This window comes from Triticum aestivum, chromosome 7A, assembly GCF_018294505.1.
Source record: "Triticum aestivum cultivar Chinese Spring chromosome 7A, IWGSC CS RefSeq v2.1, whole genome shotgun sequence".
NCBI lineage: Eukaryota > Viridiplantae > Streptophyta > Magnoliopsida > Poales > Poaceae > Triticum > Triticum aestivum.
This window is the reverse complement of record NC_057812.1, coordinates 210,262,687-210,334,775: the sequence shown is the minus strand read 5'-3', so window position 1 is coordinate 210,334,775 and position 72,089 is coordinate 210,262,687. Positions and strand designations below refer to the sequence as shown.

Here is a 72,089-nt window from a genome sequence, read left to right as displayed (position 1 = left end):
CACACGAAAGAAAGGTAGAAATGACCACCGGAGGAGAACGAAGCGCCGGAATGCAAAACGGACAACGGGGAAAATGCTCGAATGCATGAGATGAACACGTATGCAAATGCAATGCACATGATGACATGATATGAGATGCATGACAACGACAACAACACACGGAGAAAAAAACCCGAACCCGAGAAAATAAAATAACTTAAGGCCGGAAACGGCAAGAGTTGGAGTACATATTGGGAAAGTCATATCCGGGGTGTTACAACACTCCACCACTACGAAAGGATCTCGTCCCGAGATCTAGGACTGAAAGAACGCCGGGTACTCAGAACGGAGGTGATCCTCGCGTTCCCAGGTAGCTTCACGGTCGGAATGGTGTGACCACTTGACTTTGAGGAATTTGATTGACTTGTTGCGAGTCTTGCGTTCAGTCTCTTCAAGAATAGCAACTGGGTGCTCACGATAGGAGAGATCTTCTTGGAGCTCAATGTCCTCGAAGTTGACGGTGCGGTCAGGAGTCTTGAAGCACTTTCGGAGCTGAGAGACATGGAACACATCATGAACATTTGCAAAGTTTGAAGGAAGCTCGAGTTGATAGGCGAGATCGCCTCTCTTGCTGACAATCTTGAAAGGTCCCACGTATCTGGGGCAAGCTTCCCTTTGATACCGAAGCGACGAGTACCTTTCATAGGAGAGACGCGGAGGTAAACATGATCTCCGATCTCGAAAGCCAAATCACGGTGCTTACTATCATAGTAGCTCTTCTGGCGGGATTGGGCTGCTTTGAGGTTATCTCGAATGACTTTGCACATTTCCTCTGCCTCTGTGATTAAGTCATTTCCCAGAAGCTGACGTTCACCGGTTTCAGACCAGTTGAGAGGGGTACGGCACTTCCTGCCATACAGAATTTCAAATGGGGCCTTGCCCGAACTTGCTTGAAAACTGTTGTTGTAGGAGAATTCAGCATAAGGAAGACAATCCTCCCACTTCATGCCGAAGGAGATCACACAAGCCCTGAGCATATCTTCAAGAATCTGGTTGACACGCTCGACTTGACCGCTAGTTTGAGGATGGAAAGCTGTGCTGAAGCGGATGTTGGTGCCCATGGCCTTCTGAAAAGAATCCCAAAACTTGGAGGTAAAGATGCTGCCACGGTCTGAAGAGATCACTTGTGGAATACCGTGCAGAGAGACAATTCGAGAGGTATAGAGTTCCGCCAATTGAGCTGCAGTGATTGACTCTTTGATAGGCAGAAAGTGAGCCACTTTAGTGAGTTTGTCGATGACAACGAATATAGCATCATTGCCACGCTTGGACTTTGGAAACCCAGTCACGAAGTCCATCTCAATGTGGTCAAACTTCCATTCTGGAATGGCAAGAGGTTGGAGGAGACCAGCTGGCCTTTGGTGTTCTGCCTTCACTCTTCTGCAGACATCACACTCATTCACGAATTGAGCAATCTCGCGCTTCATTCGAGTCCACCAATAAGCCTGCTTGAGGTCCTGATACATCTTCGTGCTCCCAGGGTGGATGGAGAGGAGAGAATTGTGAGCCTCGTTCATGATCACTTTACGAAGGTCACCTTTGGGTACAACAATACGATCCTCGAAGAAGAGAGTATCCTTGTCATCAAGGCGGTAGCACTTGTACTTGGGTTGACTCTTGGCAATCCCAATCTTCACCTTTTTCACCATAGCATCAAGAAGCTGGGCTTGGCGAATCTGGTCTTCCAAGGTAGGAGAGACTTGAAGGTTGGCGAGGAAACCTTGAGGAACAACTTGCAGATTAAGTTTGCGGAAAGCTTCACAAAGCTCGGGTTGATAAGGCTTGAGAATCAGACTGTTGCAATAAGCCTTCCTGCTCAATGCGTCAGCAATCACATTGGCCTTGCCTGGAGTATACTCGATACTCGGATTATACTCTTGAATCATTTCGACCCATCGAGTTTGCCTGAGGTTGAGATTAGGCTGAGTGAAGATGTACTTGAGACTCTTGTGATCAGTGAAAATGTCCACTTTTCTTCCCAATAAGAGATGTCTCCAAGTCAAAAGAGCATGCACAACTGCCGCCAACTCGAGATCATGAGTGGGGTAGTTCTTCTCATTGGGCTTCAACTGGCGAGAGGTATAAGCAACAACTTTCTTCTCTTGCATCAACACTGCGCCAAGACCTTGGAGAGAGGCATCACAAAAGACCTCGTACGGCTTGGATTCATCAGGCGGAGTCAGAACTGGAGCAGTGATCAATTTCTCTTTCAAAGTGTTGAAAGCAATGTCACACTCCGGAGACCAAACGTACTTGACGTGCTTCTGGAGAAGATTTGAGAGAGGCTTCGCGATCTTAGAAAAGTTTTCAACGAATCTTCGGCAGTAGCTTGCGAGACCGAGGAAGCTACGGAGTTGCTTCACGTTCTGAGGAGGTTCCCAATTCACAATTGCAGACACCTTCTCAGGATTCACCGCAATGCCCTTGGCAGAGATGATATGACCAAGATAAAGAACCTCATCGAGCCAAAATTCGCACTTGGAGAACTTGGCGTAGAACTTGTGTTCCCTCAGCTTATCGAGTACCAAACGCAAGTGCTTGGCATGATCTTCCTTGTTCTTCGAGAAAACCAGAATGTCGTCGAGATAGACCAAAACGAAGTCATTGGTGTAGGCGTTGAAGATGAAGTTCATCATGCGAGAGAAAGTCGGAGGAGCGTTGACGAGGCCAAAAGACATGACAGTGTATTCATATGAACCATAGCTTGTCCTGAAAGCCGTCTTGGGAATATCTTGCTCACGGATTCGAATCTGATGATAACCCATACGGAGATCAAGCTTGGAGAATACTTGGGCACCTTTGAGTTGTTCGAACAGCTCGTTGATGTTGGGAAGTGGGTATTTGTTCTTGATGGTCTTCTTGTTCAATGGACGGTAATCAACACAAAGTCGGTCCGTTCCATCCTTCTTCTTCACAAAAAGAACACCACAACCCCACGGAGAAGAACTAGGCCGGATGAGACCCATTCTCTCTTGAATATCGAGTTGCTTCTTCAGCTCCTTCAACTCTTCAGGTCCGAGCTTGTAAGGACGCTTGCACACAGGTTCCGTGCCAGGCTCAAGATCAATGACGAATTCAACTGGCCGGTGCGGAGGCATTCCTGGAAGCTCTTCTGGAAAGACGTCTTGATATTCGCAAACGACTGGAATTTGCGAGATAGCATCCAGTTCACCCTTCTCATTGAGAGAAAACAGACGGATGGTATCGTCATTCGCGGCAAAGACAATTACATCCTCAGACGAATGAGTCAATTGAATCTGCCTGGCTGCACAATCAAGCTGAGCCTTGTGCTTAGAAAGCCAATCCATCCCGAGAATAAGATCAATATCCGAGTTACCAAGAACCATTGGAGAAGCCAGAAACTTGAAGTCACCCATCATGATAGAAACATCCGGGACTATTGAAGTAGCCCTCATAGACTTAGCCGGAGAAACCACTCCCATAGGTTTACCCAACATTTGTGAAACGAAGTCATGCTTGGAAACAAATGATCTTGACATGAAACAATGCGATGCACCAGTGTCAAAAAGAACTTTTGCGGGAAAAGAGTTAACTGGAAAGTTACCCATGATGACATCTGACGAGTCCTCTGCCTGAGCTGCATTCAGCAAGTTGACCTTGGCGTGCTTGGGGTTATGCTTGACCACAGCTGTACTTGCCGATCTCACAGGAGGAGGAGGAGGGAGACGTCTCTGGTTGAAGCACTTGTTGGCATAGTGACCCTTCTGTTGGCACTTGTTGCACGTGACCTCTGAAAGCGGACGGTGGTACGGAGCACTCGATCTTGGAGCTTGAGACGAAGTCTTGTTCTGAAAGCCAGGGTTGGGTGGGTGGGAAGATCCACTGCCACCTTTGCTCTTCTGCTGATACGGCTGACGGAACGGAGGAGGAGGAAGCCAATACTTCTGCTTCTTGGCCACTTGAGTAGAGGAAGAAGGAGTAGCATCTCTGACTCGCTTCTTGGAAGCATCACACCTCAGTTGAGCGGCCTCTTGCTTCAATGCCATGTTGTAGAACTCATCGTACCTCAAGGGCTCAAAGAGAACAAGAGCTAGCTGAATTTCTTCTCTGAGACCACCCCTGAACTGGTATATCATGCTCTTCTCATCAGGGACGTCCTGCTTGGCAAAGCGGGCGAGCTTCTGAAACAACTTGTTGTAGTCATAGACAGACAAAGAGCCTTGCTTCAGGTTGCGGAATTCCTCACGCTTGCTTTCAACCACGCTCTGAGGGATATGATGAGCTCTGAAATCTTGACGGAATTCATCCCAGGTAATCACACGTCCACCTCTGGAATCCTTGTACTGCTGGAACCATTCTGCAGCTTGATCTTTGAGTTGGAAGGAAGCGAACTTGACAAAGTCCTCAGGCCTGACGTTACTGCACTCGAAATGCTTGCACAGATCCACGAGCCAATCGTCAGCATCGGTTGCCTCAACACAATTGCTGAAAGTCTTTGGCCCGTTAGCAAGGAACTGGTTGAGTGTAGCAAAGTGATTCTGATTGTTGCCTTGGTTCCCTTGGTTGCCTTGATTGCGCTCTTGAAGAATTTGCATGATCAACTGTGTGTTTGCATTGGTTGCGGCCATCACAGCTTGCCATGCCTCCGGAGGAGGTGGAGGTGGTGGCGGATCTTGATTCTGATTCTGATTGGTGCTCTTAGCGGGAGCCATCCTGAAGAGGTTGACCACCGTTAGCACATAGACAGATAAAATGAAGCTGAATCCAACGGAATGAAAATTGCAACATAAAGTCTTCACATCCGAACAAAATGAACGAATGCATTCCTCTTGAAATGGTCACATATCCATAAATTGAGAAGCCACTTAGAATTTAGGTAGAGAAATAAATCAACAAGGTACGGATCAAGAACGAATACTCGGTAAGAAATCCCAATCTCAAACCAAATATCCGTGGAAGAAGAACTAGAGCTACAAGAATTCCCACCTATGAAACTCCCGAACCTTTCCGGTTATGCAATCAGGTGTTGGGGATACAGGGGAAGCATAATATCTCACCCAAATCTAGCAAATCCTACATCCAGCTGTATCCATCCTTCAACACATAACCGAGAAAAACTTCGGAAACCATCTACCTCAACCTTCGAAAAGCATCCGTTATACAAGTTATGGCGATACTCCCGAACTCCCGCCCCAGTACTGGGTGGCGTCGAGGTTATCTCACCAACGAACTGCATAAAAGAGATTTTCGATGTCGGCGTACTAAACTCAGGTATTCTAGAACTGCAACGATAAAATTATGACGACAACACCTCAGAGCTCAACTCCCCGGGACACTTCCACAAAACCCCTGACAGGAGGCACCAAGACAATGTTCTCGTCATAAAACCATCGGAACGATTCCAAGATACCCGCGTGATCCTAAAAAATTTTAGTGAAATTTGAGAAGAGAAGAGTCAAAACTCTACGTCAGGATGCCTTACCAGAGCGATGAGGAGACTGGGAAGTAAAAAGAATTCCTAAACTCTCCGATATATAATTCCTAAATGACTCAAAACATTTTTCTAGACACAACTCGGCTGCTAAAACGATCAAGCAATGGGGCTCCTAAGGTCGGGGAAGGCTCTGATTACCAACTTGTAACACCCTCGATGCGACTATAGCTCCCACGTGTCGAGGCACGACTTAGAGACATAATCGCATTGAAGGCATATGTCGCAAGTTAGGCAATCTTTACAACATCCCATGTAATATAAATAATAAAGGGGAGATAACATAGTTGGCTTACACTCGCCACGTCAATCAAGGTACATAAATAACATTACATCATCCAAACACTCATGGCCCGACTACGGCGCCAAAATAAAAGATAACCCAACATGCGACACGGTCCCGATCACCCCCAACTGGGCACCACTACTGATCATCAGGGAAAGACACGTAGTATCATTGAGAGTCCTCGTCGAACTCCCACTTGAGCTCGAGCGTGTCACCTGGAGCGGAATCATCAGGCCCTGCATCTGGTTTAATAGTAATCTTTGAGCCACAGGGACTCAGCAATCTCGCACCCTCGCGATCAAGACTATTTAAGCTTAATAGGAAAGGCAAGGTAAATATGTGGAGCTGCAGCAAGCGACTAGCATATATGGTGGCTAACCTGTTCGCAAAAGAGAGCGAGAAGAGGAGGCAAAGCGCGAGCGAGAAACTAGAGGACAACCTGCGCAAGCATTACTCCAACACCGTGTTCACTTCCCGGACTCCGCCGAGAAGAGACCATCACGGTAACTCACACTGTTGATTCATTTTAATTAAGTTAAGGTTCAAGTTATCTACAACCGGACATTAACAAATTCCCATCTGCCCATAACCGCGGGCACGACTTTTGAAAGTTCAAATCCCTGCAGGGGAGTCCCAACTTAGCCCATGACAAGCTCTCACGGTCAACAAAGGAATAGACCTCCTCCCGAGACGTTCCGATCAGACTCGGTATCCCGGTTCTTCAAGACAACTCCGACAATGGTAAAACAAGTCCAGCAACACCACCCGCTGTGCCGACAAATCCCGATAGGAGCTGCACATATCTCGTTCTTAGGGCACACCGGATAAGCTAAGCATACGGGAGCCAACGTAACCCAAGTTGCCAAGGGACGGCCCGCACGGTGCTCTAGGTTGGACCAACGCTCAGAGGAGCACTGGCCCGGGGGTTTAAAATAAGATGACCCTTGAGTCCGCGAAACCCAAGGGAAAAGGCTAGGTGGCAAATGGTAAAACCAAGGTTGGGCATTGCTGGAGGAGTTTTATTCAAGGCGGACTGTCAAGGGGTTCCCATTATAACCCAACCGCGTAAGGAACGCAAAATCCGGGAACATAACACCGATATGACGGAAACTAGGGCGGCAAGAGTGGAACAAAACACTAGGCGAGAGGCCGAGCCTTCCACCCTTTACCAAGTATATAGATGCATTAAGATAACATGGCAATATAATGATATCCCAACAAGTAAATAATGTTCCAACAAGGAACGGTCTCCAATCTTCACCTGCAACTAGCAACGCTATAAGAGGGGCTGAGCAAAGCGGTAACATAGCCAATCAACGGTTTGCTAGGACATGGTGGGTTAGAGGTTTGACATGGCAATTTGGGAGGCTTGAAAGCAAGTGGTAGGCATCGTAGCATTGGCATAGCAAAAGAGCGAGCATCTAGCAAAGCAAAGATAGTAGTGATTTCGAGGGTATGATCATCTTGCCTGCAAAGTTGTCAGAGTTGACTGGATCCTCGAAAGCAAACTCAACGGGCTCCTCGTTAGCGAACTCGTCTCTCGGCTCTACCCAAACAAGACAAACAAGCAACAAGGACACAATCAACCACGTGCAAAGCTCAAACAATATGATGCAAAGATGGTATGCTATGCGGGATGCGATGCGGGATGCATATGCAAGATTTGACAAGGGATGCATGAACCTGGCCTCAACTTGGAAATCCATGTGTGCCACTGGAAAGATGAGATGAAATCGCTTGAAAACGATATAAAGAACGCCGGAATCGGAGTTACGGTTTGGAAATGGCAAGCAATTCAAATATGACCACGTTCTGCGATTAACAGCAAGTAGCCATCTAAATGCAACGAGATGAACATGCTACATCACCCAAACATGGCATCAAAATACATGGCAGGGATGCATTCATGATGCTTAACAAAAGTCTAGCACTGAGCTATGGCCAATTCATCCATTAACAGGTTCAAACAAGCATGGCAAAAATGCATATGGTAAACAGATCTCAGACTTAGTGAAATTAACACTTGTCTGGAATTTCAGATCAGATAGCACTCTTCGGAGCAACAAAACTATATGCTACAGGACCTGAACATGGCAAAGTAAAGCATAGCATGGAGCTACTCAAAGAGCTTAACAAAAGTCCCTTAGTGACCTTGAGCCAAAAGGGATCAGAAAATACAATTGCAAGCATGTGAACATGGCAAAAACATAATCAGTTCTCAGACTTAGTGAAAACTGGAGCATGCTGAAACAGATATCAAGTAGGCATGTTTACGAGCTCGATGCACTCACTACGGAGCAAGTCATGATAATCTAAGCATACACCCATCAAGAATACACAAAATGCAAGCTATATATGGAAAGAACAATAGCATAGCATGCATGGATCAACTACAACATCATCGGCAAAATCGCGAACAAGTAGACAATCTGCCCAGATTCACGAAATAGCAAACGTAGAGCTCGATTGACTCAAGCTATGTTGCTCCATAATTGCAAACAAAGACATGGATGGATAGAGAACTACAAGATTAACAAATCATCCTTACTGATCATCCTCAAAAGAGGCACGGATCACTAGGAAACAACATGAACATATGGCCATATGAGATAAACAGGTCAAGGACTTAGTGGAAATGCTAAGTCCCTGAAATCAGCGTTACCAAGTGCTTCACTTTGAAAGCTTGTGCTAGTCACCACACACATCACAAAAATACATGGGTTGCACCTCTGGAAAGATGGCAAAACCCTTAACAAAACATATGTAGAGCTCATGGGCATATCATGCACACAATAATCATGGCAAAAATAACAAATATCTAAATGGAGCAGCAGATCTGGCAATTATCTCAAGTAGCACTCTTCTAACAGCATTTCGGGCATCAAGATGAACTCAAATGAAAATGATGCAATGAGATGAAATGATGTACTCTCTGAGGCGAACATTTTGATATGCTATATGCCCAAAACGGAGTTACAGATGCAAAGTTACAACGCGATGAATAGGAGCATATGAAATAGGGTTTCGGGAGAAAAAGTCAACCGAGGCGATTTGGATCTGAGATCTACACGGACTTCGAGGATGACCGGAACAGTGCTCGCCGGAGGAGAGAGATGGCCGAAGGAGGGAGAGCTCGTCGGGGACTTGCCGGCCGGGAGGAGGACAGCGAGGTGACGGCGGAGGGTGGCGTCGGCGGGGGCGGCGGCCACCGGAGCTGCGACAAGGCAGCGCGGTCGAGGGGGTCCGGCGCGAGAAGAGGGCGGCAGCGAGCGGCGGTCGGCGGCGTCCGGCCGCCGGAGACGGCGAAGGAGGCGGCGGGCGCGCGGGTGCGCGGGTGCGGGCGGCGGCGCTGGCCGGATGGGCCAGGGGGGCCGGATGCGGGCTCCCGCGGGCCGCGGTGGAGGAGGCCGGCCGGGGACACGTGGCGCCTCCCGCTTGGCTGCGGGGCGGCGGCGCGAAACGTCCGGCGCGCGGATGGAGGGGGCTAGGGTTTGGACTGTGGAATTTTCGGAGGGGATCACATATTTATAGGTAGAGGGAGCTAGGAGAGTCCAAATGAGGTGCGGTTTTCGGCCACGCGATCATGATCGAACGCTCTAGATGATGGAGAGGGTTTTTGTGGGTTTTGGGCCAAATTGGAGGGGTGTTGGGCTGCAACACACACGAGGCCTTTTCGGTCCCTCGGTTAACCGTTGGAGCATCAAACGAAGTCCAAATGGTACGAAACTTGACAGGCGGTCTACCGATAGTAAACCAAGGTCGCTTGGCAAGTCTCGGCCCAATCCGCAAATGTTTAATCCCCACACATGAAAGAAAGGTAGAATTGACCACCGGAGGAGAACGATGCGCCGGAATGCAAAACGAACAACGGGGAAAATGCTCGAATGCATGAGATGAACACATATGCAAATGCAATGCACATGATGACATGATATGAGATGCATGAAAACGACAACAACACACGGAGACAAAAATCCGAATTCGAGAAAATAAAATAACTTAACGCCGGAAACGGCAAGAGTTGGAGTACATATTGGGAAAGTCATATCCGGGGTGTTACAGGTGAGTAGGGAATTAATAGGCTAATCAGCAAGTTAATCGGCCATTTAATCAATTAATCGGACGATTTATCGGGTTATCAGCTACTCGGGGACCCTATGAGTAGGGATTAATCGGCAAGTTAACTAGTTAATTGGATGAATTCTTGAACAGGGGTTTTTAGGAAACACTACCATTTTCTAGAGTAGGCAATTCACTTTGAAAGAGCAAGCAAGGTAATGTATCTTTTTGGGCAAGTGCCATACATATATTTTCAAGTATGTCCAAGTAGTTATCAGACTTATTCGAACCTTTCTCGTTTGCCATGCACACCGTTGGATAATGTTCGCAGGAAGGATTTGTTTTGTTGTTGTATTTAATAGTAGCTTATGTAGTACATTTTTTAGCTTTTTTCTGTCTGAGCAATTTACATGTTGAAAAGTAGCAAATTTACACAGCAACACAAGCAACTTATGTTCTGAAAACTAGCAACTTGCATACTGGTTCTTCATTTTTTGTTGATTACAGTATCCACTAATAGTAGGCAACAAGGGAAGTGGCATAATGGTTGCAGGAATTTTCAGACTATTAGTAGTACTATTTTTCTTCATTTTCTCAGGTCTTTTTTGGTAATAGGAGTGCCAGAATTGTTGTCACTCATAGTTTTTTTAATCTTCTTTGGCTATAAAACCACCAGCTCAAGACGGAGTTTTCTCGGTGTGCGGATGATAGCTTGTTTGGCAGTATGGACCACATCACCAAATTTGTTGCCGCAAGATTGCCCGAGTCATATGAAAAATCAGTAAGTTATCTAGCACTTGTTTTTCCCTCTCACTGTTGTTCCCCTTTTTATCGCCATTTGTACATTCAACCATTTTTTCAGAATCTTCAATAGAAGATATGTACTTATCATGTTCTCTACCATCCACTCTTATGTTTTACAGAAGCAAAAGAAGCTCACAGGGTTGGTGCACGATATGTGTTCTGTAATTTCACATGCAATTGGGAAGCTCGTGACTGGGGTTGGGAAGATAGATGATGGTGAATGGGGGACAAAGGAGGCAGGTCCTACTACTGCGGAGACAAGCAGGCGGCAGCCTAACAGACGAGGCAAGCGAGTACCAGCCAGAAGAGATAGCTTACCAAGTGAGGAGGAGTCATTTAATTCCGACAGCGACGACAGCGAGGCAGCCGACAGTGAAAGTGAGGGAGATGGCAGGGATAAAAGTAGTGATGAAAGCGACAGCGATGGCAGTTCAGACAGCGATGATGGTCATGATGGATCAAGTGGAGTTCAGGGGAAATCAAGTAGCCAGGGAGCACGACAAACGGTGGATCACCACGAGGGGGCAAGTGCTAAGATGGGAGGGAAAGACGGAACTGGGGGGAACGAGGACAATGATGATGATGAAGAAGAAGAGGATGACGAAAAAGAAGATGACGAAGGAAAGGAGGACGATGACGATGAAGAAGGCAATGGGGATAACAAAGACAATGAAGATGATGGGCAGGGGAAGCAGGATGAAGATGATGAGATGATAGCGGAGGTGGCAACGGTGGTTCAGGCAGCAATGGTGGCTCCGATCGGGAAGAGGATCCCGCAGCTGAAAATGCAAGCAGCGATGATGATGAACAATGCACGCTGCAATTTCTGATTGAAAAGAAGAGAGACAGAAAGGCAAAAGGATTGGATGAGGCGGATAGGATATCTATCAAAGACCTTGTGATGACAGAATTCAAAACTGTTGTTTCCCCAAAACCACGCTTCCCTGTTTTTGAAGTGAAAGAAATGTTGGATATTGATGACATGTCCATGGCAACCGAAGCGAGGAGGATGTTCAAAGAGTTGTTGAGGGGGGAAGACTTGGATATGGTCTTCACATTCAACCCCAAGGAAATATGCCCAAAGGCGACTCGGCGGAAAATAATGAGAGAACTTGGCACTCTAAATGAAGCTACAGAATAGAAGATTGCTTGTCGAAACCAACTACCACCACTCCCGCCATCAAAGAAGATGAAGAAAACTGTCAGTTTCATATTGGAGCCATCTGTGATGAATGAAACAGCAATTCATCCACAAGCATACCATGCCGAAAATCCCGGTTACGGCCAAGGGGGAAAGTCAAGGTAGTCAGCCATGAAAAAATCTGGTCCTTCTCAGCAGCAACAACAGGCAATTTCTGAAACAAAAGAGGCAATTCATGGGAATGCCAAAACACAGGTGGTAAAGAGTACACCATCAAGCTCAGTAGAACCCCCGTGCAGCAAAGTTGGAGATCAGGCAGTACCTACAGGAGTAGATCCAAAGCAGTCGGGTAGATTTCATTCCCAATGTCAAGCAAGTGGATCACATATTCTGGCAACTCAGTCCAAGGAGGAAGCAAGACCAGCTGTTTTTCAGGCAAGTTCTGTAGAGGAAACACTAGACCCCACAAAAGTAAGGCCAGTTCAATTCAAGAAGGGACCCACAGTGCTAGTAAGCACAGGAAACCACAGCGGAACACAACCACTAGGTGACTTAAATGGTCAAGTGCTTCCCCCGTCTCGGGGAAATGTGATGCAGTCAGCCAATGGTATCCAGAGGGCCAAGGTGCAAGACTTCAAGGCATCACCTGAGGCTCCAGCATTAAATCATGCAGGACACAAAAAGGAGAAAGAGAACATCCCTCCGGTGTCATGTATGGAGATCAAAAGGATACAAGACCTTCCTGAAGCTGTAACCATGGGAAAAAGTCCAGAACAAAAGTTGCTAAGAGCCCTAGGGAAATTGCCTGTCTGCTCAACTGTACTTGCCCAACCTGAGGCCACAAGTGTTCCAGAAGCAGTAGAAGCAACTGGCCAGGGGAACATTCACCATTTCTCTGATGTGGAGGAGCGGTACCATGATTTCATGCGTGTTAGTGGGAAGACAAGCAATGCACTAGAAATCAATGTTCTAGATGTGAGTGAGCTGTTTGCAAGGTGTGTTGATACAAATAGCAAGAATGCCCAATACAACTTCATAAATCACAGTTCAGCGAATAAAGATAAACAACATTTTGAGCAAAGGGACACCGAAAGATCAAATGAGTTTTTCAGAGAGTACTGCCCAGCACCAAGTTTCGATCTAGGCATAGATGATTTGCACACAAGATCTGCAGACAACATAGCACATCAGCATGTTGGGTCAAGCACATTTGCAGAGCATGAGTTCGAGGAACTCCCAGTATGTAACCAGCCAATCATCGATATAACCGACGATGATTATCTGTTGGACGTCGAAGGCATAGATGAACCGTGTGTTCAAGCAGAAGGAAATGCATACCAAACACCTGAAAAAAGTTCCAACCAAGGAGAAGTGGGGTCAATCAGCAAGGTTTACAGCAGTAGTAGTTCAGGAGAGATGCATCCACATCAATTCGAGAGAAGGATTATCAAGCCACCTCCTTGCAAGAGGTCACCTTTCATTGACTATAATGAGAAGAAAGTTTACATGTCCAAACCCGAAGCAAATAGATTGTATGCATCAGTTATTTTGCATGGAAGAATTGATGAAGAAGAATCACTAGGTGTGGATACCAGGTATGACAGTATATCACTACATTTCTGTTTGTCAGCCTTTGCACAATGCACTTTCCCCCAGGCAAGGTCTATCATGTTATCCAGGAAATTCAAACTATGTTTACAAGCAATCCATTTATAGAATCAGGCAACTTGGCTTAGTGTGAAATTCTTATTTTTGAAATAGTTTCTCCTTTGATATGACCATGCCCCCATGTGTTTTTCCTGAGTTGAAATGGTGGTAGGCAATTCATGGAAGGATTTTGTGAGTTGAATGCCTCTCTGCATCGCAAGGGTAATTGAATATGGAAAATACTTTGTCACGGTCAGGGAGCTCGCAAACTCAATGAAGAAGGAAGGTTTTGTCTTGAGCCATGTAATGGAAGTTGGTATAGAGACTATAATGATGAACTTGCCACCAGACTCAAAGAAGCTCGTGATGCCCGTTAGGTTCTCGGTAAGAAAACGCGAAGCAACTAGTAGTGTAGTTTTGCGTTTCTTTCCTTTTCTTTTTTCATAAAAGGTCATGGTCATGTTTGTATTCTTTTTTACATCAGGTTCAGATGCAAAACATGGAATTGAACGGCAAGGAGCTCATTTCCCGGTTCAAGAAGTCGAATCGCTTGGACCGTAAAGACATGGTAAGTTAATGGTTTCTTTACTTTTTACCAATGCATTTTATATATATGACTTTTTATGCTAAAACTTTTGCTCACACAAATGTAAATATTTCTTAGGGGGGGAAAGTTGACCACACTCATGAAATTGCTTTTATGTGGCAAGTTGCTTACATTTTTTGCACAACTTGCCTGTGCATTTTTGGCTGGTTGCTTACATAAGTAGATAACTTGCCTATGCATCTTCTGTTTTTGGCAAATTACTCACACTAGTACAAAACTGGCATGTGCATTTTTGCTTCTTCAGTCCATTTTCTTAATTTGTGAGAGCACATAGAAAAAATTGCTTACATCCAGCTTCTAGTATTGTATTTTTTTATACTAAACCCATTTTGTTTTTTCTAACAGATTATGTTCCCAGTGTTAGAGAACATCGACAAGACAAAACCTAAAACAGGCAATCATTACTGGATTTTTAACGTGAACATAAGGGATCAACGTTTTGAAACTCTTGATTCTTGGAGGACGCTCAAAAACAAGGCTTTAGATGTTTGCGCAAGGAAAATGGTTGCAAGTTTTCGGTCTCTATGGGAAGAGCATTACGCCAGTTCCCGCGTCTCGCTGGATGACTTTGGGCTTACCAACATCGACGTTCCAAAACAAAATAATGAGTAAGCATCCACTTCTTTTCACATATTAACTATGGTTTTGTTCAGTTTTTTACAAGCGACACAATACTACTAGAGTAAGCATCCAGTTTTTTTCAATTTTTTGTTTAGGTCCGACTGTGGTGTTTTTGCTCTGACGCTAGCAAACGGTTGGGAGGCAAGGGCTGTTCCAAATTTCACAGCTGAGGATATTCCAAGCATCAGGAAACAATTGACTAACACGTGGGTTGACAACGCCAACAACAAGGCTCCATGGAAAACCATACTCAAGTTAGCATAGGTCAGTTTTTTCTCCCCTCACGTGCACTACAACCATGTAAATGCATGTGTTGTTTCTTTTGCTCTTTTGTGAACTTTGGACTGCCGGGGGAGGAGTTGCCTGTATAACAACTTGGACCAGGCAACTCTATTGCATAAACAGGTAATTTAAGCTTTAATTTGAGGCAAGTTATTCAGAAGAACCCATAAAAGACAAAAGAAAGACAAATGGTATGATCATTACATAACCAAGGAATTGTTGCATTTATAGCATTGCAGAATCTTATATATGTAAGTTTTCGACCATTATGGGGAGGGCAAGTGTGTTTGCGGGCAATTCAAAGCACACAACAAGCAACTCAAAACTTATAACCAGGCAACTCAAAACTCTAGTGTGAGGCAAGTCAGCCACAAGAAACCGTAAACCATAAATAATAGTTTAGGATGTTCAAACATATAGACCCACAAATAGTTTAACTTGTCAATGCCATTCGACACATCTTTTCAGCAATCTGGTCACTGTGTGACCATTACACCAATCTGGTCGGGCAGCTTGCACCATTGTGGTTAAAAGAACCACAATAGCTGCAATTGTTCTTTCTCTTTGGATGCAGCTCAAGTGCTGATTGAATTCTTTTTGACTTTGCCCTCCCTTTTGTTGTTGATTTTGGAGGGTCTCTAGGAATTGCAGGGCCAAGTGTGGTAGCAGGTCTTCCAAACTATGGTTCAACCATTGTAGTACCGTGTGCGGCTGCAACAGCTGCATGCAGAGATGCCATACTGAGCGGCTGGTGCGCATATCCACCAGGAGCTTGCGCAATAGGAGATGAAATTGCATTGGCATTTTCTTCTTGTGTAGTTGAAGACCCTGGATGCTGCCCATACCTGCCATCCACTGTTGCTGTTGACGCAGGCAATGGTGCCGGTCCAGGACTAGCCACATAGGTTGTGTTTGCTGCGTTAGGCCCCCGCGGTGGTTGTATAGCCCCCATAGCTTGTGGTGCATGCCAAATTGCTGGTCTAGGACCCATAGGAGGTCGCGCATGCCCTCTTGCTAGTATCGTATCCATCAGAAGTTGTGGCGCAGCTCCTCTTAGCGCTTGCACAGGCCTTGTCATTGTTGAGCCCCTTGAAAGGTGCGGTGCTGCTCCACTGTTTAGTGGCACATATCCTGACAGTTGCTGTACAGGCCAGCAGCCTTGTGTGGGAGGGCTCCTGGGTAGTGGTACAGCCCCCTTTTGCATCGCTGCAGCCCTAAACGCTGTTTGTTGGTGTCCATCCTCACTCATAGAGTTGCCAGTTAGTTTTGGTGTGTTTTTTCTCCGCGGTGCAGAAGTAGGTCGCTGCTGCCTAGGTCCAGAAGAGGATTGTGCAGGTTCATCAGGACGCACTGCAGGGCCACTAGTTGCCCGAGTGTTACTCGGTGGTGGCGCAGAAGTAGGTCGTTGTTGCCTAGGTCCAGAAGGGGCTTGTGCAGGCCCTTCAGGACGCACCACAGGGCCATCAGTTGCCTGAGAGTTACTTGATGGTGGTGCAGAACCATTAGCTGATGGTGGAGGACCACCAGAGGGCCCACTTGTTGGTGCTGCCGGTTTATTCTTCTTTGACATGTTGAGATTTTTGATTTCATGACGCGCACCACGCATATGTTTCTTTACAATATCCGTCGCAGCATCTGACGCACTAGCAACCCGGGCAAGGCTACCAAAATCCATCATCAAATTTGCATGACTGAGTTCCTTTTTCGATTGTGGTGGCATCTCATTAGGTTGCTCTTCGACAGCAGGGGGTGCGTTGGGAATTGCCATAGGTGTCTATCTTCTAAGTATATACTGCGCTGGGATTTCATCAACACCAAGTTGGTTGAAAACTTTCAAGATATGGCAGCAAAGCATGTCGTCCCTCTCAATCTTGCAGCAGTCACATATGTAGTCTCCAGCACTAGCTTCCACCGTGACAAAATAGCCCCTAGAACCATATTTGGCAACCCACTCTTGATTGGGGTAAACCTCATACAAGTTTTCACCATACGGTCGCACATTATACCTTGTAGTCAACTGGAACTCATCACGAAACTTCTCGTACAAGTCCCTAGTATACGAACCATACGCCTGCTTCTCTATTGGGTAAGATGACCACATTTCAGTCTGTAAATGTCCTGTCATGTAGTCTTTTGAACCCTCCCGGACTAGTATGTGTGTTTGGATTTTCTGATATTGCTTCACAAAGTTCAAAATGGACTTGTGTGGGTTCACATATCACTTAAGGATAGCGTTGAACCCCTCGCTGCGTTGAGTTGACTCCAAGAAAGGGAAGAATTGGTGCTTGAAGTAGCAGGGTACCCATGTCTCTCTGTACTTGTATAGATACTCGAAGTGGGAGTCAGTCATAGCCTCATACTTCATCATCAGCTCACACCACCCTGCCTCAAATTCTTTCGGCGTCAACCCGAAGTCAACACAGTTGTTGAAATCTTTGGACAAGCCAGGGTTTCGCCCCAGCAATGCTCCAAGCTTTTCTTGTGCTTTTTTCATAATATGCCACCGGCAACAGCGGTGCACACTTGTAGGAAAGATCTTTTTAATTGACTGTGCCATTGCGATGTCTTGGTCGGTTATGATGTTGGTGGGTGCTACATTATGCATTGCCTCAAGGAAGGTCTGGAATAGCCAATCAAAGCTTGATGCCAACTCTTGCCTAATAAAGCCACAACCCGACATGAATGACTGCCCATGCCTGTTAATCCCAATGAATGGTGCAAAGGGCATGTTGTACATGTTAGTCATATACGTTGTGTCAAAGGAGATACAATCATGATAAGATTCCACGTACGCCTTCCTTGCTGCACCATCGACCCAGAAAATATTCTCAACCCTGTCTTCCTCATCATATTTTATCTTGTAAAAAAATCTGGATCCTCTCTCTGCTGATCTTTAAAGTAAGCAACCGTCTCTATCATATCCCCTTCTTTTGTATCATCCTTGTTCAAGAGCATCTTGAGGTTTGTAATGTGCTTAGTGCCATAAGGTACAATGATTTCTGTCCCATAGAAATCTGACATGATGTGCATCATACGACTTGTTGACATGAAGTCATAATGGTGGTCAATCCTTTTTCTACACAAAAATAGTGCCAAAAATAGTTCCTTTTCTGTTTTCAGCAAGGCAACTCAAATGCAAAGCTTGGGCAATTCATGAAGCTATACAAGCAACTACAACCATATGCCCCAGGCAACACATGAGAAAAATACACAAAACAAACCAGGGGGTAACTATGCATTAGTGAGCCATACAAATTTCAATCATAGGCAAGTTGACCCCATCCAGAAACAAGTACTATTTGTACATTTTAGCTACAAAGAGACTAATCATAGGCAAGTTTAGATTCAACACCAAATTTGTTTTATAAAAAAACTAGGCAAGCAGGAACTTTGCATTGAGCAACAAACAGGTAAACATTAGGCAAGTCCAGCATCCAGAAACAAATCAGGCATTTTATGTCTTTTTTGTACTGTTGTAAGCAATTTAGTGGCACTATCAAGCAACTAAGTTATTTTGTTTGAAGCAAATCAGTGACATGTTTCAAGCAAAAACAGGTACTTGTTGATGGGCTAAGAAACACACAACCAGTAGGCATGCCCAGGTTCTTAAAGTTAGAAGATAGGGAGTGAGGTGGGTGTGGTTCAATACCTGTAGTTAAATTGCAGTTATGAAGATGAGTAAGGAAGGCCCTTTCTTCTGGCGGGATCCCTTGGTGTGATCGCAAATACTTAGTCAAACATGGCTTGTCAACCAACGGATGGTTGTGCTCGCTAACAAAGTAGATCACTTCCCATCTGCCATCTATTACCTTCACAATCATCTTAGCTTTGCAACCAGTTTGCACAATTTTATCTCTTTTTCGTTTCTTGCTCCTTTTTTGCCTTTACTATCATCATCAAGAAAGACAATAGCCTCATCTTCATTATCATTTTTTGCTTGCTCAACAATGTTATCTAGCACGGGAATCTTTTCTGCCCCTCCGTCATCAACATCAGGCTTCTGAAACTTGTTGCAAACAAACTGTTGTTTTATCAATTCCCCGGTTTTCAGATCCTTCCTTAAACTATTCATTTTGATTGAAAACCCCATTTGCAAGGAATATGCATTGTAATGCACCTTGGCATCATCCAAAGTGTCGAACCTCATGCCCACGTAAGGCTCCTTGGGCTGTGACCAAGCTTCATCATCATTTTCAGCACCCAAACCATTACCAACAGTGCCACCGGTATCACCTGCAGCACCTGCGCCATCAAGGGTATGAGCATCACTCCCAGCTGCTACAGCTGCAGGTACTTGTGTACTGCCCAGAGCACGGCCCCCATGACTTGACTGCCCATCTGTCTCCATTGCTTCTGTAGCAGCACCATCGACTCTTTGGATGATAGGGGGATTAGATAATTCCGCCATAAATTCTGCATTTCCAGCAGCATGTTGTGTACAATACAATGGATCATCATTATTTTCAGTTGGTTCCTCATTCAGGTCAATCATTGTCAACATGTTTATTTTATTGAGAATATGGGAAAAGTAAAGCAAGTCAGCAGAGGGATGCAAGCAAGTAGCACAGTAAATACAGGCAAGCCAATAGCACACCTACCCAAGCACACAAAAATAGCTCAACCATGTTCAACCTGTGCATTTTTTCAACCAGAAAAATTAAAGCAATTTTTACGTTGTTGAGGCAAGCTAGTACCACACTAAACTCAGGCAAGCAAACAACACAGCAACGCAAGCACACTGGATTCACAAGATAGCAATTGAACATAACCAGGCAATTCAAAGTGCACTATCAGGCAATCCAAACCATATAATCAGGCAAGTCAAACTATATATGTCAGGCAATATATTATTTCAGGAGATGCATGGTTTTTTTGTATTAATGAATCATGTTTGTACATATAAACATAGGCTTTTTGTTTTTTGTGTTTCATAATATATTTTCTTATTTTGTTTTTCTTAAACGCATGCAACATTGATTTTGGGGAAGCAAGCATCCTGCTTCTATGAAGTGTCTTCAGAATGGAATTCACTCCCAAATCAGAGAGATTAGAGCATGTTTAGTGTTAGGAAAAACTTAAGTTAGCATTATGGGCATGATTGATCTTTTATATCCAGACTATTTTTTCTTTCAGTACCTATGTTTGTGTGTTAAAAATAACTTAAGTTGACAGTTTTAGGTTTCATCTTTACAGCAGCAAATTTGTGTGTTTTTGGATATGCTCAGTATGTTTGGAAGTAACGTTTCGCAGCTGAGATAGTTGTTGGTATATGGCTTTTCTTGTTGTTTTTTTCCTCCTTTTGCAGGATGAAATACTAATAAATTTGCAACTGTATCATGGCAACTTTCCAACTTTTCTTGGATCATGGTGAAGGATATGCTATAACAAAGGTAAATTGTACTACGCAACTGTCTCTAGTGTTTTTTCACTATCGAAACCAAGGAATAATGGAAACAAATGTCCAAGAGGAATCTTTTTCTAGTTTCTTCAAGAGTTGCCTTGACATCATTATGCTTTTTTGCTTAATCCTATAATGCAAGTTTCTCCAATCAGCCATTTGTTTTTGGTCCACATGCTCCCAAAAGATCTGCTAGAGGGGAAAAGCCTTGTTTTTTCCCTTTTTTCCATAGTGATGTCAATATTCATTGTCTTATAATCCTTGTCTTGTAAGTTTCAAAAGTGTTCATGTTTTGCCATGTCATAAGTTTCCAAAGTTGTGTGCATACATATACTTTAGTTGCCTCATTATAGCATTGTTTTTGCTCAAACATAATATTTATTTTGCCTCATTATAAGCAATTAATAGAACTGGAACACATCAGAAATAGATCATGATCAGTTGTTTCTCATCCTCTTATAAGTACTTCATTTACTATCAGCACTTGCCTACAGATTTACAAATATGTTCATATGCAACAGATTTGCAAATAGAATTTGAAAACTGGGAAGAACTATCACTTAGGGGTGCACAACACTACTAAACGTACTAAATTTGCCCAAATCAGGGGGCTGAAACTTGCCTAAACATCAGACTAAACATGCTTAACATCACATCTTTTTTACACAATGTTTTGCACAATTGAAGCCTTGTACAAATCATGGGGAAAGAGGAGGGGGATCTGGAAGATGAGCTAAATCTGACCTTTTTTGCCTTGCTTTTTTGCCTTTTTGCAAGGCAATCAGGAACGAGGCGTCTAGAGAAGAAACACCAATGGAGCCGCTATTGGAGGGCTGTGAAGGTTTTCTTGAATCTGGAAGTGGTGAGGGGAAGGGGCGTGCTGTCCTTTTTGGCTTGGGAGAGAAGAAGATGGGGCTGGGGGTTAGGTGAGGAGAAAAGAAGACGCGCAATGGTGGGGGAGGGATCGGGCGAAGGGGGAGGATCAGGTGATTTGCCCGCTCGATGATTGGCTGCAGGAATCGGGAGGCGGGGACCAGATGCTTTCCTATCCTGAAAAAGTGGACAGAAACTTATCATGTTTGGGTGACTGCCAAGAAACGCTAAGACGCGTCATTTATATTTTGCTTTGCGTGTGGAATAAAGTAACGACTACTTCCTTCGTTTCTAAATATAGGAACGGGAGTAGTAGTATTTAAGAGCAATTAAGTAAGCCACGTTGTCATTCCCAAAAACCAACACCTCAGATTACCCGGGCGGCCCACACATTAAGTTCATCGAGCGCCCTACACACCTACTACTACCTGTCATCGTACTCCTACTACTGCAGAATTAAAGGGTGGTGCACTGCTACTATCTCTAGAAGCTTTCTGTCGTATCAGGCCGCAATTTATCGAAACTTTACGAAGAATCAGGTTGTGGATTATATTCAGGGCAAATCCATGCGTGTCGACCTCATCAGAACTGGGCTGCCGCACCGCAAACCTGCAGTGCAACGGCAGGTGATCAAACCCCGGCCCTGTAGCACTCGCCTCAGAGCGCGACACGGTAACAGCCAGTTTTGGACATCCTTTGTTATTCAAGCGTGCCCACGGCATCAAATAATGCGTGCCCAATAAATCCCCTTATGTCCTGTGCATGGTTCTCCGGGCCATCACATCACTTCATCGAGTTAGGTGGCAGGCAGGAGGCAGCTTCATTTCACCGTCCGGCGCCTGCCCGTATAAAATCCCACAGGCTTGGCTCTCCGTCCATAGCCGCAGAGGTGTAAAGTGTTTGGGGCTAGCGATCGTGAGTTACTAGCTCAGCTCACCGCCTGTCCAGAGAGAGAGAGAGAAGAGAGAGAGAGAGAGAGAGAGAGAGAGAGAGAGAGAGATGTGGAGGCTGAAGGTGTCCGAGGGCGGCGGCCCGTGGTTGCGGTCGGTGAACAACTTCCTCGGCAGGGCAGTGTGGGAGTTCGACCCCGACTACGGCACGCCGGAGGAGCGCGCCGAGGTGGAGAGGGTGCGCCGGGAGTTCACGGACCGCCGTTTCGAGAAGAAGGAGTCGCAGGATCTTCTGATGCGCATGCAGGTATATATACGTAGATGATCCTGCATGTCCTGATGCCAAACTATATGCATGGGTGCACATGTATATCCATAGCAGACCTGAGACGGTGAGACCACTCATATCATTTTGCAATCATATCAAATCGAAAACGACATAAACTATATGCATATATAGTAACCTACATATAGACACAATTGCATCGAAAATGGATGATTGGGCATTAGATTGGCCTACATATCCTAGATGGACACGCTCTCTCTCTGCTTTCATGGCAGGAGCATATGAGATTGCACGCAGAATGACACTTTCCTGCTATGGTTCTCGTGAGTTGGGACGAATTTTCTATCCATCTTCTTTTTTTGTATTCTCATTTTTTCCTTTTGTGATGTTTATGGTTAAATTATTTTTACATAAAATCCATGAAAAACAAAGGTCCTTATATATAGCTAGGGTGTCATGAACGTTGTTAACTAGATGATACCCCGCACGTTGTTGCGGTAACTCTTAGTGCTACAAAATGATAATAAATAAATTGAGTAACTTTGTTAGATATATGATCTTAAGATTAAAAAGTTCTCATGGTCACAATACTTGGATTATAATTATGAAAACAACAAAAGGTGAATGATGCGATCAAGTTTTCTACTAAATATAGTGATGTGACATAAGTAATCTCATATGAATAAATCAACCTTCATACCTACATAGTTATCAAGATCTAAACAAATAATGAAAACTAAAAATGAATATGACCATTGTAGTAGCTTGGGGCAGCTAGTGATGGGGCTCCTAGTCTAGCTTGCCTTACGGACATTTGCATTCATTGTGACTCTTGGCCGTGTTGGGAAGGCATCAAGGAATCAACTCCATAGTTTGCCCCGTGCATAGCTTCTCCTATCCACATCATGGTAAAATTAGATGCTAGTACTCCCTCTGTTCCTAAATATAAGTCTTTTTAGACATTTCAAATGGACGACAACATACGGATGTATGTAGACATATTTAAAACGTAGGTTCATTCATTTTGCTCCGTATGTAGTCACTTGTTGGAATCTCTAAAAAGACTTATATTTGGGAACAGATAGAGTAGTTAGAATTAGGAAGCACATAATATGCTGGGCAATATTTTAGTTACCTTATTGTTGTTGCAGTTTTTGTTATTGTTGTTGTTGCAGTTGTTCTGTCAGTTGTTTTTTCTTCTTATTTTTATATTAAATTTCTTGTGTGCATCCTCATTATCTTGACGTAACTTACTCGATATTAGTATATTATCTTTATCATAAAATATATGATCATTTAGTAGATCTCCCAGTCAAACTAACAAAGAAAGCATATTCAAGAAAGAAAAAAAAATCTCCTACCTAGGAAAATATAAGGTTATGTTGTCTGTTGGTCCTTCGTTCAAACTTTGCATATGCCCCCCTCCCTCTCCATGTTTTGAAATTTTCTCTCATCGCTGGTTTTTCCACCAATTTTCCCTAAAATACGCCTCAATTGTCTCACCTTTTATTGACTTACCAAATGTTTTCTTTGGTAAGCCAAAAAATAATTACCAAATAAGTGTTTATCAAATAGTAAAATTATACTCCCTCCAATCCATATTAATAAATTGTACCAAAGCAGCGTATAGAATTGTACTAAAGCAGCAACAATTAATATGAATCATAGGGAGTATTTATTTTTTACACAATCATACTACTAAATCACGAGCTAACCTACTAGAATATTTATGTCCATGTTGCAGCACATGGACAATTATAGTGTTGTAAAACAAAATATTGGAAAGCACAAGAAATCTGAGGAGCAAACCAGTCCCTAGATAATCACATGGAAGTCCGAACTAACTTCTCACATGCGAGCTAGTGAAGAAGAAAATATTGGAGAATGGAAAGAAGGAGTTCTTGCACCCAAATTCTCATGGAGAATATTAAGAAATGTCTGTAATAAGAAACTATTTTTTGGGGGGAAATCATATTTTTTTGTGTGGAGGAATATGAAATTCTTTCAAGCCTCTTTGATTTATAGGATAGAAATTTTATATAAATAGAAAAATCATAGAAAGTGATATGACATGCATGTAATTTGGCGCATAGGACAGTTTTTTTTTTCCATTGAGTCTAAATTAATATTTATTTCCTTTAAAATATAAAGATTGATTTCTATCCTACATAGAAATAGGAATCCATTCCTACAAACTAAAAGCCTTTGAATTTTTCGTTTGCCAATCCTATCCTATAAGATTCGCGTCAGCTAGCGAGCACTGGGATGCGGCCATGCGGCCCACTGTCTTTCGCATGTACTGGTATCTCGCGATCCACCTCCCGAGCCCACCACCCTATAGATGCGGTTTCTAGCGTCAAAAACTAGTTTTCCCCTAGTTTTCTAGGGTTCCACCCTTCCTCTGGCGATCTGAGCCAGAGTCCACGTCAAATCTCGCCGGTTGTTGTTCTCCTTCGGCCGCCGGTGAGATCCACCTTACCTCGCCGTGTTCACCAGCTTGCATGGCGGATCCATCGCGACAGGAACCAGGGGGTCAGGGAGAGGAGATGGCGGCGGAAGTAGGGTTAGGGTCAGGGAGGCCGAGCGGATCTGATGCACCAGGGGGTTCGAGGGGGGAAAGAAGCAAAGGAGGAACCAGGGAGGAAGCGCGGGGGAGGAATAACTCACCGGCTGGAGGGAGCGAGGCGGGTGGAGGGGAGGAGGAGCACGAGGCGTACTTTGGATCCGGACCTGACCTTGAAGATCAATTTGCTAGCATGAAGTTACTTGGGAGGGAAGAGGAAGATCTCGATTTCTCGGAGGAAGTGGAGGACTTGATTAAGGATGTACGTTGGTTAGCTCTGTTTCGAGTCCATACAACTAAGCCGTTCAGCCACGCGGCGCTCTTGACGCAAATGCGCAATGCCTGGTCGGCAGCTCAAGGAGTCACCTTCAATATAAAGGGACCAAATCTGTTTCTTGTCCAATGCCACTACTTGGGAGATTGGAGGAAGATAATGGAGGGGGGGCCATGGTTGTTTCGGAGGGCGCCTGTTGTGCTGCAGGAGTATGATGGTTTCTCTGATGTTAAGGGGTACAGACTGAATAAGATTCCGCTATGGGCTCGAGTTAAGGGCTTGCCGGATGGACTAACAAGAAGAAGGTAGCTGGCGGAGAAGGTAGCGGCAAAGGTCGGGGATCCTCCATTCACGGTGGTGGTCAATGAGGGCAGGATAAACCCGGCAAGTACCTTACGCGCCAGGGTTTTTGTTGATGTCAACGAGCCGCTGGTTCGTTTTGTCCCAATCAAGCTGAAGGAGCACAAAAAGTTTAGTGTTTTCTATGAGAAGCTTCCAGATTTTTGTTTTGCTTGTGGCAGGATGGGTCACTTGGCGGATGAGTGTGGTGATGGTATACATGATCCAAGATCCTTTGGTTGGGGTGACTGGCTGATGTGGGAGCCGGAGATGCCGGCGGCCCAACCGTATGGGGGTGGAGGCAGGGGAGAAAGTTTTAATAGAGGGAGGGGAGGCGAGAGAGGAGGAGGAGAAGGTAGTCGAGGTGGGAGAGGCCCGGTAGGAGAACGAAGAAGGGGGGAGGGTGGCAGCGACAACTATGTCGGGCCGCAACAGATGGATGTGGAGGTCAGGAGGGACATACAGAGTGATGCAGTTGAGAGGGGGGCACGGAAGAGATTGGTGGCAGCGGATGGTTCCATCAATATCAGAGGACAGTCACTTCCTCATCTGGAAGGCAAGGTTGCAGGCACTGTTTTACTAATTGAAGGTGCTTCTTCTTCGGATCCAAAAACTGCTACGGTCACGACGCCGGAGAAGGTGCATGTTGGCAAGAAGAGGAGACAGGACGGAGAAGTGGATGAAGAGGTGGAGATGACGAACAGGGCGGCCTCCCTAGAGGAGGACCGCCAAGCTCAATGAGGACCCTATGCTGGAACTGTCGTGGGATTGGCGACCCTGCGACAGTTAACGAGCTCCATGCTCTTGTGGTGGATAGTGCGCCGTCGGTCCTTTGTATTGTGGAGACGCAAATCGCAAAGAATCGAGTGGAGGGTTTGGCGGTGTCTTTAGGTTTCAATAGTAGTTTTGCAGTAGCTAATAGTGGTAGGAGTGGAGGCCTTTGTATCTTTTGGAAGTCGGACGTTAATCTCGTAATAAAGAATTTTTCTCAGTATCACATTGACTCCTGGATCTCCAATTCAGGTTCGGACCAATGGCGTCTTACATGCTTCTATGGGGAGGCAACCAGAAGCTTGAGGTACAAGACGTGGGAGACAATGAAAAGGTTGAGAGGGGAAAGTACCCTGCCCTGGCTATGTATTGGCGATTTCAACGAGATACTTCGGCAGGAGGAACAGTTTGGTCCCAATATTCGGGACAGTGCTCAAATGGAGGGCTTCAGAGATGCGGTTGATGTATGTGGTTTGGCAGATATTGGTTATTTGGGTCTTGATTGGACATTTGAAACACGCGTCGCTGGGGGGCAGTTCTGCCGAGTCCGACTAGACCGGGCTTTGGCCTCGCCAAGCTGGTCGAGCATGTTCCCGTTTGCAACCCTGGAACATTTAACAGTTGCCAAGAGTGATCACTATCCTATACTGCTCAAGACTGAAATGGAGGCAGGCAATCAACGATCTTTTGGGAATAAACCTTTCCTCTATGAATGTGCATGGGAGACGGACGAGAGGTTCAGAGGGGTGGTCAGCGAAGCATGAGATGAGAGAGGACCGGCGAGGACACTTACTGAATTGGCTAGCAAGCTACACGATGTATCGACCTCTATGTCAAGGTGGAGTAGGAGAACTTTCGGTTCGGTACGTCAGGAGATTAGGGATCTGCGCCGGCAGCTTGCGGACCTCCGTGGCGACCCGCTGCGAACCGGACCGGGGGAAGAAGAAAAGGGGGTGATGAACCGCCTTGTCGAGCTAGCGTACAGGGAGGAAGTCATGGCAAAACAACGATCTCGGATCACATGGTTAGCAGAAGGGGATAGCAATACAAAGTTTTTTCAGAGGAAAGCTAGCGCCCGTCGGGCTAAGAACAGGATCGTTAAACTAAACCGTGTGGATGGTTCGATGTGCACGGACCCGAGCGAGCTGGCTGATATGGCTACAGAGTTCTATAAAAACCTCTATGCGTCCGAAGGAACTATTGGCATGGAGGAGGTTCTGTCTCACATACCAACACGGGTTGATGGAGATATGAATGCTCATCTCAATGCAGATTACAGTAGAGAGGAAGTTAATGAGGCCCTTTTTCAGATGTTTCCAACCAAGGCACCGGGCCCAGATGGCTTTCCCGCACATTTTTTTCAGAAGCATTGGGACTTGTGTGGTGACGAGGTCACAAGGATGATCATCCGAGTGCTTGATGGAGTTGATTCACCGGAGGAGATCAACAACACGTTCATTGTTTTAATTCCCAAGATCTCTAGTCCAAAAGTTTTAGGACAGTTTCGGCCGATAAGCCTTTGTAACATGATCTATAAGATTGCTTCGAAGGTCCTAGCCAACAGGCTGAAGCAGATTCTCCCCGACATCTTCTCCGAAGAGCAGTCCGCTTTTGTCCCTGGACGCCTTATCAGAGATAATTTCATCACAGCTTACGAGTGTCTGCACTATATGAAAACCAGGAGGGTGAAGGGAAACAGGTTTTGTGCATTGAAGTTAGATATGATGAAGGCATATGATCGCCTAGAGTGGCCGTATCTGAAAGCGGTCATGATTAAGTTGGGTTTTAGCCCCAGATTTACAGAGACCATTATGAGGTGCGTTTCTTCGGTTTCTTTCTCCGTACTGTTTAACGGTGGCAGTTTGGATGGTTTCAGGCCTACACGTGGACTTCGGCAGGGGGATCCGATCTCGCCTTACCTCTTCCTGTTAGCTGCGGAGGGCTTATCGTGCCTTTTGAAGTCCAATATTGGTGTTCAGGGTATATCAGTGGCGCCTGAAGCCCCTCTAGTTAATCACCTTCTTTTCGCGGATGACAGTCTACTCTTTTTTGAGGCAAACGATGAGGCTGCCACAAGGGTTAATGGTCTGTTGAGAGTATACTGCGATGCTTCGGGGCAGAGAATCAATGTGGAAAAATCGTCAATCTTTTTTAGCAAAGGGGTTGCGGATTCGGCAAGAGGGTCAATCATGAATATACTTGATGTGCATAATGAGTCGTTAACTGAGAAGTACTTGGGTTTGCCATCAGATGTCGGCAGAGCAAAGGAAGGATCTTTTAGATATCTGAAGGACCGAATTTGGAAACGTGTTCAGGGTTGGATGGAAAAGTGCCTGTCAGCGGGGGGGAAGGAAGTACTCATCAAGTCTGTGGCCCAGGCCATTCCAACATACTCAATGGCATGTTTCAAGCTACCACGAGGTTTATGTGAGCATATCAATAGTTTGATACGCAAGTTCTGGTGGGGGAGTAAAAACGGTGAGCGGAAAACAGCTTGGGTGTCGTGGGAAACAATGTCAAAACCAAAATTTATGGGCGGCCTGGGTTTCCGTGACATTGAGCTTTTCAACCTAGCTCTTCTTGCTCGGCAAGCGTGGCGATTGATGCAGCAACCGGATGCTCTAAGCGCTCGCATTCTAAAAGCTCGCTACTTTCCAAATACTGACTTGTTGAACGCCACAATTGGCAATGCACCTTCGTAGGTTTGGCGGTCACTCTTGGAGGGTCGAGACATTCTGTCTTTGGGGCTCATCAAGCGCATTGGAACCGGAGCAACTACGCATATTTGGCAGGATAATTGGGTGCCGAGAGATTTCAAGCTGAGGCCCTTCTGCGCCCGCTCCACGAACCCGCCGGTTTTGGTTTCAGAACTTGTCAACTCAGCCACAAGATCATGGAATCGGCAAGTTTTATCTGAGCATTTCATCCCTGCCGATGTAGAAGCGATCCTCAACATACCGCTCAGTACCAGGCAACAGGAGGACTTTTGGGCATGGCACTACGACAAGAGAGGGATCTTTTCGGTCCGGTCAGCTTACAGGATGATTTGCGCCATCAAAACACAACGAGAGGATTGGCTGGAGCATCGCCCTGGTCACTCTAACGTCGCGGCGGACAAAAACTCATGGTCTCAGCTATGGAAGGTAAAGGTCCCCTCAAAGATAAGAGTTTTTGTATGGCGGTTGGCGCATACTTCTATCCCTACCGACCTGGTCAGACATGAAAGACATATGGCAGAGACCCCCGTCTGCTCTATATGCGGAGCAATGGAGGATACATGGCGCCACTCGCTTCTGAGTTGCCGCATGGCAAGATGTGTTTGGGCTTTGGAGGATGATGAGTTGGTTGAGCATATGATATCAAATCAAACCGAAGACGCGAGGCTATGGCTGTTCTGGTTGTTTGAGAACACAAACCAACGAGACTTAGCTCGAATTCTAGTGACCATGTGGGCGATCTGGTGGGCCAGGAGGAAAGCTATACACGAAGAGGCGTTTCAGAGCCCGCTATCCACTATGTCGTTCGTAAACAGATTCCTGGAGGAGCTGGAGTTAGCGAACACGATAAAACCCTCGGCTGTTGTCATACGAGGGAACCGGCAAAGAGCAAAGATGTGGCTACCACCCCAGGGCGAGTCGTCAAAGTTAAATTGTGATGGGGGTTGTCAATCTTAGGAGACAAAGGAGCAGCAGGAGTTGTGTGTCGTGACAGATTTGGCAAGTTTATTGGTGCTTCTGCAACAGTTTTTGATGGCCTCACTGACCCGGCTAGTCTCGAAGCTCTTGCGTGCAGCGAAGCACTAGCTCTAGCCCGGGATTTAAATCTCCAGGATCTCACCATTGCCACGGATTGTGCTGAAGTGTTTTCAAATATTAGATCGTCGGGGTTTCCTGCTTATGCTCCTATCCTTCGTGAGATCCACACAAGCTGTAATGCCTTTTCTTCGGTTGACTTCTGTTTAGAAAGTAGAGATAATAATTTTGAGGCCCACTTGCTTGTCAAGGGAGCTGCGTCTCTCGCAGTGGGTCGTCATGTGTGGCTAGGGGTTCTTCCGGATATTTTGTGCATTCCGGACGCTGTGAACTTTGAATAAAATCCCTAGTTTGCCTTAAAAAAAAAATACAGATGCGGTTTCTGCGCTTCACCCCCACGCCACGGCAGTCGTCCCCCTTGCCTGCCACCGCCCGTGCCACAACCCAGCCGCCGCCGCCGCCGACACGGATCTCCCGACTGCGATGAAAGCCACCCGGGCGGCGGCCAAGCTGCACTACTTACTGTGTCCCGGTGAGCTTGCTGGGCCAGGTATCGCATTTCGCTCTCTGATCTCTGGAGGTGTTCCCTTTCCCCCTCTTAATTAACTCTGTTCAGGGTCCTTACCAATGAAGCAGAGACACCATCTTACACATAGCACGTGGTGTTGTCCAGTGATATAGCACGTGGAGTAATTTAACGACATATTACTGTACACGCAATTTAACGACATATTACTGTACACGCAATTGTGGACAATCTTCAGAGCTCAGACTTCTTTACAAAAATTTCAGTTTATTGCTCTACTGATGCAATGTGGGCTTCAGTAATTATAGCATCCACCGTAAAATTCTCACCATGGACTATTATGTATTGCAGTATGCAAAAGTAAAGCATCTTCAGGTGGACCTTCCAGCCATCAAGCTTGCAGACAGTGCACAAGTCACAGAAGAGACTTTACTAACATCATTGAGGCGATGCCTTAGCCAGCATTCTGCTCTACAAGCACATGATGGGCATTGGGCCGGGGACTTCAGTGGAATTTTGTTCATTATGCCCATCTTGGTATACATTTTGTTACATATGACACTATATTTGCCTTTATTTCCTGGAATATACTTATATTTTGTTGGTGGATATTGCTAGGAGAAAGCATAAACTCTGTTGTTGTATGGTGAATCGGATTATTTACACATGATTTTGTTTTGAGTAGTTACGTAAATTTTTACTAAACTTTTCCCCAACAGTTGGGTGTATCTGTCTACCGCCCTTTATGTAACTTCTATGCAGTGCCTCAGTGACAAATGAAATTGTATAGTAAAAGTTAATTTACGTTTGCTATGAAGGTTTGTCATTCGATTACCTCTTGTTGTGCTTAAGAACTACCTAGTTATAGTGAAACCTATACTACTCCATACACAATATACATCAGTTTTTTATTTACCAGCATAATCTAATAGTTTCAAATGTTGGACAGTTCAACTTGATGTTGGTTTGTAGATAGTCGTGGATTAGTTATCAAGGGTTGCGTAACATAGTTGGTGTCTGAACTAACATTTGGTGATTCTCGCAGATATTTGCTCTACATGTTACTGGATCACTCAATACTGTCCTATCAACAGAACATCGACATGAGATTTGTCGCTATATTTACAACCATCAGGCATGCAAAGTTTGATTCCAGCTATTTACTACCAATAGTCTTTATCCTAAATGTGCATTACTGTTTGATGGTACAAAAAACCATGACAAAATTATGTGCAATGTAATCTGTGTAGAATGAAGATGGTGGTTGGGGCACGCAAGTGCTGGGTCCGAGCACCATGTTTGGATCATGCTTAAACTATGTTACCTTAAGGCTTCTTGGCGAGGTGGAAAATGATGCCTTAACCAAGGGACATGCTTGGATTCTATTGCGCGGAAGTGCAACTGCAATACCACAATGGGGAAAGATATGGCTCTCGGTATGCCACGGAAATGTAAACAATTATATATGTATGCTTGCGTGTGTGAAAATAAAGGGGGTTCCTTTGGGCCTGGGTTCTTTGATCTAAAATTGGGTACTCTTTAGTATAACGCATGGATTCTCTGCCAAACCCCAATATATTAAAGTGAAGTTTAAACAGAATGCTTTTTAAAATGAATATATGTATGCTTGCGTGTGTGAAAATAAAGGGGTTCCTTTTCCCTAACTAGCTTGAACAATCCTAAAGGGAAGTTTAAACAGAATGCTTTTTAAAATGAATTTATTTATGCATGTGCTAGATTGTTAACAATTCAGCAAACAGATTAAATTTCTTAAAACCTTTGATATTGAATGGTATTTTTCCAAGCTAATATTTTTCCTCAGATTAATATGTCTTTCCATGACTTCTTGTTGTTTCCATGTCGATTACTAGAGTAGATTTTAGCATATTATTCATCTTCACTTTAATAAAGTGGAAGCAGTCATAGTAAAATATATTCGCTTTGCAGTTTCTAGGATATGTTTAGTCTGAACTCCGAAACCTAGAATTATCAAATGTTGGTTGACAAAAGTCCAGTTGCAGTTATTTACTTGTCTAGAAATTGTTATCTCTTGACTAAGGAGGGGTTAATGCAAGCTATTCATGTTTTTTTTACTGAAGGTGGTTGGTTTATATGAATGGTCTGGAAATAATTCGATCATTCCTGAGTTATGGCTTGTCCCGCATTTTCTTCCGATTCATCCAGGTACTTGTTTATGTTGTTTGGGTAAATAATATTGATCTTCGAAATATGTAATGCCCCTCCCGAAAATAATGCAGTGGACGCCATATTTGCTCGTACTATGTAACTTTTTTTATCCTTCTCCTTACTATCTAACTTCTTTATTCTTCTCATTTCTAATCCTACACTAAATGCATGTTTTTATTGATAACATGTGTGACCATATTGACATGTTCATGCGTATATGTATTGGCTATTAAACAAATTTGATTTTGATAGACTTCAAAAGTTACGTTTGCTTGTAAACTGTAAATGAGTTCTGAAAATGTTTTAATATGCTCAATCTCCATTGCATCCATTTTGTAATGACACTGATTGGTGGGATACCACTCATTAAAAAGAGAATAATAAGTTGGATTTTATTGGAATGTAGTTTATCAAGTGCTAAACTATTTTCATAGGTTTTATAATGTTGACACTCTGCATTTAGTTTTATGAAATGTACTCGATCATTCAAGACAACTTTATCTGTTTTCGCAATATTATGAATATTCTCCCTCCGTTTTTATTTATTCCACATATTAGCTTTGTCTGATGTCAAACTTTATAAACTTTGACCAAATTGTTGGAAAAAAATTAACATATACAATACCAAATTTGTTATTGTAAATGTTCATATTGTTTTCTATAAACTTGGTTAAACTTTACAAAGTCTGGCTTCACTCAAAGCTAATATGTGGAGTAAACAAAAATGGAGGGAGTGATATAAGTTTGTATCATGCATAGGGTGATGATGGTTCTAAACTAATAAGTAACAGGAGATGCTTTTTAGCTGTGAAATTAAATTTTGGTGTTAGGGGAGCCTTGGCGCAGTGGTAAAGCTGCTGCCTTGTGACCATGAGGTCATGAGTTCAAGTCCTGGAAACAGCCTCTTACAGAAATGTAGGGAAAGGCTGCGTACTATAGACCCAAAGTGGTCGGACCCTTCCCTGGACCCTGCGCAAGCGGGAGCTACATGCACCAGGTTGCCCTTTTTTTTTTTTAAGTTTTATTGTTTACGTGGCTAAAAGGCAGGAAATAAAAAAGAGTTCAGTAATGAGGATCATGAAAAATGCATTTGAATCGTTGTTGGTCATTTGAGAATCGCTTGATTTGTGTGGGTTCTCCAATGACCCGCCCACTAGGGTTCAACTCCCGCATGGGGTGGAATTTATTCTGCACCGTGGAGTGACCGGCAGTCATTATTCTTTAAAACAATGCCACTGGGTGTACTGCCTGGCTGGTCGAGTTTTATTTTTATAATCATCTTATTCAGGTAAACTTTCTCTTCCACAGGACGATTCTGGTGCTTTTGCCGGTTGGTTTATATGCCAATGTCTTATCTTTACGGTAAGAAGTTTGTTGGCCCAATTACACCAACAATAGTGGCAATAAGAGAGGAGCTCTATAGTGTTTCATACAGCGAGATTGATTGGAACAAAGCACGTGATACTTGTGCTAAGGTTCGTTTAGTGAGACTGCTTTCACTAAAAGCAAAACTTATTTTAGAAGCAAATACAGTGGATAGTACGTTTTTGTTGAAAACAGATGATATTGCGAAGTGCAAACCAGTTACCAATTACATCTTTTGTTTATTAATGTTTGCCATCTCTCATGTAGTAGTAGTAGTAACAGTATATGTAATGGCTTCTAGTTATATATGTGACATAATATGGTTCAATTATGTGTAAGTTCCAACTAGAATGACATTGGGTATCTCGTTACCTCATTGCTCGTTGCTTAGTTCAGCTTTGCAAATTATATGTATGTATACACTACATGTTTACGTTCTTTTTTAGTCAAATTTTGTTACTATTATTACCTCTAGTGTTTTCATGAAACCAAAAAAAAACAATTACCTTCTGAGAAATATGACTATGTGTAAACATATGTTGAAGAAGCACTACACAACTGGTGAAACTGCTGATCAAACTTTGCTAAGAAAGATCACCGTTTTTTTATTACTCATTAAGAATCCTTACTATTTTCCTTGGATTAAAATGTCAGTTTTTTAATTTCTTTGTCTAAATATATGCCTTTTGCTGCTTGATTATCTGTTATGATTTGTTGCATGCAGGAAGACCTTCGCTATCCACGGTCGTTGCTGCAAAATGTTATTTGGACTTGTCTTAATAAATTTGTAGAGCCAGTGTTGAATTGTTGGCCAATCAATAAGTTGAGAGATACAGCGCTGAAGAACCTCATGAAACATATACATTATGAAGATGAAAGCACTAAATACATTGGCGTATGTCCGATTAACAAGGTAACAGAAGCAGATGTTGTGGCTTTCTAAGGAAAGATGTTTGGGGCCAGACCTAATTCTTTTACTAAGGACCAAGCTTTATATTTGGGGCCAGGCCTGAATTAAATAGGACTGTTTTCATATCATGCATGCTCTGCAAGGCTTTGCCTGTCCGTATGCCATTTTCCTGCAATATATATTCTGGAAATCTTAACAATATCTATGGGAAAAACCTCATACTCAATACTGTTTGTCTCCACACGTTCTAGGTGGCACCTTCCTGATACATGAAACACTCACTGCAATAATGTTTTGTCACCCTCATTATGCAATCATATGACACAATAACCTTGGTACATTTACTGTACTAAAAATATGCGTACAAAGGGAGAATAGAACTACAGATGTTTAGTATTATTTCATCATGTATCTGTAGAGTATGGCAATTCTGATCTGCCTCTACAACTCTGCCCCTGAAACTGAAAGTGATTACATTTGTAGCTTATCCCTTCATACATGTCAAATTCATTTGTTAACATCCCTATTAGCAATTTTACCATCCAAATAACCCCATTGCTATTTTTCTTATTTTCTTTGACAGTTGCTTGCAATTAATCTCACAATCTGATTCATTTCACATTGACAACACTTGTTGATTGCTAGGCACTAGATATGATTTGTTGTTGGAGCGAGGATCCAAATTCAGATGCACTGAAGTTGCATCTTCCAAGGATCTATGACTATTTATGGCTTGCAGAAGATGGCATGAAAGCACAGGTAACACCATCTTGTGTATCTTGTCCACTACTTGTCCTTCACTCCACTTGTTTATGGTTCAGAGTTGCTGAGGACTATTATCAGTAACCTTTAAATAAATAGCTCAGTTAGTTATCTTGTTGATCCTACTCTTGCTGGTAGATTATCTGTTTCTGCATTTTGTATCACCTGAAAGTTTGTTACCAGTGAGACCTAATTATGAGAAAAGAATGTCACATACTATCAGTAGTCCTCTTGTTGGAGCATGACCTAATTATTTGCACAGAAAGATGGCGCCTCGTTCGCGACTCACCCCCACCCCCTCTCCATCATTTGAGCAACCCGTAACCTCTCGATCGCTAGTTAGGCCAAACTGCTTCCAAGGCCCATTTATCTCTCGGCCTATGAATTGTCTTGCATGCCCCGAGTGGATCAAGATTGGACGATTTCTAGGTACCAATTGATCCAGCTCAGTATTTGAATAGATGGTCATTTAGTCCCCAAGCAATGTGCTTGTATTTTTTAGTATATATGGGATAAAATATATAAGAAAACCATGGAATTAAACTGTAGCGTTCATACTAACTGACAAACGAACTAGGATATTGCAGATTCTGTAAACATAATTAATCAATACTTTGATTGTTTTCTAACAAATGTCTAGTTGTCTACATAAGAAACAATACGTCTTGTTGGAAAGCATCATGCATGCGGGTAAACAGGTTAATTAATTATCTAAGGACAATAAAATGAAAGTACTGGATTACTATTTGTGGACGATTTATGATAGCTAATAGAAAAGGTGAACTAGAAATTCTCTAGAGCAAAAGATTATGTTGGTGGAAATTATAACAGAAAAATAAAAGCATTGATACAGAATCTTTGGAAAAACTAGTGAAACAATTAAAGGAACTAAAAATAAAGAAAGTACAGAAAATAAATGAAAAAGAAACACGGAACCGTATTTCTAAAAGCACGTTAACGCATGGCTACAACTCAACCAATACATATAAAAAACAAAGTGTACCATATCATTCTTCTTGGGTCTATTCCTTTGACCTTCTCTTTTATTTCTTTGACTTTCTCCTTGAATTGTTGACTCCTTAGCTGTGTTGACCCATCTTGACTTGCATTGAATTGACTTCATGCCACACAAGTTCCCATATAGGAAATACTATTGTAATTTGGATTGTCTACTTCACAAACAATGTAGCAACACATTTTTTAGTTATGTTTCATTAATCTAGCTTTATCATAATTATAATTATTTGGCATGTACTTTATTTAGTATCATGAGATGCACTTAGAAGTTAGAACGACAACATTCTTTTACCATGAGATACACCCATATTCATATGCGAGAAGATGTTTTAACTTACCCAGTAACCTTCCTAGTAGAAAGGCGGCAGAACTTTACAGTGAACTCAATATATTCCTATGTTTTGATAGAAAAACGTGACACTATTTTTGATAATGACTTGTCAAAATTTTGCTGTACTAATTTGTTTGTTGATATATCCATATAGCTATGGTGATGTTTTCCCTGTCTTTGACAAGAGAACCGCATTACATACACATGTGGAATACATGTTTTTCTTTATTTAATTTCAAGAAGCATCAAGTACTTGTTTGCAATGTGAAGACGCATGTATACTAAAGACACCTTTATCCCGTACTTTCTTTACAACAGGTTTATGATGGTTGTCAAAGCTGGGAGCTTGCTTTTATTGTTCAAGCATATTGCTCGACAGACCTTGTCAATGAGTTTGGTCCAACACTTCGGAAAGCCCATGAGTTCATTAAAAGTTCACAGGTTCGATGTTCTCTATCTCATAACCATATATACTGTAAACAAAATAATATTTATTTGCATACTAAATTTTGACATGCATTTTTTTTGTACGGGAAGGTTCTTGAGAACCATCCTAACAGTGAAGCTTATTACCGCCATAGGTCAAAAGGTTCATGGACACTTTCAACAGCGGATAACGGGTGGTCTGTATCAGATTGTACTGCAGAAGCACTTAAGGTCAAGACAAGTTACTTCTAATATTCCCTTTAATCTAGAAATGTGGAAGGTTCTTTGCTGTTAAAAGACTGATATACCGAGCATAGTACTTTTTGATATGCACTTCATCATTGATTCTAATTGGAACATTGATCTAATCAACTTAATTAGGTGCGTTTTGCACGCATTATGGTTTACACACATGAAAGGAGAACAGAGCTAAAACTCATGCACATAAAACTCATTATACACATATTATCGTCATTCTGCACAAATTGTAATCTTTTATAATACATGGATAGGTCACTACCTACATACTTGATTTTTTTTCTAATACTCTTATTTAGGCATTGTTGTTGTTGTCGAAGATCTCTCCTAATCTTGTGGGGGGTCCCATGAAAGGAGAAAGGTTGCATGATGCAGTCGATTGCTTACTTTCTTTTATGGTATGACTCTAACCTATTTACTTTTGTCAATTCTGTGAGGTACTATAGACGAATGATACCTTTTTTCGAAAAGGAGGATTACCTCCGGCCTCTGCATCGAGCGATGCACACAGCCATCTTTACTGCATTATTCAACAAGGCCTTACAAAATAAATACATACCCAAAGTCACCTTCCTGGCGAAAAATGTCGCCCTACCTACAAGATTGATGATGTGCCCTAATCTCGTGTCACGCACACCAAGAAATCTGGTGGCCTCACAAGCCGCCCACCGGCTAGCCGGGAGCACCAACCGGTCTAGCAGACCCTCAGCGTGTAGAATCCGTCACCGCCTTCTTCCGCAGTCCATCTTGAGGAGCAATCAATGCACTTATTTTGGCAGATCCTTCTGACGTCGACGCCACCATGACGCCGGACAACACCAGCCTCCTGCGCATGCCCATCAAACGGTATCCAGCGCCAAGACCCCGATGCACCTTGCCGCCAAGGCTTGCCGTCGTCAATACTATAGATGGCACGCTGCTCCACTTAGTCACCGCACGCGAAGCATACGGAGACCTGCGCCCAGCCACGAAGCCAAACACTTGTCCCTCCAGCCGTTTTACAACCCCAAAGATGATGCTCTCATGGGGGTGACGATGCAGGAACCTCGCCATCATCCGATCTGGAAAGCCAGAATTTGCGGTTTCCCCTGGGGCACACAAGGATTGCGAATCGCCGCACAACACCTCCAACGAGGTAACGACGCCTGCGGGCGCCGCCGTTGACAATTCTGGCCGAGGTTGAACCAAGCTTTCTCTGGCAAATTTGCCCATCCCCGGTTGGACCACCAGATCTACCTCATCCGTCATCCAGCATGCCCATGGGTGACGTCTGCTCCAGGAAACTGCACGACCGGAGGCACACCACCGCCCCGCCTGGGTGAGCCATCGACGGCGAAGGAGCCCTCACCGCTGTGCCGCCGACGTCGGCGACGCACCGCACGCACCTAAGCAGATCTCCGCCGCAACAGCATCCCGGAGCCACGGCGGAGGAAGGCCCTGTCGCCGCCATCATCCCCCACCTGGGCTTTGCCCCGTGGAGCTCCGGTGGCGGCGGCGGTTGGGGGTCGAGGAGCGGCTGCAGTTTCTCAAGAGCCGGCGTTGGCGCAGATGGATAAGACTATATTCGACGAATGATACCTAATCTAGTCCACTATGTTCATCTCTTATGTGGTGGTCTAAATAAAGCTGGTGTGTGGCTGTGACTCATGCCTAATGCTATGAAATAAATCAAAACTGTTAGATCCAACATTCAGCTACAAAAGATAGAGCGTCTATGTCTAGCAACCTTGAATTTTTTTATGTCACAAAGTAATTTTGTATCATGAACTAATGACCCACCAAGATTCAAGATCTAATCTTTGATTCTATGTACACATTGATTAAATACAAACTATTAAGGAGTATTAGTAGTATTAGTATTAGTATAGGTCTCTATACATACTTGTATTAGTCTGATTTCATTACTTGTACTCCAAGTCCCTCCAATACAGATAAGTTGCTCCTCTAACATGATATCAGAGCCTAGTTTTTTTACTGGATGCACAACTCATCCAATTCTGATAAATTCGTTATTTTGGTCTCCTTCTAAACATCGCTTTCCCAGATTGATACCTAGCCCACCTCATCTACTCCTAATCGAAACCCCAATCAACTGTCCTCGTCTCATTCTCAATTTCGATCCCATCCTTTGGTCTCTGTTGATCCCCTCTTCTCAGATCGATCCACACCACATGGCAACAAAAAGCAATGAGGCTTCTTCCCAATTGGATCACTGTTTTCGTCAGCGCCCTACACCAGCACTTCCCGGCGCCCAGCACCAAGATGCATCCACCCACCATTCCTTGTTTGTCTGATACCCTGCACCAACCACTGGCTCCACATGCTCTCCCGTCCACACAACCCTGCCTCTAGATCGAAGTTGGTCTGTTTCCCTGACTTAGTGTGATCCCGCCCGCGTTCGCGTTGGATAAATTAGCAATTTTTAATTGATTTAATCCATAAATAAATCAAGAACATGCCATTGATAGTATTAAACTCAATACTGATATGTTATCAGGTAGGCATGTACTACGCATATAGCAAAAACCTCTACGTAAATAACCAGTACGGCTAACACATAAATAAACAGGAGAGGGGTAAATGAATTATACCCTCCAGGGCTAGGTCAAAGCCGTGGTGGCGGCAGTAGCATCTTCAGCAGTGTTCTTCTTGGCTTTGTTGGTCTGACTCATGGCGATGTCGAGGAGGACGAGGACGTAGTCGAAGTTGAACAGTAGCGAGCAGTCATGTAGGAGATGCTCCTCGAAAACCTAATCGCCCTTCTCTCGATGCAAGATCACAAAGGGTGGGGTTCCAGAGGCCCGCTCTCCCGTACAACCATGCACGCGACGGACAGGATGGATCCTCGGAAGCAGCAATACCGAGTGGAATGACGGTGGGTTTGTGCGCGAGGCGGTAGAGCAGATGTGATATGATTTGGGTGATGGCTAGGGTTGCCGACACCTCTAATATATAGGCGGTCGTGGTAGGGAGGCGTGGGGCTGGACCCATGCCTGAGTCGGCAACAACCCACGATCCCACATCTCGGATTCTTAGTGTCAATGACTCGTAATTCATTGCGTCCGTTAATGACTCGCAATTAACTGCCAATTAATTATCCATTCCTGGCCGGCAAAAATTAAGCACACACATGACATAGGTCTGAGCTTGGCTCGGCTTGTTGATGAAACATGACGCGCACGTGGACAATGCATAGCGTGGCAAGGTGGGTGGGAGGAGGAGCGCGCGTATACCACTCTTCTCAAGCTCCAATAGCATGTGGAAGAGAAACTCTTATAAAGGGGTCTCAACTCTCCTCCACTTGTGAGGTGGGACTAAACTTCCCACAACCATGTCATGACACCCACATGGGCCCTGAGAGATTTTTCTGAAATTGTTTTATGGGCCTAAAGACCATCTATATTTCAACAATCCCCCACCAGATCTTGATGGCTCATAGTGTTATCCTCTGTTGATATATCGGTATTTTCGGTGGAGACCAGTTAAAGTTGAACATCCACCTAGAGCAAAGAGCTACACCCCCCCACAACTGAATAACGGACTATGCCTTGAAATGTCAGTTTGGCGTAAAGAAGTTTCACCCATTGTCTTACCGGTACTAGGCTGCCAAAGGCTAACCCCGCAGGTGGAGCATATTAGTCACACATCTGCCCTATTCATGAGCTTACTAGAGATCACCCTATCTCATAGACCGACCAATAGTCGGGCTCATATAGGTGGGTTCTTCCAAAGATTGCTCTGTAGGATAGCATCTTGCTTATACAAGCCTCTAAACACATTAAGACAAAAGTCAACCTGCCATACAGTTTCCAAGAGTACCGCATCTCCAACGGAGCGGGTTAGTAAAGTTACTCTCCTCAGTTAACCAGTAGCTTGTTTTCCCAAGTCCTACTTCATGTGGGTCTCATACCCATCTCCCTCAATGCATTCTCTGCCACAACTCATGATAGCCCATTTGTGAAGGGATCTGCCAGATTCATAGCTGGCTGGATATAATCCAACGCTATCACTTCGGAGTTTCTTAAATGTTTGATAGATTTTAATCTCCTTATGTGCTTTGTAGATTGCATGTTGTCCTTTGAACTTTTTGCCTTGACAATTATTTTCTGATTGTCACAGTTCATAAGGATAGCCGGAAATCATTTTTCAACAACTGCAAGTCCATCAAAAGCTCTTGAAGCCATTTTGCTTCGGTACATGATTTGTCTAATGTTGCGAGTTCCGCTTTCATTGTCGACTCCGTTAAGATAATCTGCTTGCAAGACTTCCAGGAAACGGCGCCACCATTAACTGTAAACACATATCCACTTGTGGCCTTCATCTCATCAGCGTCAGAGGTCCAATTCGCATCACTATACCCTTCAAGTTGTTATGAAGTGAGCCTATATTCCATCGGGCCAACAGGCCAACACATATACATGAAGGGAAATAAGCAAAGAAGCCCCTATACAATATGATAACTACACACACAGCACAACCCTGTTCTAACACCCCCCCCTCAAACTCAAGGGGGATCTTGGACACCGAGTTTGGACAGGAAAAAGCTGTGTTGGGACCGTGTCTGAGCTTTCGTCAGAAAATCAGCAAGCTGAAGCTCCGAGGGCACATACTGAGGGGCCACAATTCTGCCTTGCACCTAAGAACGAGTGTAGGAGGCATCAACACCGATGTGCTTGGTGAGCTCATGCTTAACAGGATCACGGGCAATGCTGAGTGCCCCAGTGCTGTCGGAGAGCAGAGGGGTCGGTGTAGCAGTGGAAACACCAAAATCCTGAAGAAGCCATCGTAGCCAAGTAATTTCTGCAGTCACGGACGCCATAGCTCGCAGCTCAGCCTCAGCACTGGAGCGAGATACAGCATTCTGCTTCTTGGTCTTCCAGGCAATCAGGGAGGAGCCAAGAAAAACACAATAGGCAGAGAGAGAGCGGCGATCAGTGGGATCGCTGGCCCAGGTAGCATCACAGTAGGCCTGAAGCTGAAGAGAGCTGGAGCGAGGGAAGAATAAGCGACGAGTCGCGGTACCACGAAGGTAACGAAGAACACGAAGAAGGTGACTGTAGTGAAGTTGAGTGGGAGCAGAGACAAACTGACTTAGAATGTGCACAACATAAGAAATGTCAGGACGAGTGATGCCTAGATAGACAAGGCTCCCAACAAGATGGCGGTAGCGTGTGGGATCTGCAAGGGGTTCACCCTCACCAGGACGAAGATGGAGACCAAACTCCATAGGAGTGTCAACCATGCGCTGATCAGTGAGGCAGGCACGAGTGAGAAGATCTTGGATGTACTTCTCTTGAGAGAGATAAATACCCTCAGGGGAAGAAATGATCTCAAGTCCAAGAAAGTAGCGAAGAGAACCCAAATCAGTCATCAAGAATTGCTCATGTAGACGTTTCTTCACAAAATCAATGAATTGGTGGTCAGCCCCTGTGATAATCATGTCATCAACATAGAGTAGTAAAAGGGTGCGACCGCGAGGAGAAGTGTGAATAAACAGAGCAGGATCATGAACACTAGCAGAGAACCCGATCCTTGTGATGACGGCGGAGAAACACTCAAACCAGGTACGAGGAGCTTGTTTCAGCCCGTAAAGAGCGCGCCGAAGGCGACAGACAGTGCCATCAGAGACAGTATAGCCAGGAGGCGGCTGCATATAGACCACTTCCCGCAGCTCACCATTCAAGAAGGCATTCTTGACATCTAATTGAGAGATGGACCACTGCCGAACAGCAGCAACAGCCAAAAGAGTGCGAACAGTGGTCATGTGAGCAACAGGAGCAAAAGTCTCATCATAGTCACGACCATACTCCTGCTGGAAGCCACGCGCAACAAGACGAGCTTTGTAGCGCACGAGAGAACCATCTGAATGTGTCTTAACCTTGTAGACCCATTTGCAAGTGATGGGTCTAACGCCTGTAGGCAGGGGTACAAGGTCTCAAGTGCCTGTGCGCTCAAGAGCATGAATTTCCTCTGCCATAGCATGCTGCCATTCAGAATGAGCAGCAGCCTCACGATATGTAGACGGCTCAACAAGAGTGGTAGCAGCAGCAACATAGTACGCAGGAGGCTGGAGAGTGTGGCGATCACGCAGATTATACCGAGGAGCAGGAGGGGTAGGTGGTTCTGAAGGAATGGGACCCAACAGGGAAGGAGTGGAAGTGGAAGTGGGCGCATCCGAGGGAGAAGGGTGCCGAGCACGACGGGAGTAGACAAAAGGAAGCGGAGAGAGAGGGGAAGTGGAAGGTGGCGCATCAGAGGGAGAAGGGTGTTGAGCACGACGGGAGTAGACAAAAGGAAGCGGAGAGAGAGGGGAAGTGGAAGGTGGCGCATCAGAGGGAGAAGGGTGTTGAGCACGACGGGAGTAGGTAAGGGTGTTGAGCACGACGGGAGTAGGTAAAAGGAAAAGGAGAGAGAGTGGATGGCTCAACCCGAGTAGGAGAGTCAGGAATAGAAACCTCATCCTGTGTAAGCTGAAGCTCATGAGCAGACACAGGTGAAAGGCTAGGAGTGGACCTACCAGGTGACGATAAAGGTGAAGAATCAGGTAGAGTCAAAAAAGAGAGAGGCTCGACTAACGACTCGGTTGTGGCAGTAGAAGAATGACGAGGGTAGAAGGAGCGAGACTCATCAAAAGTGACATCTTTGGAGATTCTCAGTCTTCGAGCAATAGGGTCCCAGCAACGGTAACCTTTGTGCTCCAAACTGTAGCCAAGGAAAACACATTCAACAGATTGAGCAGTCAATTTGGTGCGTTCATGAGGGTGGAGAAGAACAAAACAGGCACAACCAAACAGGCGTAGACCACTATAATCAGCTGGACCATCACCTAGATGATCAACTGGTATCCCTCCCTGAAGAGCAACAGAAGGCTGAATATTAATGAGATAAACAGCGGTAGAGACAGCCTCAGCCCAAAAGTGCGGGGGAACAGCAGAAGATAAAAGAAGAGCCCGAGCAGTCTCAAGGACGTGACGATGTTTGCGTTCAGCCACCCCATTTTGAGCGTGTGCACCAGGACAGGAATACTGAGGAAGGGTACCCTGTTCAGCAAGGAAACCACGAAGCGCACGAGATAAGTACTCGCCAGCCGAATCAGCACGAAAAACTCGAACAGAGGAATCATACTGAGTGCGAACCATGGTAGCAAACGACTTGTAAATTTGAAGCACTTGACTACGAGATGACATAAAGTAGATCCAAGTGTGGCGAGAAAAATCATCAATTAAAATTATATAATATTTGTGACCCCCTTTCGAAACAAAGGGGGCAGGACCCCATACATCAGAGTGAACAAGTTCAAAAGGTCGTTGAGAAACAGAATTACTAGAGGGATATGGAAGTTGTATCTGCTTGCCAAGCTTACAACCCATACAAGTTAGTGAACTATCACCAGATACAGACCCTAGAACACCACTCCTAACCAAAGAAGACAAGCGAGAGCCACAAATGTGACCCAATCGATGATGCCACTGAGCGAAGGATGTGGTGGAGGTGGCAGCTGAAGCAAAAGGGGTGGTGATGTCCGACTGGCTAGAGGACGCAGCGGAAGGAAGGCGCAGCCAATCGAGCTCCCAAAGGCGCTGAGAGTCATGGCGCCGAGGACCGATCCCAACCAGAGTCCCCGTACGACGATCCTGAACACAACAAGAGTCAGAATCCAGAATAACACGACAACCCAAGTCAGTAAGTTGACTAGCAGATAGAAGTTGCATAGTCAGTTTAGGAACATGAGAAACGGCAGGGACATGAAAAGAAGACGTGGAAAGAGTCCCTCTTGCGGCAACAGAAAGAGAAGTGCCATCTGCAGTCTGAACTGTAAGAGGAGAAGGCACGGAATTGACAGCACAAAGATGATCTCTGTGTGGTGTCATGTGGAAGGAGGCCCCAGAATCAAGAATCCAGGGCAAAGATGTACCTGACGAAGAGTGCGGTGGTGGACCAGACGTCTGACCAGCAGAACCAGCAGAACCTGAGGATGGTGCAGAAGCAGTAAGGCGGCGCAGCAAGGTGAGCATCTCCTGGTGAACCTTCTCAAGGGAGCCCTCACGAGAATTAGAGGAGCCTCCCGAGTCCTTTTGAGGACGGCCACCACGGCGACCCTGTTTCCTCCTCTTGATGCACTCCGTGATCATGTGACCATCCTGCTTGCAGTAGTTGCAGAAAGCACTAGTGGAGGTTGCTGCCACCTGTGTAGAAGAGGGCACACCAGGCAGCGGTGGTGGAACGCGGGCAGCCAGGACTGCTGAAGAGGATGGCAATAAGCCCGTGCTCCGTAGGCGCACCTCCTCAGATCGCACCTCAGCAAGGGCCTCCAGAGTAGAGAGCCGAGGATGGCGTGCCAATAGCTGAGCACGACTCTGCTCGAACTCCGGCCGGAGGCGAGTGAGGAAGTCGTAGAGGCGACGAACCTCCAGCTTAGCTTGTTGCCGCACACAACACTGACATCTGCGACAAACATCAGCTCCCAGAGAGTCCAATTGGCGCCACACCGCCGACATCTCCTTGTAGAAATCATCCACAGTAGCATCTCCCTGTTGTAGTTGTTGCTCTTGACGAACAACAGAGAGATACATGGCATCCCCTGTAGACTCATAGCGATGGCGAAGGTGCTCCCACATCTGATATGCAGTGGTAAGGGCCACCACATCCATGGTGAGATCAACATCCATGCTGTTCACCAAGATAGAAGAGGCTCGAGCATCATCATTTGTCCATTGCTTGTATAAGTGGAGTTGATTCTGATACTCTTCAGTGGCCTCTTCAAAAGCATCTAGCATCTCACGTTGCTTGGTTTCATCGGCATCAACAGGGAAGGCCAACTCAGCTGGAGGAGTGGGCAGCAGGGGACAAGGCAGAGCACCAGAGAGGTGCTCCCAGACCAGCTGGCCCCTCATGTGCAGCTTCATGTGCTGCACCCAGTCCCTGTAGTTCTGTCCGTTGAAGATAACAGGACATCGTGGGACTGGGACAGCACCGGTGGTGGTGGAGGGCGCCATTGCAGCAGAGCAGCAACAGCAGCTCGTTGAAGACCAGCAGCAGCAGGAGGCACAGCTTGATGGCAGCAGCAGACCAGGAGGAGAAGAGCAGCAGCAGCCGCACTTTGAAGAGCAGCAGCAGCAGCTCGTTGAAGAAGAGCAGCAGCAGCAGCAGAGAAGAGGAGCAGCAGCAGCAGCAGCTCGTTGAAGAGCAGCAGCAGCACGTTGAGGCGGCGGCGCCGGCCGGGAAGGACGGCGGCAGCAGCGGCCTGGAACGGCGGCGGCCTGGACCAGCAGGCGGCAGCAGCTACCAGGAAGAAGAGGGGAGAGGCTCGATGAAGAGAGGAGCGGCGGCCGGCGGCGGCCGCGGCGACCAGAGGCGGCGGTGGCGGCTGGGGAACCTAACCCTAGCTCTTATACCATGTTATGAAGTGAGCCTATATTCCATCGGGCCAACAGGCCAGCACATATACATGAAGGGAAATAAGCAAAGAAGCCCCTATACAATATGATAACTACACACACAGCACAACCCTGTTCTAACACAAGTGACGTCGGTTATCCTTTATAGGGAAGTCCATGGCTCACAGTACCTTTCAGATAGCGCATAACTCTTTCATGAGCATGCCAATGTACATCACCCAGATTGGAAACAAACGGCTTAGTTTGCTACAGCAAACGCGATGTCAAGCCTCGTAGCGCATGCTAGGTACATGAGTGAACAAATAAGTTGAGAGTATCACAATTGATCTTTAGTTCTGCCTTTGAACTTTCAAATCTGCGCACTAGGATCATATGGTGTTGGAGAAGGTTTGCAGTATGAATATCCAAAACGACTCAAAATATATTCAACATGGTGGGATTGCAAAAGTGTCATTCCACCCTCATTATCTCAAATAGCTTGTTCAAGATAACATCAACCACACCAAGATCTTTCATCTCAAAGTTATGAGATAGAAAAGTCTTAACCTCCTCAATGACTTTGAGGTTGGTTCCAAATATCAATATAAAGTCAGTGATAAAATAATACATTTTTAATACTAGCAAACATTGATAAAAATATACACCTAATAGTCCAAGATGCTTATCTTGCAGTATGAGGCAAATTCATTGTAGAGTTTTCTCTTCTTCAAAACATCACTGTTTTCTGATTCTATCATCATTATCAAGGTCTGTCTGCTTGACATCATTGCCGCTCTTTGGTGTCGAGTCTTCAGTGTTGGCCTCGTGGGATGGACCTAATGGTCAATAGCGATAGTTGGGCTTGGGCTACTTGTCTGATGCCTCTAGGGATTTCCCTCTAGGATGCTTAGACAGCCCATATCCAAGAGCTGTCCCATGAGAGTGCCTCCTATGCCTTCCTGTGTCTAAGGTCTTCCAGGGCCCCTGTCAGTGCCACATCAGCTGCCAGCTAATTGTTTTATTCATTTTGGTTTGCTTTTTTTTTTGCGACTGTATGCTAGGCTTGGTTCCCCTGGATTTTTGTGCATCCAGCACTCTTGTTTGTATTATGAATCATTTGTACAGATGGGGAGATAGCCAACTGCATAAAATACGATCATATGTATCATAATCAGCCCTTTAAATTATTATTATTTACTGAAACTGTTTTTTCTACTTATGTATGTTTTATAAGTTTCTCCGCTGTCTTACAACGCCATTTTCTTATTCTACTGAAATAGTTGTACTTCTGTTTTGCATTTCTTATCTATGGTTTATCTGATCTGCCAGAATGACTAACCTTTCACATAAATTATCGCTGATCATACTTTTTTCTCCTTTGAAGAATAAAGATGGCACATTTTCTACATATGAGTGTAAGAGAACTACATCTCTATTAGAGGTGAGTATTTCACGGTTTTACTTCTATTGTATGGAAAACCAAGTATGCCAATTTTTTGCGGACTCTACGTGTGATCAGGTTTAAAAAACCGGTTTAAAAAACCATACACAAAATAATCTTGCAGTCAGGCCAAACAATTTCAGATTGCAAATTCACAATTTGCAGGTTTCATTTTGTTTGACTTTTGTTTGCTCATCGGTATTCCTCCTGTGTATCATATATCTATCGAGAATGTTCAAATGATAATGTTGTTTTAACATGTTTTTCCTGACTATACATACACTAACCTGGATTGTTTTTGGCAATAGGTTCTCAACCCTTCTGAAAGTTTTCTGAACATTATTGTCGATTATCCGTAAGGATGAAAATATATCTTCTTTCTTGCAGAAAATATCATTGTCTCTGTTTTTCTTCATATACTTGAAGTGCTAATTCACGCCCTTCAACTAATTGATAGATCTGTCGAATGTACATCATCCGTGCTTCAGGCCTTAATTATGTTCAAAGAGCTTTACCCAGGGTACCGCAAAGAAGAGATAGGAAAATGTATTAAAAATGCTTCCAAGTTCATTGAGGACAAGCAAAGAAAGGATGGCTCATGGTATCTATTTTTATTTTTTTGGTGTTAATTATTTGACCTTCTAAAATTTGCGTCACTGACTGGATTATTTACCATCTAACAGGTTTGGCACTTGGGGTATATGTTTCACTTATGGGACGTTCTTTGGTGTAAAAGGATTGATTGCTTCTGGAAGAACTTACGAAAATAGTTCTTCCATAAGGAAAGCATGCAATTTTCTGTTGTCAAAGCAACGAAGTACAGGTGGATGGGGAGAGTCGTATCTTTCTAGTGAAACTGAGGTAATCCTTGCTTCTTTCTGTATTAAATACACGCTCTGTTTAGGGTTTGGCAAGATCATGCTTGATTGGCATACTTGTTAGCTTGATAGGCCAGATACAAGATGCTATCTACCTATCCGTGAAAAATCTTTCAACCGCATTGTCATCTTACTAGAATCCCACTCTCCTAGTACCAGTGACCTGTAGTTATATCTTGCAGCTCACTATTGCAAACCCAAAATCCACAAAGAGTTCAGAAATTCAAACCATCCATCGGAATTTCAATAGGAATATAGTCTGCAGTGGAACTCTTGGTCTACTAAACACTTGTTCCAGTGCCAGGTCCATTATACACGCAAGGCCAACTGATGGGCAACACAGCCTTATAAGATGGCTTGGGTGGTCGGCCTTTATTAGTTGTGCTATGCTTCATCCCATGACTCAGTTTGTTCATATCGTCTAGCTAGTCTTGAGTAGTAATCCTATATACCTAGTTGATCCCCACTAATTTTATTTATCTCAACATGCATACATGCCACCTCACCACACATGCCACCTCATCAAAGGTCCACCCCAGTATGCATGGGAAATTTCTAAGGATTCTAATCCTCCAAAATTCTATGAAAATCCTCGAAATCAAAGGAGCCCTAAAATGAGATTAGCTAGGGGGTCACCTAGGGCTTAACTGCCTGCCTCTTTTTGAACCCTGCTTAGTTGTTTCGTCATGGTTTATGTGCATATTTTTATTTACTCGTAGGTACTAGTTGTATATGGCTATATGCCTAACTCAGCACCCCACAACTCCTATGCTCTCAGAGGAATTCCAGTTTCCACACATAATATTCTTACTGATTATCCGTCTATAATCAATTAACAATGATGTTTTCACTTGAACAGAGAAATTAGTCATGTCAGTTGATGTGATGGCATAAGGATAGGGGAAAAATGGTGACAAAAAAATGTATATTCTAATTTCGTTGTCGATATTAGGCTTAACTTACCAGCCTGGATGTTTCACTGTAAAGCCCTCATTTTACAAGATACCAACTTGAGTTCTTAGGAGGTGTTTGGTTCGTACATTTTCAGCCATCATCTGATTACAGCGCAACCTCATACCATTAACTTTTGTTTGGTTCACTTTGAGAGCAAACAAATCTCCGTAATCGAGTTCCACGGTAAGTCAATCTCGATACCGGGTGATCCCCTCCGGAAACAGATCATGTTACCACCCATGATCTGATTCCAGTACCGTTTACGTTGACAGAGTTGAACCAAACACCTCCTTAGATTCTACAGTTAATCGCACAATGCTTATCCAATTAGCATCACTATAACTCACAATTGTGGAATGCTATTCCTTTTGAACCATCGCTATATTGTCCCTCTAAGTCAAATTTAATGAAAGTAAGTCTGGTTTCCGCTATTTGACAGGCTTATGTGGAGGCCACTAGTCCTCATGCTGTGAACACTGCTTGGGCAATGTTGGCTTTAATTTATGCTGGGCAGGTATGTTTGTTCCTCGTTCATTTGAATTGACTCTAAGCAGCTAATATATCATTTTAAACTGTTCTAATTTTCATGTGTTATCATCATGGTCATTCTCTTCAGGTTGAACGAGATCCTACGCCACTATATCATGCTGCAAAAGAGTTGATCAATATGCAACTAGAGACGGGAGAGTTTCCCCAGCAAGTAAGTATTACAAAATTTAGGCTTATAGAAGTAGGGTACACTATCAATAGTTTATACATATAATGACCTGGATCATACGATCTTCAGAATAATGCTTTTCATGGCACAGACCCTACCATGATCCTGTCAAATCCTCTGATAACACTGCCACACTTGGACCTGTTATACTAATACATATATTTCAGTATCATGCGGTGGTTACTGCCCTGAAGCAGTCTGAACTTTCACCTTTGATGACAGGAACACGTTGGATGCTTCAACTGCTCCATATACTTTAATTACGGCAACTATCGCAACTTATACCCCATTTGGGCTCTTGGAGAGTTTCGTCGTCGACTGCTTGCGAAGAACTGAAACTGATGACGATGATATGTCACTTCACTGCTTAGGTTTAGGTGTGGTCGTGCCTGTAACGAAAAGGAGGACCTTAGCCAAACTATATATATGTGTGTACCACATACTGCAATAACACTTACAACCAAAGTGAGTAATGCAAACATAATAGCGCCAGTATGGTTTGTACATCTATGTTTTGGACTGCAATGGCATGTCAATTACTTTGCTCCGTGTGGTATCAAGATTTTAATCACGGCCCAAACTAGCGCCTTCAGGGGTCAGGGGCTCAGGGCTCACTGGCCAGAATTAAAATTAAATGTAAAATATAAGAGCGATGGAGGGGAGGTGTATCTGACGTTGACCAAAATTTGTTTCACAAATATATTGGCTAGCTCCTACTAGAAAATTTATTTATTCTTGTGCTCAGTACCGGTCTATGGTTCAGTTACTTGCACTCTCTATTCCAAAATAAGCGAAGTTCTATGTTTGTCCTCAAGTTTAACCAAGTCTATATAAAAATATATCAACATCTACAACACTAAATTTGCTTCATTAGATTCATGATGAAATATATTTTCATACCAAATTTGCTTATAGCATAATTTTCTATAGACTTGGTCAAATTTAAAAAAGTTTGACCTAGGACAACTTCAGTTATTTTGAAACATAGGGAGTAATATGTTAATTTCTCTTTTGACCAGCATTGTATAAAACTGCTGGTTTATTGGCTGAATGGTGAAAGGCTAGTACTCAAAATTACTAAACAGTATAACTCAGCTAATTAGGAGCCTCCACAGTGATTTGGGATCCTAAACCGTCCGATTAAGCGTATAAACGAGTGAGATCATTCCATCCTCCCGTAGCATTCATTTGCGCCTGTTCGCTCACCAAAACCGGCCGAAGTCGAACCAACATGAAAAGGGCCGCTGCTCCGCAGGCTTATTTCTGAGCCTTCTGAAGCACTGGGCTGTGAGGCCGGCCGCCCGGTGACTTATTTTCTGTCATGAGAGCGATCGGGCTGCCGATCCGTGGTGCTGCAGCCTATCTTCGTGATTAATGGTGCAAGAAAGCAGCGTGCAACTTTGGCGGGAGCAACTAGTTAACGAACGCTCCTTCGGGAGCCTTGCAACGATCAACGTCACTTGACGTGCTCTCAGCCATTCGCCACGTGTCGCGCTCTTGACACTCCCTTCGAATTTTATTTTTTTAATTTTTCGGCACGCATTTTTGGTTTTTTAAACGTTTTTTTGGTTTTTTTCGACGTTTTGGTTTTCCCCCGGTCTTTCTTAGCTTTTCGATAAAAGAAAATTCGAAAAAAAATCGCGAAAATACGCGTTTTCTTTTTTTTCGCGAAAGTCACGGTTTTTTTTTCGCGAGAGGCACGATTGTGCTTTATCGAGAGTCACGGCCGTGCCTTTCGGAAACAAAAAAAACGCGTTTTCTGTTTTTTTTCTTTCGCGAGAGTCACGTTTGTGCTTTCGCGAGAGTCACGGCCGTGCCTCTCGGAAAGGGAAAAACAAAACGCGTTTTCTATTTTTTTTCTTTCGTGAGAGTCACGGTTTTGCTTCCGCGAGAGGCACGGTTGTGCTTACGCGAAAGTCACGGCCATGCCTCTCGGAAAGGGAAAAAAATACGCGTTTTTGTTTTTTTTCTTTCGTGAGAGGCACGGTTGTGCTTTCGCGAGAGTCACTGCTGTGCCTCTCGGAAACGGAAAAAAATGCATTTTCTGTTTTTTTTCTTTCACGAGAGTTACGGTTTTGCTTCCACGAGAGGCACGGTTGTGATTTCGCGAGAGGCACGGACGTGCCTCTTTCGGAAAGGAAAAAAGAAACCGTGCTCCTGGTTCGGTTTTTCACCCGGTTTTTTCGTCTGATTTTTTTCGTGAAAAAAGTTTATCAAAATCTATCAACATGGGATCTAGTTTTGAAGATCTCGACGCGAGGAATCCAATGATGAAAACGGTTCGAGATTTGGACGCACGGTTTAAGAGATAAAACATTTTGAATAAACGGATCTACGAAAAAAGGAAACTCCCAGGTTGCGACAAGTGGCACGCTGCATATGCGCCACTTGTCGCGATCTGGAAAAATGGAGTGTTCTTTGCAACAAGTACTCCTTAATTAGTGATTTCGAACTTTGGCTACCTTTGTCTAAAAAAGAAACTTTGGCTACCTATGGTTCTACTGCACCATTCTTTTTTCCTTTTATATTCCTGTACTACGCAGCATCTACCTTGCAAGGCTAAAACGAGGACATCATCATTCTTTGTTCTTTCTACTATTCCTCAACTACTCCCCCCGTCTGGAAATATTTGCCATCAAAATAGATTAAAAAAAAGATGTATCTAGACGTATTTTAGTTTTAAATACATTCCTTTTTATTCATTTTGATGACAAGTATTTTCGGACGGAGGGAATATGTAGCAACTATATTTTTTTTCTCTGGAATACGTATTAGCATGCATATTATATATTAAAGGAGAAGCGGCAAAGAAGCTGGATACAATGTCTTTCGGCCATTGCAACGCCAATCACAAGAACTAGCATCCACATCCATCAAACACACCCACCACGTATACTACGATACATGCTTCATCTAGGCCAACCTCATGCCGATGGCGATGGGGCAAGTCACAGAGCAACCAAACTGTATCACAACCGACGCCGGAGACCTCTACAACAAGACCAAAACTCGAGGCCAACACAGACCAACGTACCCCACCCATTGCGCCAACAAGAAGTCGGCAAGTGGACGGTAGGGCCTGGGCGGATCTAGAGACGACGTCATCGAGAGAGCGCCCGTGATGGTGTATATTGCGCCAAGGAAGGCCACACCCATAGTAGAAGCCAACACCGAATTGAGCCGTGCCATCGGAACTCCTTGAGCAACAAGACGATACCTCCAAGAAGAAGACGGTGCCATGACGCCGCCGTCGCCGCCGCCTGGTCCAAAGGACGGACCAAGGGTTTCCCCTTAGCACGGCAAGGCTACAATGAACGATGACACATACAAGACAAATATGATCCACCATTTATACAATTATTCAAATGCCTTAGCAAATGTTATGCATAGACAAAAAAATGCACAATGACAATCCAATGCTGACTTAGATGGCATTCAATTTTCCAACTTATACATAAAGTTTCAATAATGCCCAACTATCTATATTGAAGTAAGTTTTTCTTTTCCTTTTTGTGATGTCCAGATTTTCTCATATATTTGTATTGTTCTTCCAATAAAATGCACGGGCGCGGAAATGTGCGCCCTTATGTTTTAGTTTATTTTAAAACCAAGCCACAAGGAGTTCCTGGCTTTGTTATACAATAAAGCCCATCACGCCGTAGTAATAACAAAGTCATGTTCTCAAAAAAAAGTCATAGAAAGAAAAGATTGAGGACATTTGAGATAGCATGCACATGTTCTACTAAATTCACTTTTTTTATCAAAGCTTCTTTATTTTTAATAGAATTTTATGACTTAGTGTGGGATGCATGCACTTCTAGTGTGAACATGAAATGAAGCACCGAATGTAAATTGCAAAATGAAATAAACTTGGACTCTTTTTCATCTTAGATCGATCAAATAATCATTTGAATGATATTGTGCATCATCATTTAGCTATTGCATTTTTTCCTACATGTCATACGTCTAAGACTAACTGGGGTATTGTCTTATTGCCCATGGACTTAAAGATATTTTGGAGGCTCACAAGGGCCATAAGGGTCTTTATGAAATCTTTACAAGAGTCATGCCATGCTCAATTATCATTTAACCTAGCTATGCTAGGCTCTACAATGAGCGCACATGCTCACCACAAAAAGATTAAGGATAATAACTACACAATTCTAGCAATAGTTGAAGCATAGATTCTTGCCACAAAAAGATTAAGGATAATAACTACGCAATTCTAGCAATAGTTGAAGCATAGATTCTCGCCACAAAAATATTAAGGATAATAACTACACAACTCTGGCAACATCCCTTTTGTGATCTTCATTCTATGAATAAGAGGTTAGTGGCGTGGACGGTGCTGATCCCGGTGAGGCCACGTGTGTTGACATAGTGGTCGATGACAAACGCCAGTGTCTCAAAGAAAACGGTGCGGGAGTGGGAGGCCGGTTGGTTGGTGTCAACCGATCCACCTTGCCCGCGGTGAAGGTGAAGGAGCCCACAGTGAGGCTCTCTCCCGGTGGGAGGCCACCGGAAGTGAGGGGAGATCCGAGCTAGATTCGATCTTTGACTAGCGCTGCCCCTGCCTGGCGCGCTAAGTGACAGACATAAAAAGGCGCCGGTACCCTCGGTAGGGTGGTGAACACGGCCGGAAGTACCAGATCGGAGGTCACCCGAGGAAGTTACCCAGGTTCGGGCCTGATACATCTCCAACATATTTATAATTTTTTATTGTTCCATGCTATTATATTATCCATCTTGGATGTGTTATATGCATTATTATGCTATTTTATATCTTTTATATCATTTTTGGGATTAACCTATTAACCTAGTGTCAAGTATCAGTTGTTGCTTTTTTCCTTGTTTTTGTCTTCTACAGAAAATCAATACCAAACGGAACGAAATTTTTTGAGGATCTTTCTTGGACAAGAAGACACCCAGGAACTTTCGGGGGGAGGTCAGGGGGCACCATTTGGCGACAAGCTCACAGGGTGCACCCCGGGGGGGGGGGCGCCCTTCAAGCTTGTGGGCCCCCCGTGGCTCTCCTTACCCTAATCTCAGTTCTATAAATACCCAAATAATCCCCGTATACCAGAGGGCACACCAAAAATACTCTTCTGCCGTCGCAAACTTCTGTTCTCGTGAGATCCCATCTTGGGGCCTTTTCCAGCACTCCGCCGGAGGGGGAGTCGATCATGGAGGGCTTCTATATCAACCTTTCCGCCCTTTCGATGATGTGTGAGTAGTTTACCATTGACCTACGAGTCCATAGCTAGTAGATAGATAACTTCTTCTCTCTCTTTGATCTTCAATACAATGTTCTCCTCGATGTTCTTGGAGATCTATTCGATGTAATCTTCTTTTGCGGTGTGTTTGTTGAGATACAATAAATTGTGGATTTATGATCAAATTATCTATGAATATTATTTGAGTCCTTTTTGAAATCTTTTATGCATGATTAAGATAGCTTTGTATTTCTCTCCGATCTATTGATTTGGTTTGGCCAACTAGATTGATTTTTCTTTCCATGGGAGAGATGCTTTGTAATGGGTTCAATCTTGCGGTACTCAATCCCAGTGGCAGAAAGGGACATGACACGTAGTGTATTGTTGCCATCAAGGATAAAAAGATAGGGTTTATATCATATTGCATGGATCTATCCCTCTACATCATGTCATCTTGCTTAAGGCGTTATTCCGTTCTTGTTAACTTAATACACTAGATGCATGCTGGATAGCAGTTGATGTGTGGAGTAATAGTAGTAGATGCAGGCAGAAATCAGTCAACTTGTCACGAATGTGATGCCTATATTCATGATCATTGCCTTGGATATCGTCATAACTATGTGTTTTTCTATCAATTGCTCAACAGTAATTTGTTTACCCACCGCATGCTTTCTTTCAAGAGAGAAGCCTTGATGTCTACTACACAACCTTCTTCTTGTAGACGTTGTTGGGCCTCCAAGTGCAGAGGTTTGTAGGACAGTAGCATATTTCCCTCAAGTGGATGACCTAAGGTTTATCAATCCGTAGGAGGCGTAGGATGAAGATGGTCTCTCTCAAGCAACCCTGCAACCAAATAACAAAGAGTCTCTTGTGTCCCCAACACACCCAATACAATGGTAAATTGTATAGGTGCACTAGTTCGGCGAAGAGATGGTGATACGAGTAGTATATGGATAGTAGATAAAGGTATTTGTAATCTGAAAATATAAAAACAGCAAGGTAACTAATGATAAAAGTGAGCGTAAACGGTATTGCAATGCTAGGAAACAAGGCCTAGGGTTCATACTTTCACTAGTGCAAGTCCTCTCAACAATAATAACATAATTGGATCACATAACTATCCCTCAACATGCAACAAAGAGTCACTCCAAAGTCACTAATAGCGGAGAACGAACGAAGAGATTATGGTAGGGTACGAAACCACCTCAAAGTTATTCTTTCCAATCAATCCGTTGGGCTATTCCTATAAGTGTCACAAACATCCCTAGAGTTCGTACTAGAATAATACCTCAAGACACAAATCAACCAAAACCCTAATGTCACCTAGATACTCTAGTGTCACCTCAAGTATCCGTGGGTATGATTATATGATATGCATCACACAATCTCAGATTCATCTATTCAACCAACACATAGAACCTCAAAGAGTGCCCCAAAGTTTCTACCGAAGAATCCTGACAAAAACATGTGCCAACCCCTATGCATAGGTTCATGGGCGGAACCCGCAAGTTGATCACCAAAACATACATCAAGTGAATCACATGGTATCCCATTGTCACCATAGATACGCACGGCAAGACATACATCAAGTGTTCTCAAATCTTTAAAGACTCCATCCAATAAGATAACTTCAAAGGAAAAACTCAATCCATTACAAGAGAGTAGAGGGGGGAGAAAACATCATATGACCCAAATATAATAGCAAAGCTCGCGATACATCAAGATCGTATCACCTCAAGAACATGAGAGAGAGAGAGATCAAACACATAGCTACTGGTACATACCCTCAGCCCCGAGGGAGAACTACTCCCTCCTCGTCATGGAGAGCACCGGGATGATGAAGATGGCCACCGAAGAGGGATGCTCCCTCCGGCAGGGTGCCGGAATGGGTCTAGATTGGTTTTCAGTGGCTATGGAGGCTTCTGGCGGCGGAACTCCCGATCTCTTGTGCTCCCCGATCGTTTTAGGGTATATGGAGATATATAGGCGGAAGAAGTACGTCAGAGGAGCCATGAGGGGCCCACGAGGGTGGAGGGCGCGCCCCCTACCTCGTGGCCTCCTTGAAGCTTCCTTGACGTAGACTCCAAGTCTCCCGGGTTGCTTTCCTTCCAAAAATGAGTTTCGTGAAGTTTCAGGTCAATTGGACTCCGTTTGATTTTCCTTTTCTTCGGAACCCTAAAATAGGCAAAAAAAACAAAAACTGGCACTGGGCTCTGGGTTAATAGGTTAGTCCCAAAAATAATATAAAAGTGTATAATAAAGCCCATAAACATCCAAAACAGAAGATAATATAGCATGGAGCAATCAAAAATTATAGATACGTTGGAGACGTATCAGCATCCCCAAGCTTAATTCCCGCTCGTCCTCGAGTAGGTAAATGATAAAAACACAATTTTTGATGCGGAGTGCTACTTGGCATAATTTCAATGTAATTCTTCTTAATTGTGGCATGAATATTCAGATCCGAAAGATTCAAGATAAAAGTTCATATTGACATAAAAATAATAATACTTCAAGCATACTAACTAAGCAATCATGTCTTCTCAAAATAACATGGCCAAAGAAAGTTCATCCCTACAAAATCATATAGTTTGGTCATGCTCCATTTTCGTCACACAAGAATGCTCTCATCATGCACAACCCCGATGACAAGCCAAGCAATTGTTTCATACTTTAGTAATCTCAAACCTATAAACTTTCACGCAATACATGAGCATGAGCCATGGACACAACACTATGGGTGGAATAGAATATAATGAGGGGGGTTATGTGGAGAACACAAAAAAGAGAAAGTCTCATATCAACGAGGCTAATCAATGGGCTATGAAGATGCCCATAGATTGATGTTAATGCAAGGAGCAGGGATTGCCATGCAACAGATGCACTAGAGCAATAAATGTATGAAAGCTCAACAAAAGAAACTAAGTGGGTGTGCATCCAACTTGCTTGCTCACGAAGACCTAGGGCACTTGAGGAGGCCCATTGTTGGAATATACAAGCCAAGTTCTATAGTGAAAAATTCCCACTAGTATATGAAAGTGACAAAACAAGAGACTCTCTATCATAAAGATCATGGTGCTACTTTGAAGCACAAGTGTGGAAAAGGATAGTAGCATTGTCCCTTCTCTCTTTTTCTCTCATTTTTTTGGGCCTTCTCTTTTTTATGGCCTTTCTCTTTTTTTTGGGCCTTCTCCTTTTTTATGGCATTTTTTTTTATTTTTCCTCACTTGGGACAATGCTCTAGAAAATGATGATCATCACACTTCTATTTATTTACAACTCAATGATTATAACTCGATACTAGAACAAAAGATGACTCTATATGAATGCCTCCGGCGGTGTACCGGGATATGCAATGGACCAAGAGTGACATGTATGAAAGAATTATGAACGGTGGCTTTGCCACAAATACTATGTCAACTACATGATCATGCTAAGCAATATGACAATAATGAATGTGTCATGATAAACGGAATGGTGGAAAGTTGAATGGCAATATATCTCAGAATGACTATGGACATGCCATAATAGGTAGGTATGGTGGCTGTTTTGAGGAAGATATAAGGAGGTTTATGCATGAAAGAGCGTATCATATCATGGGGTTTGGATGCACCGGCGAAGTTTGCACCAACTCTCAATGTGAGAAAGGGCAATGCACGGTACCGAAGAGGCTAGCAATGATGGAAGGGTGAGAGTGCGTATAATCCATGGACTCAACATTAGTCATAAAGAACTCACATACTTATTGCAAAAGTCTACAAGTCATCAAAAACCTCGACACTACATGCATGCTCCTAGTGGGATAGATTGGTAGGAAAAGACCATCGCTCGTCCCCGACCGCCACTCATAAGGAAGACAATCAAATAACACCTCATGTTTCAAATTTGTTACACAATGTTTACCATACGTGCATGCTACGGGACTTGCAAACTTCAACACAAGCATTTCTCAAATTCATAATTACTCAACTAGCACGACTTTGATATTATTACCTCCATATCTCAAAACAATCGTCAAGGATCAAACTTCTCTTAGTATTCAATACTCTATATGAAAGTTTTTACTATTCTTGGATGCCTAGCATATTAGGATCATTTAAGCAAATTACCATGCTATTTAAAACTCTCAAAATGATATAAGTGAAGCATGAGAGTTCATCTATTTCTATAACACCACCACCATGCTCTAAAAAGATATAAGTGAAGCACTAGAGAAACAACAAACTACTCCGGAAGATATAAGTGAAGATCAATGAGTAGTCGAATAATTATGCAACTATGTGAAGACTCTCTAACATTTAATAATTTCAGATCTTGGTATTTTATTTAAACAGCAAGCGAAACAAAATAAAATGAAATGACACTCCAAGCAAAACACATATCATGTGGCGAATAAAAATATAGCTCCAAGTAAAGTTACCGATGACCGAAGACGAAAGAGGGGATGCCTTCCGGGGCATCCCAAGCTTAGGCTTTTTGGTGTCCTTGGATATTACCTTGGGGTTCCTTGGGCATCCCCAAGCTTAGGCTCTTGCCACTCCTTATTCCATAGTCCATCGAATCTTTACCCAAAACTTGAAAACTTCACAACACAAAACTTAACAGAAAACTCGTAAGCTCCGTTAGCGAAAGAAAACAAAACACCACTTCAAGGTACTGTAATGAACTCATTCTTTATTTATATTGGCGTTAATCCTACTGTATTACAACTTCTCTATGGTTTATAAACTATTTTACTAGCCATAGATTCATTAAAATAAGCAAACAACACACGAAAAACAGAATCTGTCAAAAACAGAACAGTCTGTAGTAATCTGTAGCTAACACAAACTTCTGGAACCCATAAAATTATCAAATAAATTGCTGGACATGAGTAATTTATCTATTAATCATCTTCAAAAATAATTAACTAAATAGCACGTTCCAAATAAAAATGGCAGCAATTCTCGTGAGCGCTAAAGTTTCTGTTTTTTACAGCATGATCAACAAGACTTTCCCCAAGTCTTCCCAAAGGTTCTACTTGGCACAAACACTAATTAAAAGTATAAAATCACATCTAAATAGAGGCTAGATGAATTATTTATTACTAAACAGGAGCAAAAAGCAAGTAATAAAAATAAATTTGGGTTGCCTCCCAACAAGCGCTATCGTTTAACGCCCCTAGCTAGGCATGATGATTTCAATGATGCTCATATAGTAGATAAGAATTGTAACATAAAGAGAGCATCATGAAGAATATGAATATCACATTTAAGTCTAACCCTCTTCCTATGCATAGGTTTTTTTTGAGCAAAAAACTTACGGGAACAAGTATCAACTTGCATAGGAAGGTAAAACAAGCATAACTTTAAAACTTTAAGCACATAGAGAGGAAACTTGATAGTATTGCAATTCCTACAAGCATAAGTTCCTCCCTCATAATAATTTACAGTAGCATCATGAATGAATTCAACAATATAACCAGCACCTAAAGCATTGTTTTCATGATCTACAAGCATAGAAATTTTATTACTCTCCACATAAGCAAAATTCTTCTCATTCGGAATAGTGGGAGTATCATAAGAAACTCGAATACTATAAATTGTTTCCACATTAAAAGAGTAATGTTCAGAAAAGGGGTAATCATAATCATGACAAGTTTTATAAATGTAATCACTACTTTTTATAGCATAAGTATCATCACAATAATCATCATAGGTAGGAGGCATGCTATCATCATTATAAATTTGCATATCAAAATTTGGGAGACTAAAAATATCATCTTCATTAAACATAGCTTCCCCAAGCTTGGGGCAAACATTAATTGCAGCAAATATATTCTCGAAAACATCATCTTCATCTAACATAGCATCCCCAAGCTTGGGCCTTTTCATATCATAAGCACAATCACTCTCACCATTAATAGTATGAATAGCACCAATAGTATAGCAATTATCATATTCTTCCAAGCAAGGGCTAAAAAGATTTTCAAGATCATAAGAAGTATCATTATTTTCCACAATTATATTTTCATGAGGTACAATAGTAATAGGAGCAGAATTATTTAGGGGAGATATCTTTTTACCTCTCTTCCTTTTTCTTTTCTTCTTCTTCACCACATCATGTGTGGGTTCAATCCTCTTTTTGGAGCTCCTTATTAACGAGATTGGTTGAATAGAAGGCTCCTCCTCGTTACCTGATTCATCATAAGAAATAATAGAAGAACATTGGGAAGTCTCTTCCCTTTCGTTAGCATTCTCTTCATCTTCTATTTGTTTTCTTTTCTTTATGTAATTGGCAATATAAGGATTTTCAATGCAATTCACCGCATAATACATACAAATCTTCTCTAGATCAAAATCAAGAAATCTATCAAGATTAAACTTTGTAATACCCTCAGTTATACGTTTCATTTCCTCATACCCCAAAAGAAGACTAAGCTCTTTATGATGCTCAAGGGTAATCAAATTATCACAATTTTTGGATACGATTCGGTCATGAAACAATTTGCATTGGAGATTTAAATGACCATGTTCATTGCAAAGTTCACAAGGGGAGCGAAAAATATTGAATTTTTCAGCACAATCATCAAGACTTTCTTGCAACAATTTAGTTTCTAAGTACTTATGCCTCTTGCAATATCTATCTTCCTTATTTGGTGTGTACTTGCAAACCCAATGCACTCCACAAAAATTGACATGTTTATAGGAGGCATTTTCAACATAACTAGTGCAATCATCATTAGTACCATGGATATTCAAAGAGTTCATACTAACAACATTGCAATCATGCTCATCATTCAAAGATTTAGTGCCAAACATTTTAATGCATTCTTCTTCTAACACTTTGGCACAATTTTCATTTCCATCATACTCGCAAAAGATATTAAAAATATGAAGCGTATGAGGCAAACTTAATTCCATTTTTTTGTAATTTTATTTTATAAACTAAACTAGTGATAAAACAAGAAAATAAAAGACTCGATTGCAAGATCTAAAGATATACTTTCAAGCACTCACCTCCCCGGCAACGACGCCAGAAAAGAGCTTGATGTCTACTACACAACCTTCTTCTTGTAGACGTTGCTGGGCCTCCAAGTGCATAGGTTTGTAGGACAGTAGAAAATTTCCCTCAAGTGGATGACCTAAGGTTTATCAATCTGTAGGAGGCATAGGATGAAGATGGTCTCTCTCAAGCAACCCTGCAAGCAAATAAAAAGAGTCTCTTGTGTCCCCAACACACCAAATATAATGGTAAATTGTATAGGTGCACTAGTTTGGCGAAGAGATGGTGATACAAGTAGTATATGGATAGTAGGTAAAGGTATTTGTAATCTGAAAATATAAAAAACAGCAAGGTAACTAATGATAAAAGTGAGCGTAAACGGTATTGCAATGCTACGAAACAAGGCCTAGGGTTCATAATTTCAGTAGTGCAAGTCCTCTCAACAACAATAACATAATTGGATCACATAACTATCCCTCAACATGCAACAAAGAGTCACTCTAAAGTCACTAATAGCGGAGAACGAACGAAGAGATTATGGTAGGGTACGAAACCACCTCAAAGTTATTCTTTCCAATCAATCCGTTGGGCTATTCCTATAAGTGTCACAAACAGCCCTAGAGTCTGTACTAGAATAACACCTTAAGACACAAATCAACCAAAACCCTAATGTCACCTAGATACTCCAATGTCACCTCAAGTATCCGTGGGTATGATTATACGATATGCATCACACAATCTCAGATTCATCTATTCAACCAACACATAAAACCTCAAAGAGTGCCCCAAAGTTTCTACCGGAGAATCACGACAAAAACATGTGCCAACCCCTATGCATAGGTTCATGGGCGGAACCCGCAAGTTGATCACCAAAACATACATCAAGTGAATCACGTGGTATCCCATTGTCAGTGTTCTCAAATCTTTAAAGACTCAATCCGATAAGATAACTTCAAAGGGAAAACTCAATCCATTACAAGAGATTAGAGGGGGGAGAAAACATGATAGGATCCAAATATAATAGCAAAGCTCGTGATACATCAAGATCGTATCACCTCAAGAACACGAGAGAGAGAGAGAGATCAAACACATAGCTACTGGTGCATACCCTCAGCCCCGAGGGAGAACTACTCCCTCCTCGTCATGGAGAGCACCGGGATGATGAAGATGGCCACCGGAGAGGGATGCCCCCCCGACAGGGTGCCGGAACGGGTCTAGATTGGTTTTTGGTGGCTACGGAGGATTCTGGCGGCGGAACTCCCGATCTCTTGTGCTCCCGGTTGTTTTAGGGTATATGGAGATATATAGGCGGAAGAAGTACGTCAGGGGGCCACGAGGGGCCCACGAGGGTGGAGGGCGCGCCCCCCTACCTCGTGGCCTCCTCGAAGCTTCCTTGACGTAGACTCCAAGTCTCCTGGGTTGCTTTCCTTCCAAAAATGAGTTCCGTGAAGTTTTAGGTCAATTTGACTCCGTTTGATTTTCCTTTTCTTCGAAACCCTAAAATAGGCAAAAAAACATAAACTGGCACTGGGCTCTGGGTTAATAGGTTAGTCCCAAAAATAATATAAAAGTGTATAATAAAGCCCATAAACATCCAAAACAGAAGATAATATAGCATGGAGCAATAAAAAATTATAGATATGTTGGAGACGTATCAAGCCTCTAGTGGAAAGTATGGTGCCCGGGTCTATTTTTATCATATTATTTTCAGATCTATAAAACCAAAAACACAAAAATACCTTGCTGCAATGTATTTACCTTCACTTTATTTTGCACTTTTACTCATCTTTTATATCAATCTCTACCAGATCTCATCTTTGCAAATGACCGAGAAGGGATTGACAACCCCTTTTTCGTGTTGGGTGCAAGTATTTGTTTTTTGTGCAGGTGCATCTATTGGGGACTTGTGTGTTCCTCCTACTAGATTGATACCTTGGTTCTTAACTGAGGGAAATACTTATCTCTACTTTGCTACATCACCTTTTCCTCTTCAAGGGAAAAACCAACGCAAGCTCAAGAAGTAGCAGGAAGAATTTCTGGCGCTGTTGCCGGGGACGATCTACATCAAGCCTACAAAGTACCTATCATAAACTCTCATCTCTTGCACTTACATTATTCGCCATTTGCCTCTCGTTTTCATATCCCCCACTTCTAAAATGTTTTTAAAAAACACAAAAATATTTGCCTTCTTTCCTTCCTCTTTTTCGTTTGCCTTTTATTTGCTTGTGTGCTAGATTGCTTGCATTGTCACGATGTCTCAAGAAAATACTAAGTTGTGTGATTTTTCCAACACTAATAATAATGATTTTATTAGTACCCCGATTGCTCCTGCCACTAGTGTAGAATCTTATGAAATTAATGTCGCTTTGTTGAATATTGTTATGAAAGAACAAGTTTCTGGTAGTCCTAATGAAGATGTTGCATCCCATCCTAATACTTTCGTTGAATTGTGTGATATGCAAATGAAAAAAGATGTGGATAATGATATTGTTAAGTTGAAGTTGTTTTCGCTCTCACTACGAGATCGTGCTAAAACTTGGTTTTCATCCTTGCCTAAAAATAGTATCGATTCATGGAATAGGTGTAAGGATGCTTTTATCTCAAGTATTTTCCTCCTGCTAAGATCATCTCTCTTAGGAACGATATAATGAATTTTAAGAAACTTGATCATGAACATGTTGCACAATCTTGGGAGAGGATGAAGTTAATGATAAGAAATTGCCTACTCATGGTTTAAGTTTATGGATGATCATACAAAAAAATATGCTGGATTGAATTTTGCATCTAGAAATCTTTTAGATTTACACCGTGGGTGGTACTTTTATGGAAATAACATTAGGAGAAGCTAGTAAACTCCTAAATAACATTATGGCAAATTACTCTCAATGGCATACCAAAAGATCTTCTACTAGTAAAAAAGTGCATGCTATTAGAGAAATTAATACTTTGAGTGGAAAGATGGATGAACTTATGAAATTGATTGCTAGCAAGAGTGCTCCTATTGATCCTAATGATATGCTTTTGTCTACTTTGATTGAGAATAATAATGAAAATGAATTTATGGATGTGAATTTTGTTGGTAGGAACAATTTTGGTAATAACACGTATAGAGGCAATTTTAATCCTAGGCCGTTTCCTAGCAATTCCTCTAATAATTATGGTAATTCCTATAAAAATTCTTACAGAAATTATAATAAGATACCCTCTGATCTTGAGAATAATATTGAAGATTTCATTAATTCTCAAAACATTTTTTCAATGCCATGGTAGAAGAAAAATTGCTTAAGATTGATGATTTGGCTAGAAACTTTGATAGGATTTCTCATGAGATTTATTCCTTTAAGATTAGATCTATGCCACCCAAGCTTGATATTAATGATTCTCTGAAATCTATTCAAATTTATATTAATGAAAGTAAGGAGAGAATTGTGAGAATGCAAGCTAAGAGAAATTGACTAGAAAAAGCATGTTATTCTAGTTTTCGTGATAATCATGATGAAGATCTTAAAGTGATTGACGTGACTCCTATTGAATCTTTGTTTGCAATATTAAACTTGATGAAAAATGAACTGGAGAAGAGTTAACTTTATCTAGAAGGCGTCCTAATAATTCGGAGGGTGATGATCCTAATGAAAAAATCGATAAAGGTGGGATTGGCGAGGTCAAAACTTTAAGTAGTGATGAGCCCACTCTTTTGGATTTCAAGGACTTTAATTATGATAATTGTTCTTTGATTGAGTGTATTTCCTTGCTACAATATATGCTTAATTCACCTCATGCTTATAATCAAAATAAGGCTTTTACTAAACATATCGTTGATGCTATGATGAAATCTTTTGAAGAAAAACTTGAGTTGGAAGTTTCAATCCCTACAAAGCTTTGTGATGAATAGGAACCTGGTATTAAGATTAAGATTAAAGATTATGAGTGCTATTCTTTATGTGATCTAGGTGCTAGTGTTTCAACTATTCCAAAAACTTTATGTGATGTGCTATGTTTCCATAAACTTGATGATTGTTCTTTGAATTTGCACCTAGCGGATTCGACTATTAAGAAACCTATGGGAAGAATTTATGATGTTCTTATTGTTGCAAATAGGAATTATGTGCTCGTAGATTTTATTGTGCTTGATATAGATGCAATCCTACATGCCCTATAATTCTTGGTAGACCTTTCCTTAGAACGATTGGTGTAATTATTGATATGAAAGAAGGAAACATTATATTTGAATTTCCTTTAAGGAAGGGCATGGAACACTTCTAAAGAAATAAAATTAAGTTTCCATATGAATCTATTATGAGGGACACTTATGGATTGAATACCAAAGATGACAATACCTAGATCTATGCATTATGCCTAGCTAGGGGCATAAAACAATAGCGCTTGTTGGGAGGCAACCCAATGTTACTTTTCTTTTTCTTGATTTTATTCTATTTTTCAATAAATATGCAATTATACTTCTGTTATGATTGTTTTAAGAGTTTTAATTAGTGTTTGTGCCAAGTAGAGCCTTTGGGATGATCTATGGTGATAGTTGATTTGATTTTACAGAAAAACAGAAACTTTTGCGCCCAGTTCTAGAATTTTGTAAATCATGGAAATGTGTTTTAGTTCTGAATTTTGTACACAAGATTGATATACAAATTACCCAGGTCGTCCTAATTTTTGGAATTTTTGGAGTTAGAGAAGTATGAGCAATATTCAAGTCTTCACAGACTGTTTTGTTTTTGACAGATTCTACTTTCTATGCATTGTTCTCTTATTTTGATGAATCTATGGGTAATATCGGGGGGTATGAACCATGGTGAAGTTGGCCTACAGTATATATAATGCTAATGTGAAATTGGAATGAGTTCACAACAGTACCTAAGTGGTGATTTGCTTTTATTATACTAACGGAGCTCACGAGTTTTCTGTTGAGTTTTCTGTTGTGCAGTTTTCAAGTTTTGGGTGAAGTTTCGATGGACCAAGGAATAAGGAGTGGCAAGATCCTAAGCTTGGGGCTTCCCAAGGAACCCCAAGGTAATATTCAAGAACAACCAAGCATCTAAGCTTGTGGATGCCCCGGATGGCATCCCCTCTTTTGTCTACAATCCATCGATAAAGTACTTGAGGCTATATTTTTATTCACTACATGATATGTGTTTTGCTTGGAGCGTCTTGTATTATATGAGTCTTTGATTTATTTGATTTTTAGTTTGCCACCATCGTCCATGCTATACACACCTTTTGAGAGGGACACACATTAATCCTGAATTTATTAGAATACTCTATGTGCTTCACTTATATATTTTGAGCTAGGTAGTTGCTCATGTGCTTCACTTATATATTTTTAGAGCACGTCGGTGGTTTTATTTTGAAGAGATTGATGAACTCTCATGAAAGTGCATTATATCGACTAGAGGGGGGTGAAAAGGCGACTTTTACAAATTCATCACTGAGGAAATTCAACTTGAGGAATTTCCTAAGCAACGAACTACAAGCAGCGGAATAAGTACTCAGGTGCATGCATAACAAAGCAGTAGCATAGTCATCATGATGAAAAGAAACATACACAGAGCACATGTAGTGTGTAAACATGATAATCAGGCTGAAGACAAAGTGACTGAAGAATTAGGATTGAGGAAATTGAGAAAGTCTTCAGTCAAAGTCTTCAAACAGAAATGATCAATGTCATCAACACATGAATGAGGAAATGAATGGGTTGAGGAAGTAGAACCAGTAGCTTGGTGAAGGCGATGATTTGGTAGACTAGTTCCAACTGTTGTGACAGTTGTACGTATGGTTGGAGCGGCTAGGTATTTAAACCCAAGGACACATAATCCCGGACACACAGTCCTCACCATATTCTCCTTGAGCTAAGGTCACACAGACCTCGTCCAATCACTCGTGGTAAGTCTTCAGGTGACTTCCAAACCTTCACAGACTCGGTCACTCGATGATACACAATTCCTCCTGGATGCTCTAGACCATGATGCCTAACCGTCTGGAGGATGCACAGTCCTCAAAGGTAACAAGCGGCGGTTCCATGCAGGAACAATCTCTTTAGTAATGCTCAATCACTTTGGGTTGTAGGTGTTTGGGTTTGGGTTTTTCCTCACTTGATGATTTTCGCTCAAAGTCCTCGGAAGATGGGATGCTCTCAATGACAAGTGTCAGTTTTTCTCGGAGTAGCCAACCAACTAGTGATTGTAGGGGGCGGCTATTTATAGCATAGGGAGCAACCCGACATGATAAGACATAAATGCCCTTCAATGATACGACCATTAGGTGGATAAGATATTTTGGGACAGCTGGCGCGTAGCACAGCAACGGTCGGAGATTTGAGCTCTCAAATTCCTCAGGGCTATCATTTTCCTCACTTGTAGGCAACCCGCACTGGCGAATTCCTAACTCCTCATTCAGAACAAATTCCTCAGAGAACAGAAGATCTTCGTCTATGTCACTAAAGAAATTGACTAAATTGTATGAGATTTCCAATGGCTTCACTCGAAAGGATTGGGTAGGTGTAGGATTTTATATGAGCATCACTTGGAAACTATTTCCTTAGTTTTACCTCGGCCCCCTTTAATAGTACGGTGTTTCCTATGACTCAAGAAACAGAAAATGAAGCTACGAAAACAAAAGTCTTCACGCTTCATAATCCTCGTATCAATATCAAAGTCTTCAAGGTCACACCAATTTCCTCATTTTCAAGGTCTTCTAGAAAACCAAAGTCTTCAAATGAAGGCATTCATTTTTAGCCGTCGACTTTCTTCGTAAATATCAAACTCCTCATAGACTTATAGAACCTGTGTACACTCACAAACACATTAGTCCCTTAACCTATAAGTCTTCAATACACCAAAATCACTAAGGGGCACTAGATGCACTTACAATCTCCCCCCTTTTGGTGATTGATGACAAATAGGTTAAGTTTTCAACAAGGATAATCATATCAAGTGTAAATACTGATATTGAGGAATTTGATTGCAAGATATAGAAGAACTCCCCCTGAAGATGAGCATATTTGGGGAATTTTCATTGGATTGCAAATGCACATTGTAGAGTAATATGATGGAGATTCCCCCCTATATCTTGTAATTCATACACGCATTTGACATATAATATGAAGAATTCAAAATGTATGATGAAATATGGTGTGTGGCGAAATTTAACATGCATGCATTAAGGTAATTGAGGAAATAAGCATGCAGAAAGCAGTTCAAAAGTATTAGACCACCATAGGACTTAAGTTTACAACACATCAGAGCAAACACCTCAGAAGAGCATGAGTTCTAAATTAATGAAAATATGCCCACATATAAGACCCGCTTGAAGACTAACTCAAATTTCTCCCCCTTTGTCATCGAATGACCAAAAGGGACGAAAAATGAGGACTAACGCCCCTGAATAATATCATCATGATGTCGATGGAGGAGTGCCAGCGTTGTTGGGGTCGTCTGTTAAAGTAGGGCCTGCTGCGGTATCATTCAAATCTTTAGCTTCATCCATCTCAAACGATGAAGAATATGAACTTGTAACCAGCTGAGGAACTTTGACTTTCTTGAATTTCTTTGAAAGGGGCTGAGACTAGTCAAAGTCCTGTTGAAATCCCATCTGCTTGAGATCTTCATCACCATAAAGGTGAGATAGAATAGCCCAAGTGCGGTCAAAGACTTCATGCAGGTAGTAGTGATTCTTCTTCACAGTGTTTTGCGTGATAGTTGTGTTCTGAAGAATTGAGACAAATTGACGCTTGACCCACTTGTGATTGCGATCGACCTTCTGATGAAGACTTAAGATAAGCTCACGATCAGTCATCACTCGTGGAGCAGTGGCTTGAGGAATAGGCTTTGAGCTTTTGCGGTAGAGTCTTGGGTTGCAGAGCCATCATTGGTGGAATAAGATGCAGCTTTGCGAAACTGACCATCCAATGGATGAGTGCCTTCATCAGTAACAGCAGCTTTGCCTTTCTCATCAGCCGAGGAAATAGTCCTTTTGAGGACTTCAATAGGAGGCGAATAGCTGAGATAATTCTGACAATCTGCCTCGTAACGAATTGAAGACCTTGATCTGATGAATTTCATGATCCAAGGAGCATAAGGCTTCAACTCAAAAGGTGACAGAGCAGCATTAGCCAAAGTCCTCATGAAGAAATCATGGTAGTTGATGGGGATGCCATGTATGATGTTGAACAACAGATTCTTCATGATGCCAACAACCTCTTCTTCCTCAGAGTTGTGGCCTTTGATTGGACTGAGGGTTTTTGTCAGAATGCGGTAGATTGTCCTTGGCACATATAACAATTCCTTCACGAGGAATGTGGTTCTTGGAGCTTGGCCTAGCTTCAAAGGCTTCATTAGCACTTGCATCAGATGGTGAGAGAGTTCAGGTTCTTCATACAGAAGCCTTGTGCCTTCAGCAGGAGGACTAATTGGAATGGCATGAAGTAAATCATAGGCCGGAGCTTTGTAGTGCGTGTTCTCAGTCATCCAATCAAGCACCCATGAATTCACATCAGCCACATTTCCAGTGAGGTGCAGTGTAGCATAGAATTGAAGAATTAGCTCTTCATTCTAGTCGCAGATGTCAGCACAGAAGTTCAAGAGCCCAGCGTCAATGAAGAACATTCAGGACATGTTGGAAGCACGGGAGGGACTCCATATCCACATGAGG

At 43.0% G+C, this 72,089-nt stretch overlaps 2 protein-coding genes across 4 annotated transcripts; one reads left to right on the top strand and one right to left on the bottom strand.

Annotated features, from left to right (window-relative positions):
• Positions 1–22,083: 22,083 nt before the first annotated feature.
• LOC123150783 (achilleol B synthase) lies at positions 22,084–51,780 on the top strand. 3 transcript variants are annotated; one of them, XM_044570612.1, is made up of 18 exons: positions 22,084–22,406; positions 30,962–31,147; positions 31,656–31,745; positions 31,861–32,046; positions 32,710–32,794; positions 34,106–34,272; positions 34,887–35,075; positions 35,718–35,831; positions 37,501–37,623; positions 37,720–37,839; positions 38,166–38,264; positions 48,628–48,684; positions 48,993–49,039; positions 49,142–49,285; positions 49,368–49,545; positions 50,956–51,030; positions 51,133–51,216; positions 51,457–51,780. In XM_044570612.1, exons 1-18 carry the CDS (start codon positions 22,209–22,211, stop codon positions 51,568–51,570), a joined length of 2,256 nt encoding a protein of 751 aa, XP_044426547.1. In that variant the 5' UTR covers positions 22,084–22,208; the 3' UTR covers positions 51,571–51,780. The 3 variants fall into 3 exon arrangements, with proteins under 3 accessions (XP_044426547.1, XP_044426548.1, XP_044426549.1); XM_044570613.1 differs by lacking the exon at positions 22,084–22,406 and adding an exon at positions 28,444–30,634; XM_044570614.1 differs by lacking the exon at positions 22,084–22,406 and adding an exon at positions 30,417–30,616.
• On the bottom strand, positions 45,268–46,872 carry LOC123150784 (uncharacterized). The gene is made up of 2 exons (XM_044570615.1): positions 45,782–46,872; positions 45,268–45,500 (listed from the first exon to the last, which is right to left on the bottom strand). The coding sequence occupies exons 1-2, from the start codon at positions 46,860–46,862 to the stop codon at positions 45,454–45,456; spliced, it is 1,128 nt and encodes a 375-aa protein (XP_044426550.1). The 5' UTR covers positions 46,863–46,872; the 3' UTR covers positions 45,268–45,453.
• Positions 51,781–72,089: the final 20,309 nt, after the last annotated feature.

Excerpts from the sequence above, each read along its gene's own strand:
- LOC123150783 (XM_044570612.1), top strand. The coding sequence starts at position 22,209 with ATGTGGAGGCTGAAGGTGTCCGAGGGCGGCGGCCCGTGGTTGCGGTCG. Across the intron at positions 38,265-48,627 it reads ATTGCTTACTTTCTTTTATG|AATAAAGATGGCACATTTTC; the intron begins GTATGACTCTAA and ends TCTCCTTTGAAG. Across the intron at positions 49,546-50,955 it reads ATCTTTCTAGTGAAACTGAG|GCTTATGTGGAGGCCACTAG; the intron begins GTAATCCTTGCT and ends GCTATTTGACAG.
- LOC123150784 (XM_044570615.1), bottom strand. The coding sequence starts at position 46,862 with ATGGCGCCCTCCACCACCACCGGTGCTGTCCCAGTCCCACGATGTCCT. Across the intron at positions 45,501-45,781 it reads ACCACCGCACTCTTCGTCAG|GATCGTCGTACGGGGACTCT; the intron begins GTACATCTTTGC and ends TGTTGTGTTCAG.